Source organism: Culex pipiens, chromosome 3, assembly GCF_016801865.2.
Source record: "Culex pipiens pallens isolate TS chromosome 3, TS_CPP_V2, whole genome shotgun sequence".
Classification (NCBI taxonomy): domain Eukaryota; kingdom Metazoa; phylum Arthropoda; class Insecta; order Diptera; family Culicidae; genus Culex; species Culex pipiens.
Genome location: NC_068939.1, coordinates 105,110,536 through 105,182,624, shown reverse-complemented (window position 1 = coordinate 105,182,624; position 72,089 = coordinate 105,110,536). Strand labels below are relative to the sequence as shown.

Here is a 72,089-nt window from a genome sequence, read left to right as displayed (position 1 = left end):
ATGAGGGCATTTTCCTCCAAGCAAACAAGAGCATCACTGACTGGTGCAGATAAGCAGGAAAAATTTCAATTTATGAATATTCAAAGCAGCATTGCTACCCGTATGAATACTAACCAGACTGGCATGAAACGTGAAAGGTGGGGGGACAAGTAGAATCCAGAGGAAAATTCGTACATCAACGGAGACGTTCTCAAGAAATGACTTTTCGTAAGATTGAGACTGTCCCCAACGATGAGAAAATAACAAAGTAATTCCAAAAAATGGTCTTTCCTGAGCAGTTTTTATTTCATAGCGTAAATATGAAATTAACTAATACCAAGAACACCTTTAGAGCAACTTTTTGTGAACATTTGTGTTTAAGTTGACTTTTACTTAAAGTTATTCTGTTCCTTTTAAGAACACTCAACAAAGAATTTCCAAGTGAATTCTAATCTGACGAGAATGCACTGGGTCTCTTTTCCCCAGCGTTCTTTTGTTTCTGCCTAGTGCTGCGAACACCTACAAAAATTAGCATTTATAGAGAGGTCGTACAAGCTTGGGATTCCTTATGCTTATAGAATCTTTCAAATAAACCTCTAGAATTTTTTTTGATTGCCGATTTCCAAGATCAGTGGAGAATTATTTGGACTATTCTTTGTTATTTACCCCTGCTCGGGAGTTAAAATGGAAGACAAATAAATTTTGATCCTGTTACGAATCTTTTTTCGTCTTTCAGAGCCCATGAGTACGTGCAGTGTCAACTTTGCTTGGACCACAGAATGACAGATTGAAAATTAACAATGAAAGAACCTTCAGTTGTATTTCCATTAAGCTTTATGATCAACCATAGCTCAGTTCAAATTCAATTTTAACATGGATTCAAAGATAAAAAAAATAACATTTTTTTACTAAAAATCGTAATAAATTGTCTTCATTCTGTTCAAGAGTCTGATTCTAACAAACATTCAGCAGATAATATTGATTTTGAACAAAATTTAGCTATAGCTCAACAATTAGTTGCTCAAAATACTACCCAACTAAGCTTCTGATATGCAGTGCAGCCAGCTCGAAGAAAAAATAAACGAAATTCTAGATCCAAAATTACGAAAAAGAACGAAAAATAAACGCACATGAAGACCGCAGCAAAAAGTTCCGTATGGGGAAAAACTCGTTAAAACTAAGAGCTTTCCCAACAATTAGCCAAGCAAAATTATCTTTGTGTGTGCGGTGTTGCACACTTTTCACTTTAGGAGAAAGCGATGATTTTTTTGTGAATGACTCTGAACAAATATTCTTCTTAATTTTTCAATTGGCGTTGGAGCTAAAAAGCCCGATCAAAGATATTGGGGAAATCTTCATCTTCGTTGATTTTCATTGAATCCCATTAATGGTTGATTCCTCCTTTTGCTTGGCTATTCTTTTCTCTACATGTAATGTAGTCTGTAGTAATTAAAGTGGCAAGAGAACTGCAGACAAGGAAGTACTGCTATGAGATTCGAAAGCTTCGTGAGTGCTGTGCAATGTTTCTATTTGTTAGCCAATTTGAAAGTTGAAGGAAACATAACAGTAGCTTCTTTTTATTTGTCTCACTTACATTAACAATACTCAAAAAATTGCCAGCTTGGGAGCGTTACTGATATGATGACGGAGAAGTTACGACGTAAATCAAAAAATATTTGCACACTTCTCCAAAAAACACTTTTAGTTAACTCTTTTTCAGTGTTTTGTTTTACCAAGCTTTCATCCCATTATCAGGATCAATGGATCGTAATCGTATCGTAGATGTGTACCCGTCAAGTTCAACCATCGATTTTTACGTTTACTTCTACTCTGCACAAAAACCGTATCGATGATTGTGTACTCTCTTGTACTAAGCTTGCTGGGAGTTCTATCCGATAGAACAAGAAAGTTCACAAGCATCGTTATACTGGGGGGGAAGGCAAAAAGCCATTTTTCATCACCTCCAACCGGAAATCCCACCGTCAACTGCATTAGCACTAGTTTTGCTTCTATATTTTCATCACGTTCTTTACCGCAAACCCGAACGATGGTCTTTGGTTTCACTCTCAAAACCCGCAGCACGACGACGACGACGACTTTGTGGTTGGCTGCTGCATGCTTTTCCACTTCCATTTTGAGGGTGATATTACCTGTCTGATTGTTTGCCAAACTCTACCCTCCGCATATTCGGAACCGGATCTTCCCCGCGTCAACAGCCAGCATATCTAACGGAAGCTCCCGGTGGTGTCTAGGGAATGCACTCTCAGAAAGAATGAGCGAAAAAAAACGGAAGCAGAAAATGAATCTAAATGTGCTGTAGAATTCTCCCTTCAAAATCCCTGACGATATAAACCCACCATGATGCTGCTGCTGCTGCTCCTGCGGTGTCCCAGAACATCACTTGGCACAGGCCCCAAAACATTTCACCACATTCCTCTGGTTTAATATATCATATCGCTGCTTACCCGGACCGTTACCTACCTCCTCCCTAACCAGCGACGACATCGTGACCTCTGGGGCCTCTGGGCGGAAAACATCTTCGAGCAGGGCAGACCGCTGCATCGTGCTACGAAACTGTAATTTCATTCTGGTCCACGCGTTGATATAAAATATGGAAGGTGAATTTTGCTGACATCTGTGGATTATCAGGGTAAGTACGGTTCCGAATAGGAAACATTTGCTCTTCGTTCGTACATCCCGAGAAAATCGGAAAGAATGAGCAGTAGTCGGAGCGATATCAGAGGAACCTGGTACGGCCACCGGTCGGCCTTCCTGTACTGTGAGCGATTGTGGCTCGGGTTGGCCAAGTGCAATGTGCATTTCTTCCTCGTTGGAAAACTGTTCCGCTTGGTGTAATCACTCTCGCATCGATAAATCCTCGTTGAGCTATTTTTAATAAGTCGGTGGTCAAATGCAAATCGCTTCAAGATGGCATCGTTGGTCATTAGTAGATGCGAGCTAATGGGTTGAAATTATGTTGATGTTTGTGGCATAAAACAGTATAACGTACGATCCGACAAAATTTTTTGGTTCAAATCGAATCCTACTGGAATTTGAAAAAAAAATCTAATCTATAAAAATCCGTTTTAAAGCCGCGTAGTGCATTAAATTATTAATTTTTTCTTCAAACATTTCATAAACGAAAAACTTATGAAAAGATGATGCTTAGAATTTTTTTATCATCTCTTCATAAGATTTTTTTGTGAGAAAATGTCCAGCATGATTTTCTGAACAAAGCGTAGTACCGTAAACCGGGTTGACATTGATAGTTGGGGTTTAATCGTAAAATGAAGAGTTTCAAATTAAATACTTACTAAAACCAAAATGTACTTAATTATCATTGAAAAAAAACCAAGTTTTCAAGTGATGGTCATTTAAAAATCGATAAAAATAAAAATATGATTTTTTTAATTTTTTCATGATCTGCAGAAATTGACAGTCCTGCAATATCTCTCTATAAAGAGCTAAGCTAAAAATCAAACTCAGTGAAATTAAATCGATTAATATTCAGATGCAGAAATTAAATCCAATGTAAATTGTCACGATCCACATTATCCGTATTTTCAGTAACAGATTTTTTTAAATTTGTTTTAGAAAAAAACATGCAATGTAATGTCAAACCAATGTTTGAAAAACGTTTAAAAACTTAACATTATTTTGATGAATTTCAAAATTTTCAAGAAGTGCCGATGCAAATATTTGTCAAAGTTGATGTTTGGCTCGAATGATCAGGGGGCCTTTTTTCAAACAACTTCTATATTTTAATGGCATTCGACTTTGGAAGTTTGAAAATATTTTTAAAATTCATATACCGTGAACCGGGGTGACTTTGATAGGATTTCAATTTGTTTTTAGATTAATTTCCAACAGGTAAGGTTTTTCTCAAGATTATTATTTTTAAAACATGTACTGGGGTAGGCCACACAAAGTCCATGCACTATTTTGGAAAAAAAGTTTTTTCAATAGTGTTTAGAAAAATAGTTACGTTAAAAATTCTTGGTTTTAATTCCGGGGTGACTTTGATAGTCATAGTTTTTCTTGTTAAAATCATATTTAAGATGTTCAAACTTTATTTTTACGCTAAATGTACCATCACTAAAGTAGCTGATATAGTTTGTAAGAAAAAAAAATCAATGTTTATATTAAGTTTACTAAGTTTATAAGCTTTTTAACAAAATACATATAAATTTTATGTAAAATTGTTAAAAAGTCGGAATTTTGCCTGAAATTTGTTAAAAATAGTTTTGTTTATAAAATTATCGATTTATATTGCATTTTATACTGATTCGAAGCACGAATCACAAGTTTTCACATTTTACATGAAATTTATTCAACTGAATTTGCCTATAAATTTGGAGATTTTTTTTTTAATTGTGTTTCAAAAACACATATTATTTATTATTTACAAACTTATTTAACTTTCTCCTAGTGGAAAATTGTCCAAAGATTCCGAAAATGCATTCCGTTTTCCGATTAAAAATCATGTTCATTGAGAAAATCATGACACTTTGAGAAGTTTAAAATAATGACTTTCATCCACAATTTCTTAACTATAGTTAACTAACTTTATAAACTTTTCAAAAATTTATGAAAAGTTCTTCATGAGGTACTTTGAACACTTCTCTACCACGGTCAGTATGTTTCTGAACCATTCCTTACGTATTTTAATTGTACTCTTCATTTTGCGGAAAAATCGCAAACCTATCAAAGTCACCCCGGCTATCAAAGTCACCCCGTTTTACGGTATTCAAGTAAAACAGTACAGTATTTTTTTGCTTTTATAATAAACATGACTTTAAAAAAACGTAAGTCAACTTAAATAATCTTCTTTTGCTTGATTTATAAGGGTTCGGTTGGAATAAGATAATAAACAGGTCAAATTGGCCATGAAACAATTATTATTGTACATATCCAGGGTTTTTTTTTTTTAAAGGACCTATAAGCTATTGTGTTTCATATTTAGCAGATAAACAGCGCGCGCTTGTAGGTAAACAGGCAGGCGAGCAAGCTCGTGAGAGAGTTTGAACCTGAGAGAGAGCACGTTCGTGAACGAATTGGTAATAAACATCGTTGTTAGGTAGCCCCTTACAGCTGGCCGCGCAAAAATGGTCAGCTTTGGGCGCTAATAACTTCGCGAAAAAAAATCCTGAAAATATGGAGTCTTCGGGAAAGTTGTTCTAAATTTAATGAAGGTTCTACATTTGAGAAATGGTAAGAATCGCATAACTATGGCGCCTTCCACAGGTAAAAAAGTAAAACAGTTGCTTTTCTCCATACATTTTGACGATTTTTCCCATACAAACTTTAAGCGATTGGAGCGAGGGGTTCCCGTGGTCAGAATGAGCTGAAATTTGGAATTTAGCCTAGTGATGGGTCAATCTTTGATTTCAGGGGGTAGCCCCAAAAAAGTCCGGATTTGGACCACCCTAATACTTACGGAATGGTATGGAAATCATACTAATCTACAACGGTCCGTTGTGTATCGTGGCTTATGTGATATTTTGAGACAAGTCTGATGTAGAAAGATAAGACACAAGGGACGATATACAACGCACAGTGGGCGAAATGTAACCCAAAATCGGACTTAATTGAACGCGGCTGGTTCCCTGGTATGAAAAATAGTGTTTCTGTAGTAGGCCATGCTAACTACCAGCACTCCCAGCACAGTTCGTTCCCGGCCACCCAACACGCCGGACGGAATAAACAGTTTTCTCAGTAACAAACTGTCTTTCACTGTAGCTTAGCAACAGTTACAACAGTTTCTTATGTAAAATAATCCGGGAAATCGATTGGTGATGGTTTCATCCACCGCACGAAACGGCAAAGGGTCCATTTTGCTCCAATTGCCCATTTTTTACATTTTTTCTTGAAAATCGGTCTGTATTTAGAGCGGAGGCTTTAAGCGGCCATCCAAAATGCACTTTACTTATGTGAAAATGTCCCAGGAATCCAGTAAAAATAACCACTTGCACCGCAAAAATTATCTAGGGTCCATTTAACCCCAATTCCACTATAAAAGCATTTTTGGCCATTTTCAAATGTTAGGTCAGATTTTACAAATCTGAAAATATTTTTTTCGTAAAGATCAGCCAATTTTACATAAGAATGACGATTTGCACTTGATAGTTTAACACATTTATGTTGATATAGGAATTAAACTAAAAAAAAAGATTGAAGAATCAGTTTTGGTCCAATTTTCCCAAACGCAGAATAAACTGCCTTTTACATAATTTTTATTTGGCAGTGCGTGGCCGAATGGTTACGCTGTCCGCTTTGTAAGCGGATGATTCTGGGTTCGATTCCCATCTGCTGCAACCTTCCATCGGATGAGGAAGTAAAATGTCGGTCCCAGCCTTGGTTGTTAGGCCATTAAGTCATTCCAGGTGTAGGAGTTGTTTCCATGCCATAAGTACAAACAACACACCAAACCAAGCCTACTCCGGTGGAATCGCTGGCGGCGGTTGGACTCGCAATCCAAAGGTCGTCAGTTCAAACACTGGGGTGGAAGGTTCCTTGGAGTAAAAAGAGGTTTGGGTGCTCTCTCCATTCAAGCCTTCGGACTCCTAGGTTCGAGCAGAAACTTGCAATAGAGACCACAAAAGACCCGGGGGTCGTTAATGTGGATGGTTTGATTTGATTTTTTGCAACGCTTATGAATGATGACGTGATAAGCTTTGAGTGAAGATTATTTTTTCATATATTTTGTACTGATAATAATCACTGAATTTGAGACTGGAACCCTAATAAACAAATGCTGTGAATTTCTGCCCTTTTTATTGCAATTTCATTTACTCCAGAAAGCTTGGAATTTACCATCTGAAACACATATGAATACATAGATTCAATTTATCCTCTTGATTTGCAAAACATCCAAAATATTGGTGCATTGTTCATGACCCAGATGTTTGCTAATCAATTCAACTTTGCCAAACCAGTGCTGAATGCTTTCGTTTCATTTGTACGTGACGAAATCTCTACTGACCAGAGGCAAACCCATCTTGGCCATAAATCAAACCAAATCAGAAGATATACTGTTGTATGTACCTACGCCTTGGTTCGAACTAAGGCTGCACCAGTCCACATATGGAATGTGGTGAGAATACTTTTTGCACATAATTCAATTGTCAGCCTGACCATTGCGGTTTAATTTGCAGCTCCGCCTATGTTCTGGCGTTTCCTTTTAGTGTGCCAGAACCTGCAAAAACAAACCGTACGTATTTTCAACATCACCAGGATTCGTGAACTCCAGAAGGGGCCTACTCGGAATTGTGGTCGAATTAAGACCAAAAACGAATCCTGTTCTGCACAGGCATGTTTATTGCTTCAGCTTGGTGCTTGGCCTGGAGGTCTGGAACTAGACATATCAAGTTTGTAGTAACACCGCTTGGCTTAATTACGAAGGCAATTTTTGCAAGGATCAAATGCAGCGATCAAATTTGATTAAAATCTAAATTTCTCATGCTTAAATTTTAGCATCATTGGCTCAATTTTGTCCTAAAATGAAGCTTAGATTGCTGATATTATTGTTTACAGCGATAAAGCTTATGTTTCTGAGTACAATGACCCTTTGTACGACCACAAAGAGTTTAAAATGGATTTTCAAATCAATTTTGAAAAATTAATCTCGCGGTCCTTCTTGACAGAAAAGCTCCTACTTGACAGCTCGTTCCAAGGGGACCATAGTTAATCCATCGAAGAAATGTTGTCTTGTAAAAAAAAAATGCATTAAAATGAAAAAAAGTGATCAGAAATGGTATTTAATCGTGTTTTTTAACGTTGTACATAAAAATTGACATAGGGCTTTAGTACCCAATTTAAATGATGAACTATCAATTTCACATAATATCAGTATGGCAATAACCCACGGTAGCTTGGGCATTGATGTCTGAAAAAAAACTTTATATAAATTACATCGAACCCAAAATTGTTTCTACTCAAGGCAGGAAAATTTCCAACTACATGAGCTGGAATTTAGCCTTGATAGCTTTTATTGAATACATTTTTCGGGAAATTTGGAACAAACAATGTCGATCATAAATACATTTGAACAATACAAGAATTTTCATCATGACGTGTTTAATACGGATCTGAATGAAATTAAATCTAATATCAAAAAAATTAAAAATATGAAAGTCCCTGGTGAGCATATGAATATTTTGATAAAAAATACCAAAAGAAACTTCAAGTAGCTTCAACAAATGTTTTGTTGGTCGATTAGTTTGCTTTCATCTATTAGTAAATTATTCGAAAGAATAATTCTTAATAGAATGATGAGGCACATTAATGAAAATTCAATTTTCGCTTATGAGCAGTTTGGATTTCGCCTTGGGCAATCAACTACTCATCAGTGTTTGGCATAATTGAAATTGTTTAATTTTCCGATTTATATCGCGAAAATTATCCAAAATTATTTGACGAATCGTACTCTGCAGGTATGTTATCAGAATAGCAAATCTGATCAACTACCTGTACGTGCTGGCGTCCCTCAAGGAAGCATTTTGGGTCCAATTTCATACAATATTTTTACTTCTGACTTGCCTGATTTGCCCCCAGGATGTCAGAAATCACTTTTTGCTGATGATACAAGCATCTCCGCCAAAGGTAGAAGCCATCGTGTCATCACAAGAAGATTACAAAAAAATGCTTGGATATTTTCAATTCTTATTTGAAAGAATGGAAAATTACTCCAAATGCTGCAAAACTCAACTTATTATTTTCCCTCACAAACCAAGGGCTGATTTTCTTAAACCAAAAAGTCATCGCATTATAAAGATGAATGAGGTAATTTTGAAGTGGGAGAATCAAGTGAAATATCTTGGACTTGCTTTTGACAGAAACCTTATATACAAGGATCACATTAAAAGTATACAGATAAAATGTAACAAATATATTAAGTGTAGGTATCCACATATAAACAATAACTCTAGACTTTGTCTCAAGAATAAACCGTTAATTTACAAACAAATTTTCAGACCTGCCATGCTTTATGCTGTGTCGATCTGGACAAGCTGTTGCTTAACCAGGAAGAATAAACTTCAGAGGATTCAGAACAAAATTCTGAAACTTCCTCTCTGGTTCAGCACCAGTGAACTTCATCAATAAGCCGAAGTTGACACTTTGGATGTTATGTCCAATAAGATAATTGATGCATTTCATCAAAAATCATTGCAGTCTCAAACTGCATTGATCCGCTCTTTATATAGTTTATAAGTTAGTTTTATGGTATCCCCTCCCGCCCGTGTGGATCAATCGGACTGCGCACTGGACTCACAATGCAGAGCTTGCTGGTTCAAATCCTGCGACGGGCGCTCTAAAATTCTATGTGTAAATATGGGTATCCGGCGCCGTCATAGTTTGCGCACCAATGGTAGAAAGTGTATCGAATTCATCCGTGCCCCGAAAATTCTCACGTTTCGAGTGGAAACGAACCCCCGTATGACGAGCGAATACCGGATAGCGGCCAGTTTCGCTGAAACATTACCCCGCTACCAGACAGTGCTGTGCTTGACGGAGCATCCCCTAACGACAAACACTCCCATTTCGATTCCTTGAAAAAGGCCAAAAACGGGACGAAACGTCGGATGAAGAGAACATACAAGTGTTTTGATTCCCCAAACAGACCGAAAGCCAAACCTAACCCAAAACTGTACATGGAAAAGAAAATCTGAATTAATATAAATTTAAAAAAAATACATTTTAACAAATTTGGTGTCATTGACTGAGATATCGTCTCTTGTGTGGTAGCTTGTGACACTTCTGCTGTAAAATAAAAGGACGTGTCGCAAGGTCACACACAGCTTACGATATGTTTATGTAGAGAATACGATTTCAAAAAACAGGATAAAACATTAATGCGCTGACTCATAAACTAAGGTAAAAAAAGTTAAACTATCTTGATTATTCATGTACCGTGCGTCTCCATGATAGTTGTGCCTTCTGCTCGTTTCTCACGTGACTCGTAAATTAAGCTTCACGATTAGTACGGATTGGTTCACTGATGGATCTCGTTTCAATCTTGTGTCAAATCACCGCCTTAATCCATGTTTCATGCTAGGTTGATTACAGCAAATCACTCAATTTGAACGATTCCTCGTGATATGGCACGCTTAGAACAGAGTGCTGCTCCGTTGCGGAGCCAAAATCAATCTGCAAATTGAAGCTCAAATCACCTTCTAATGTGTGTCCGTGCGATCCGGTCTTCTCTGGCAGCTCGTCAGAATTGTATGACAGGCTTCAAATCGGCCAACGTGAGCTGATCCAATTGCCAGAACGAGCGTGATGTGCCCAAGGTATGAGTGTGAGCAAAAACGGAGAAAAAATAAACGCTTCCAATTAGGTGCAGCATCTGTCACGCCGAGGAGGCACTATAAATCAAACGTGAAGCCTGAAATGGCTAGCAGTTGGCAGAGAATGACGTGCGGGCCGCGTTTTTCTGCGAGGCGTCGATTTTTAATTGCACTCCACGTGTATCTCGCTTCTCCAAGGTATCAACTTACCTGGCAGGTCGATGGAACGAGATATCTGATTTATCTGAAGGTCTGTTAAGTTCGGCAGAAATGGCTAGGATAATGCTGGACATATAGTTGCTGCTGATTAAAATAAAACAAAAAGTTTAATAATTTAGCTTGCAAACAGTGAACTTTGTGTGTGTGTGTGTGTGTGGTCCAATCCAATACCCGCTAACTGGTAGCGATATTATGGGAAAGTATAGTTTGTATCAGGCTTTGTATATGCCGAATTCTGATACAACTTATCTCAGTCCCAGGTATTTGGTGGTGTTAGCCCTCGCGCTGCTTCCAACGACCCGTTTCAGAATGACAGAGCTCCTTGCGGTCCAATTCCGAGGTCGCTGGGCATTGTTCGGCCCCGCCTAAACACAGAAGCAAGCATCTGAAGGAAACTCGATCTATATTTAGACTTCCAATCCCGTCATGCAAATCAGGGATCAGCGCGTATTTAATATAAGAAGATAACATGTTTCAACACTACGGATCATTTCACTGCTAGAGTGTAAACCTTCTGATGGCCGAATGCTTAGCGTCCCAGACCAACAATCCAGAGGAATTCTTACCTGACTCATTTTCGTTTTTGTTCATATTCAAAGTTCAAATAACTGATTCCAAATTTCAAAGGTACCGGCCAGAATTTGATACCGAACCTTCTGCTTGTGAGGAAGAAACCGTAACCATTAAGCCACGGATCCGGTTTTAGCTTGCAAACAGTGAACTTTATCACTTTTTACAAAGCTGCTGTTGGATTGAGAATAAGATTTTTATTTCCCAAAGAAACATTTTTTTTAAACGTAGTTTGGTGAAACACAAAACTTCAGTCATACCTCAAACCATCCACATTAACGACCCCCGGGTCTTTTGTGGTCTCTATTGCAAGTTTCTGCTCGAAGCTAGGAGTCCGAAGGCTTGAATGGGGAGAGCACCCAAACCTCTTTCTACTCCAAGGAACCTTCCACCCCAGTGTTTGAACTGACGACCTTTGGATTGCGAGTCCAACCGCCGCCAGCTATTCCACCGGAGTAGGCTTGGTTTGGTGTGTTGTTTGTACTTATGGCATGGAGACGACTCCTACACCTGGAATGACTTAACGGCCTAACAACCAAGGCCGGGACCGACATTTTACTTCCTCATCCGATGGAAGGTTGGAGCAGATGGGAATCGAACCCAGAATCATCCGCTTACAAAGCGGACAGCGTAACCATTCGGCCACGCACCGCCATACCTATCGTAACATAAAAAAAAATGACAGCCCTCAATCTTGTATAGAGGCATAAAGAATCGACGAACATCGCATTATACAAATTAAAAAAAAATCTAGATCTTATTGCGAAAGTCTAGAGAAATGTTGTAATCTAATGTCGTAACTGTCATGAAAAAAAATGGTTGAAAAATAGATTTTTCCCGCTACTCTCGCTTCAGTGATAGACCACCGACTGAGGCCAGCCTTCAAATTTCCCGTGGTTATATGGGAAAGCGGGAAGGCTGGCGCTAGCGAGAAGAGCTGAGCTCCTCTCGCTTCGGTGGTAGACCACCGACTAAATCTTGCCTTTACTTGACGCATGGTTTTATAGAGAATGCGTGTCATCCCGCGCGGCAGTCCAGCCAATCCAACCAGTCCAGCTGTTCAGAAGCAACTAATGCTGTGGAGGGATTGGCGTTTATATTTATACCAAAACCGTCGGCCACGCTGCTTCACTGATTTTCCCCTCTCCTTGGGGAAGTCGTTTCATTCAAAGGGCGTTTCATTTCGCTTCGCGAAATTTTGGATTGCTACCCCGTATAGAGCCCTAAGACGAAGTTCTTCGTCAAAATACTGAAATCGTGTAAGCGTAAAAGCGCGCTGGCGTTTGAGCTTCGACTTGACGACTTGTCAATTGCTTTAAGCGAAATTCAACGAATATTCACAGCAAAACTGTTATTTTGCTGAGTTTAATACACAATTTGCATTATGTTAAGATATTTTACGTAATATTACTAACGGCTCTGTTGCTCGGTTCAAAAATTAGAAATCACTTTCTCATCGCCGAGCGAATTATTGACGACTGAAGCGCGCAATCATCCGTGAGCGAGCACAACTACGATACAAATACTACCGTAAACTGGGGTCAATCGGGACATGGGGCGAATTGGGACAGCAGTTTTAACCATGTTGGAGCACAATATTTTGATTTTTCTGGTTGGTTTCGGTTAGAACAGACTCAGGCCAACAAAATGTGTACATCCATTTCCAAATTTATAAGCTTTAAGTGCTCTAAAAACTGCTGTCCCTATTCAGACTGTAGTCCCGATTCACCCCAGATTACGGTACGTGATTTTCTTTGTCACTCCGTTCGTCAATCAGAGTCACAAACCAGCGAAGACTAAGTTAATGTCCTATCTGTCTGTGTTGGGTTTGCATCCTGCAGGTTTTGAAAAATGTTTTACAAACTATTATTTTTTCACTTTGTGTGAGTTGACCCATATTTTGTTCTGGACAGTTAGGTAAACAAGAAAGCCGAGAGCGGATCTTTAAATCAATTTCATAAACAATTACTTTGTTCTAGATTTGTTATGGTATGTCTAGTTGTGCTCTAGTCAACGATAAATTGTGGTATACTGGTTGCTGTTTGATTTCATGTAGCATCTCGATTCGAATGCCTGGTACCACGAGCGCGCCTAAACCGGCATCTTTACGGGTCGCTACACACACTAGCATTGCAAATCAGTATTTCCGCCCGACTGACACACTGGCCGTGCTAGCGACCTTTCCTGTGGCGGTTGCCATTTCGCTGCGAAATGCTTTGCCTCAGGCCCAGAAATCCCACAAACAGTGAATAAATCTCCTCCAGTTTCCAGCTCCTCGATGGGTTCGGCACAACAACTCACGAAACAAATTCCGGAGTGGCGCTCTCTCTCTCTCCATCTCTCTCAAGCTACTAAGGAATCCGGATGTATTGGTTTTGTAGCCAAACAAGCATACTCATAAAATCAGATTCAAACATTCCTGTTCTTATCGTGGTTTTCCACCTCACGAGACGAACAAGAAGTTTTCCCGCATCAGCTGGTAGCATTCGATATATATATACAGAAGCAGAGAGAAATAGAGAGTGAGTACCTCCTCCGAACTCATCACCGCGCTCTCGTGAGTGACTCTCGAATGAGCTCCGGTAAGGCTTTGGCCAGGCTTGTCTTGTCATCCAGGGTGGTCCATACCGAGCGTGCCGGTAAGATGCGTTTGGCTCAGTTACATCACAGACTCCGTCGAGGTCGCACGCAAACCACTGGGAACGATTCCGGAACCGGTGGCGTGGCTCGGGAACACCTTCCGGGAAGGCATATCTAGTGCGTTAGTGAGAGTGAGTGAGTGTGTGTGTGTGTCTTGCATGCATCCCGCTCGAAGGATATACTTTTGGGACGAAAGTTTGTCGTTCGGAAAGTGACGAGGATTAAGGCGGCATTGTTATTGCTTTCATTTTATGTTTCATCGCTGGCGTGCGCTTTTTGCACGTTATCTGTCAGTTTAAGTGTCACACCGAAGAGGAGAAGTGAAATTTTATCTCCCATTTCCACTTGAAGGGGACGAGGTAGGACGGAACGGTGGTGGATCAGTGAAGGATGTTTGAGGCGACAAAGTTCAAAGTGATTGATGAGCTTTTGATGTGCGAGATATGTGCGCTGCACGGGAATCCTCTGACGACCAAGTATCAAGCAGCCTGAAGTAGTGCAGTTCTGGTGATATCGTGGCAGGACCCACGTGTGCCGACGACAACAAATTGCGGTAATGGATCATTTGCAGTTGGTGAAATGTGGCGCTTCGTCGGTGTAGCATAGGGAAATGTGAGTGTCAGCCACGTGCACGGAAAACGAGCTCACGTGTGTGTGTGTGTGCGTATGGTAATAAAATTTTAATAAAGCCGCTGTTTTTGCTTTCATTTCCCACGCTTGTGGGGGTGTGAATCAACAGAGAGTGATCTATAGTGGGCACGGTAAAACATGAAACGAAAGGATGGAAATTATAAAAGCAAAACGATGAATCATGTGCAACGATAATTATTTTCATTGTTTATGGATAGTGTCTGTTATTTTTAAATTAATTGGCAGCCTGGAATAATGCCATTGTCAAGCGGCTTTGTCAGTGCCAACGTTGAAACGAAACACAGCCAACTTTTGACAGCTCATGGAGTGTGAGGCAGCAGCACGAGCTTTGTCAGACCACCCAAAGGATTAACTGCAGCCAGCGTGGTTATGATGGCCATTATTCTGAAAGGATACAGTGCGTGACGGAGAAACATGGAACAAAGGATTATCAGCAGTGTTCTCGGATTACTGATTTTCGCACAACACATTTCTGGCGATGATTTAGGTAAATGCGAAATCCTCTCCCTCGAAAAAAAAATATAAATTCGCTATCAAATAATCGTCTGCAAAAATATGAGAACGAGCCGCAATAAGCGGTTTATGACAAGCAACGCTGGTTAAAACCAACATTAAGCTTCCTAGAGATCAGCTACGTAAACCAACATAATCCTATGAGATAGCTTCATCGAATTCCAGAGATTGAATAATGTAAAGCAACAGCATTATACTTAGATGTTATCATCATAGAATTACACGGAAAAGGAATACATCACCAATATGCGATAAAGTTTGCCAAAACGTAAAAATTCGCTATTTTCGCTGCCTGCTGAAAAATTACCTGAAATTGCTGATTTTTTTAGCTGGTTTTGAAGCAGATTCGACCAATCTATTCAAAACATCAATTTGCTTAGTAAAATATTTCGCTGTATGTCAGGCGTATATGAATACAATCAGAAAGCGTTTTCAATTGATTGCAGGAAGAAGGCACCAATAACTGAGCTGGTTTAAAGTAACGTTTTTTAGCACACTAAGAACACACTTAGAACGCATAAAAAAAACCGATTATCAAAACAAGTTTGGAAAATTTGGTTCTATCATTAATGATTAAAAAAAAGAAAAAAAAAACTTTCTTGACAGAAAGTATCTTACTTGACAGCTTTTTATATGGGATCACACTGGCCCACTGTGGATTCTTTGAATGACAATTGAAATTTATTTATTGATATTTTTTATTAAAAAAAGTGATCTAAATTCACGGCGCACTTTTCCGAGAACATTAAGATAAAAAACGGTGTGTCTGATATTTGGCAACGTGAGGGCTCTTTCCCGATTTTTTTTGGGATATACCATAATATTTCTTTAGGGGGTAGGACCCCTTTTTAATGATTTTTATCGATTTTATGGGATATTTAAAAAAAATGCTTAAAGCCGATGTATTTATGTTGATATCCATCAAATGTGTTATGCATAAGGCTACCAACTGTACGGATTTTTTCCTTACCATACGGATTTTCGAACCTCTTCGCGGATTTTTAACAGGCCGGAATTTTTGTAGGGAATTTTACGCATAATACGGATTTGTACGGAATTTTAACAACTTTTTAATCATTGAATTGCTTTTTTGATTTGGTTGAAGCTTTTGTTAACTACACAGAAAAAATATGTGAATTTACTTGACACGGAAAAAATGAATTACATGTAAACTCAGTTGATGTTAACGTAAGATTCGACGTAAACGGTTGAATCACACGTAAAATCATGTTTTTACGTATAATTTGTTACAAATTTACATCAAATTACATTTAAATTTAAATGTTTAATGACGTGCAAAAGTGTTACATCATAAATGATGTAACATTCGGAAATATTTTTTTGTGTGTAGAAATTTTTATTTTTCTGTGAGTTTGATTTAAAAAGGGAGAGTTTTCCTGGGTTTCCTCAATTCAAACTTGATTATCAATAATTCTAGAGTTTTTGAACTATTGTCTTTCATATGTTGATAGGACCTTTAAAAAAACTCTAGAATTGTTCTTTTAGAAATTCCTTACTATATATATTTATCCATTTCCAAAGGCTTTCTAAAACTTGTGAAAACATTTGAACATGTGAATCAACAAATCTAGAGTTTTTTTAAGGTCCTATAAACTGTTGTGTTTCACATGTTATAGGACCTTTTCAATAAAAAAAAACTCTGGAAAAGTGTTCGTGAAAACACTAAGAACGGTATTATTCGTAAAAGCAAACTTGACATTTTGTAAACTTTAAAACGTTTAACAAAAAATATTGAAGAACATAACGATTTGATTCAAATCACGGTTTATTTTATGAATACTTTTAAACGTGCAACGTGTGAAATTTGTTAGCTGTAAAAACGACACAGTTTTATGTTTTTAATTCTCAAATTTATTAAATTTAATTTATATAAATAATTCATTGACAGTTTTTGTTATACCATGGTGTCATATCGGCAAAGTGTACGGATTTTTGCTCAGCAAGAGTTGGTAGCCTTAGTTATGCATATATGACACATTCCGCCGTGACGTTGCAACGCTTTGACTTTTCTTTTTTCAGTATTTCGGCTGTAACTCAAAAATTACATTGAAAAGGTACATATGTTATTACAGATTCGGAAAGTACATTAAATTTCCTATAAGAAACAATGTTGAAACATTATTTTAAGCGAATATTCTATTTTTGAGAGGGGGATATGTAGCATGACGTTGCAACGCGTGACTTTTTCTCAATCCTGACCCAATTCATGTTTCGCCATTAACTCTGCTCTGTTAAACGGCAAATTTGGAGTTCTTCTTCCATTTTTAGTGTAAAATTGGCCAACAAATCGAATGCAATCATACCGTCTACGTGTGCTGTATTTATATACGCCCAAACAGCCCTCCAGACGTCTACACCTCACATGGGACCGCCGTTCAGGAGCTTGTTGATCTGTCATCTAATGATGACTCAATTATTGTAACCGGCGATTACAACTTACCGCATCTTGCATGGACCTTTGACGTGGACGTAAACGGTTTCATTCCGTTGAACGCATCTACGGAACAAGAGCTGGCGCTGACCGAAAATGTTGTTGCAACGGGACTCCTCCAAATCTGCTCGCTGGCTAATGTCAACGGAAGAATCCTCGACCTTGCGTTTGTCAACGATACGCTCTCAGTCGAACTGATCGAGCCGCCCAAACCGATCCTCAGAACGGATCGTCATCACAAGCCGTTCATTCTTCGGGTGGACTACCCCGATATCCCAGGCGTGGCAACGAGAATCGAGGACGCTGAGCCGGATTTCAGTCGCTGCGACTTTGACCGTGTCACCGAATCCCTCAGCAGCATTGACTGGGATGACATTCTGCAAGATCAGGACGCCAATACTTCGACTACGATCTTCTACGACGTCCTTTACGAAATCGTGCGACAGTTCGTTCCCTCAAAGCGTGTCTCACGCAACCGGACTGAGAAGCTTCCATGGTGGAATGCTGATCTGCGAAATCGTCGGAACATTCTGAGGAAAGCACGTAAAAGATTGTTCAAAGCCGGCACACCAGAAAATCAAACCGCTGTCGACCGTCTGGAAATCGAGTACGAATTGCTGCAAGACTCACTCTTTCGCGATTACTTGAATCGGGTGCAAGTGGACCTGAAAGACAACCCATCGTCATTCTGGAAATACGTGAGGAGCAGGAAACGTACCAGTGTCCTTCCAACAAGGATTTCGCTCAACGGTTCCACCACTGAGAATCCGGAGGACGCTGCAAACGTCTTTGCCGACTTCTTCAGTAGCGTGTACGAGGCGGATGCACCTTCTGCTTCGAACGATTATTTGAACGACCTTCCAACATATGATGTCGATTTTCCTCAACCAGAATTCTCACAAGCAGAAGTAAAATCCGCCCTGGACGCTGTCGATCCATCGAAAGGTGCCGGTCCTGACCGGCTCCCACCATCCTTCATCAAACGGCTTTCTGAGCATTTAGCTAAACCAGTCAGCGTAATTTTCAACCGCTCTCTATTTGAAGGAACTTTTCCCGACGAATGGAAACTTGCAGCGATCACACCCATTCACAAAACCGGTAGTACTACGGCTGCTGAAAACTACAGGCCAATCTCCATCCTGTCCTGCCTGCCCAAAGTTTTCGAGGTGCTTATCCACGAGGGAATGTACTCTGCCGCCCAGGTAGTAATTTCCGAGTTCCAGCACGGTTTTGTCAAAAAACGGTCCACGGTATCCAACCTGATGGCGTACGTCAGCGCACTCAATGAAAACCTCGAAAAGTTCAAGCAAACTGACGCGATCTACTTCGACTTCGCCAAAGCGTTCGACAAGGTACCCCACACGCTTATTATCGCTAAGTTAGACCGGCTGGGGTTCCCAAGGTGGCTGACAGCATGGATCCGTTCGTACCTTTCGGGGCGGTTTGGTTACGTCCGTCTCGGTGGCGTCCAATCGAGGAATTTCCCGATTCCATCTGGAGTCCCCCAAGGAAGCCATCTGGGACCGCTGATCTTCATTATCTTCGTCAACGACATCTGCCAAAGGTTGCAGTCTCAAAAACTGCTGTATGCTGATGACTTGAAGATCTTCCGTACCGTGGCGTCCACCATTGATTGCGTCGCTCTTCAACAGGACATTGACGCGATTCAGGAGTGGTGTAATCTCAACGGAATGAAGGTGAACCCCAGCAAATGTAAAAGCATCAGCTTCACCAGATCACCCGCTCCAATTCGGTACGATTACACCTTCGACCGCCACGAAATGGACCGAGTCTGCTCAATCAGGGATCTCGGTCTGCTGATCGATCGCAAGCTGAGCTTCTCGGAGCATGTCTCTTCCACAACAGCTAAGGCGTTCGCGTTGCTTGGATTTCTGCGTCGCAACACTGCTGAGTTCGAGAACATCAATGCCCTTAAAACGCTCTACATCACCATGATTCGAAGCATCTTGGAGTACGCTGTGCAGGTGTGGGCGCCGCACCACGCTAATCAACGTGATCGCTTGGAGAAAGTTCAGCGCCGTTTCACTCTTTATGCCCTTCGCCGTCTGCCTTGGAGGAACGGCGTTTGGCGGTCGAGCTACAGCGACAGATGCACCTTGCTGGAAATGGTGTCACTAGAAAAGCGGCGAACCTTCCTTCAACGGATGTTCGTCTTCGATGTTCTGACCGGTCGCATCGACTGCCCGCAACTCCGAGAAGAAATCACGGTGCATAGACCAACGCGGACGCTGAGGAACCAGCCCCTTCTGAGGATTCCCTTCCATCGTACTCTATATGGATACAACCGACCAATTGACCGCTGCTGCCGAATTTTCAACTCCGTATCTGACGAGTACGAGCCTAGCATGACCAGAGAACGTTTCAAACGAAAAATTCTAGCTCTTTGATGCGATGTGATATTTTTATGTTATTTGACTGTTTAATTCTATGTTAGTTTTTAAGATATTCAGTCTGTGCGACTCTGGTCGAAGACGGTGAACAATAAACAAGCAATCATTAGTTTTTCGAAAAAATTAAACCTCGATTTTTGAAGACCGCTTACATTTCGTGACGTTGCAACGCTCTGTTTTTGAAAACAGGGTTTTTCGTTGCGTTGCAACGTCACGACATTATAGTTTCAAAATAAATCATAGTTTTTGTTAGGCTGAATAACTGTAGGTTAAGATTTGATTATGAGACATTAATAGACAGTACAAGGACATGTGAATTGATTGGCCTGCCCATGTTAGACCCCCTCCCCCTATTCTGCTTTCACAGTTGCAGTACGATTTACGAAGTTTCCCAAAGGGTTTTCAAAATATTTTTTTTTGTATTATTCCATTATCACGAAGGAACCCGCCCCCCCCCCCCTCTCCCGTCCTCTATCCATGTTATGGGGCGTCCATGCATTACGTAACGGCGTAATATCAAGGGGAGGGGGGAGGGTTCGAGGATTTATACAAAAAAAGTGTATCGGAAATGTATTTCCAGGGGATGGAGGGGGTCTAAAAATATAAATGTTTTGTTACGTAATGCAAGAACGCTCCCTTAATATTTTAATGGTTTTGGGCAACTTACATAACACGTAGAAGTTTTAGAAGGGAGGTGAGCTTCAAGTTTTCAGGAGGGCTTATTTTGAATTTATAAATAAAGTGCCCATTAGGGTGTAATATGGTTGTATGGAAAAAAATAAAGTTGTCCAAATTTAGCGAGCACAACCATTTTTCAGATCCTTTTGGGGTCCTAAACAACTCCCCAAAGTTTGGGAACGATTGGTTTAGTCCTCACTTTGCGCAAAGCGATTCAATTCTCCATATAAATTTGTATGGGAAAAACCATTTTTTTGGATTTTGATATTTATAAAATCCACGTCTCACGCTGTACTAAAACCGGATTCATATTCGGATACTCTGGAAGGTGCTCTACAACTTTCCCGAAGAGAGTATGGTGCTAACTTGCTCCTATAAAAAGATTCAGCGTGTTCAAAACTCGTCTAAAACGTGTTTTTTGCTCGAAAATCACGTTTTAGACGAGTTTTGAGGACGCTGTATCTTCTTTCAGGGACAAGATAGCACCATACTCTCTTCGGGAAAGTTGTAGAGCACATTCCAGTGCATCCGAATATGAATCCGGTTTTAGTACAGCGTGAATCGTGGATTTTATAAATATCAAAATCCAAAAAAATGGGTTTTCCCATACAAATGTATATGGAAAATTGAATCGCTTTTCGCAAAGTGAGGACTAAACCAATCGTTCCCAAACTTTGGGGAGTTGTTTAGGACCCCAAAAGGAACTGAAAAATTGCTGTGCTGGAAAATCGATTTTGATATTACACCCTAGTGCCCATATCGTTTGTTCATGGCCCCTAAGGGGTGATCTGCAAACAACGTAACTTATTTTGTTGACTTTTGTGCTTTTTAAATTAAATTTGAGGAAATAATATAACTGTTTAACTGCGCAACATAACATTTTTAATTGTGAACAACAAAACGTTGCATACAACTTATTTAAGTAAGGGTTCGTCCAACAACAGAGTGACAAAAGTTTGTGAAAAAAAAAAACAATCGAATCACGTGATTTTCATTGTTTAATGAATTTCACTGTAATTTGACTTACATAAGGGTGTGGGATAAAAAAAATCATTGCGTTGTATTAGAATGAACCCTCACGTAAATCAGTTTATCATAAAGGGGCCATCCAGTAACCACGTGATTACTTTTTTGAAAGTTTTAGAATTTTCCCCCCTTGTGAACATCGGTCTATTTTGATTTGTTCAACAAGTTTCATAAAATACTTTTTTTTCGAGTTGCATCAAACTTAAATGATGGAATTTGTGAATGACCCATGTACAATTCTTCTGTTAATATGCTCGGAAACATTATATAACAAATATATAATATTTAGTACCCTTTTATCTTCAACAACCAACTACGCATACACCTTTTTGCCATGTGACCAATATGATTTAAAATTTCGTGACGTTGCAACGCAAACTATAACCTGTTGTAACTTTGGATCTAGACAACCAATTAAGTCGCTCTAGATTGTATTTGAAAGCTCTTTCCAAGTACAAAGATCATCCGAAAAATCAAAATGATTGAATGTTTAGTTTTTTGTTGACATAAACAAATGTCCCTTTTTCGTGACGTTGCAACGCAATAAAATGGTAAACTTACACTAGTTTGAAAAAATACTTAACTTAAGATAAACTGCAAACCCATGACATTTCCGTTTAGTACAACTAAAAACCTACAAAATGCAATCAAAAGAATAATTTTTGGATTTTATTTCGCTGAAAACCAGGAGTTTTTAGAAAAATGTTTTAAAACGATGATTTTATCACGAATTGATGCATAACCTAACCAACTTGTACAAAATGATATTCAAATGATCAATTAATGAAAACCATGATTTTTGAAACTTCAAGTAGTCTAGAATCGAGGAAAAATATCCAAATAGCTCATACACGCTTTTCAAAATTTCATCCTAAGGTGTACATTGCCGGAGAATGTGTCATATATATATATATTGAAGGACTCTGAATAAAATGTTTGACCAATGTTTGACCTCCATTAAAAAGTTCCGAACCAAATTTTATTACCCCAAACAAATAGTTGGAAGGAACAATACGACCGAATATAATTCTTTTCTATGTACAATTTGTCGTGAAAATACAGCAATGCATTGCCTTGATAAAAAATGAGCATTCAACAATGCAAAACATAGATTATTTCATTGAAAAGCTGTTTATTACCCAATAGGATCCCAAAATATTTTTTTCAATCCTCTGCATCTACATTTTAAAACAGTATAGAATCAATTATATTGTAGAGAACAGTTTTCTGGACAAGTACCATAAAAAAGAATTAGTTAATTTCCTAAAATAAATAGTGTCTTTCTGCAACATTTCTGGATTCAATAACTTCTCACATGCGACATAAGCAGCAGGCTTGGCGTTAAGTCATTCCAGGTATGGGAGTCGTCTCCTTGCTATAAAGACAATCAATAAATCAAACCAAGCCTGCTCTGGTGGCATCGTTGGCGGCGGTTGGACTCACAATCCAAAGGTTCCTTGGAGTAGAGAGAGGCTTGGGTGCTCTCCCCATTCAAGTCTTTGGATTCCTAGGTTCGAACAGAAACTTGCGACAGAGACCACAAAAGACCTGGGGGTCGTTAATGTGGATGGTTTAAACTTCTCACATGATGGAAGCTTTTTACAACTTGTGAATTTGGGACCAAATACCAAATTGTAAAAAGCTCTCCAACAAAGTGCACACATCAAACTACAGCAGAAAAAAAAACTATCTAAGAAACACACCAGACGGAAACGGGAGGCTCCTGGCAGGCGTTTTGTCTTGGCATAATTTTAGTCACCCCCTCTAAGGGGTAAGATTGGGTCTATATTGAAACGAATTTCATTTAAGGTAGAGTTCATCAAATTCCACCGCATTTTGGGAAAATGTGAGTTTACTAAATTAAGAATAATTCGACGATCCTATAGGATAAAGCAAAAGAAGTACGATAAGAAATGATATATCATTGAAATGATTCATATTGTAAATAGATAAATACATACGACAGATACTCTGGGCTGCTAAACCAGAGGAATAATTTCAAATATTGATTTCATGTCAAATTGTATGTTGTGATTAGATTCACACAATATAAGGCTTCTATAACCAACTTGTACAGTTATAGTGGCGATCAGACCCGGCCATTTGAGGTTATGTTGAAAATCACCCTTTTTTTAGGCGCCTTAATAGCTTTTTTTTATCATAACTTTACGACTAAATGAAACTTCAATAACAAACTGAAGGACATGAAAGTGAACCGAGAGGACCACATTATACAACCTAATATATCTTTATTTTAGGTTGTATGTACAAAATGGTTTACCAGGACAGCAATTTTCAAAATAAATAAATAAATTATTCGCTTTAGAGCATTGCATTGGCGTTCTCGATTGCGAAATTCCCACTCGAAACGAGGTGACCGAAGGCTTCATTGTTGAGGCATTTGCAAACCTCTTTTTTACACCTAAGCTACCATCCACCCCGGGAGTCCGGGAGTCACCCATGAACCTTTGGATTGTGAGCCCAACTGGCTACCAGCGATTCCACCGAGACAGGACCCAGTCTTGAAAAAAGCCACCGGGACCTTCTGGGTTCTGGGCACCGGGGGCCCAGGCAGACTGGGTGAGAGGCAACCATGCTTAGGAATCATTCATAAACCACGTGGACCCCTTACCCATACATAAGGCTACCAACTCTTGCTGAGCAAAAATCCGTACACTTTGCCGATATGACAGTTGTTCGGTAACTGGGCTGAGAATGTAGCCCAGTCACCAAATGTTGCTCGTTAACTGGGCTGAACAAAAAATAACGAGGGGTCCACCGATGCTTAATATTTTCCAGATGAAATATAAAAATTAAAGTTACTCAATATTATTTACAATGCTTACTTTTCATATTTCTTTAATTGTAACTTGAAATTAAACAAAAGTTTGATTTTTTTTATTTATTGAATATGATTTTTGCATCCATTAACCCCTCGGTCATTTTGGTTTGTTTTGGTTTTTTGACGTTTGTCTGCTTTTTAACTGGGCTACGGCCCAGTTATAGAGCGCCCAGCTTAAAAGCAGCCCAGTTAAACAACGCCCAGTTACCGAACAACTATTGTATAACAAAAACTTTCAAGGAATTATTTAGATAAATTAAATTAAATAAATTTGAGAATCACAAATATAAAACTGTGTCGTTTTTACAGCTAACAAATTTCACAAAATGCTATTAGAGTGCATATGACTTGTACGTTTAAAAGTATTCATAAAATAAACCGTGATTTGAATCAAATCATTATGGTCTCAATTTTTTTTTTGTAAAACGTTTAAAAGTTTACGAAATGTCAAGTTTCACGAACACTTTTCCAGAGTTTTGATATAGAACTTTGTCCTAAGGTTTCTATACGTGGTGTCAATCAAAAATTTTCGCGAAGCGAAAACGTTACGTGACGAATTCCCCTCTCGGCACATTTCCCCTCTTAGGTACACGCTGGTTGGTTGAACAAACCTTTCCCAATCAGTCAATCGAGAGACGTGAGATTGATGTATATAAAATTACCCCCACTCCACCTCATAATTCTCGGATCGTCGACGAGGCAAAAAGCGAATAAGGGACCATCCATAAACCACGTGTACACTTTAGGGGGGGGGGGGGTATGGCGATTGGGGGGGTATGGCGATTGGGGGGGGGGGGGTGGGTAACAGATTCCCAAAAAAGTGTCCATGTGGTTTATGGATGGTCCCAAAGTAGGTATACGGGAATGGGTGCAAAGAGGAGGGGCATACGTCCCCGATCTAAATCAACAAAACTCGACTCGCTTGATCCCGAAAATTCATTCTGTTGCTGGACGTCGACGAGTCAACATCAGGGTCAGATGGCCTGGTGGCTCAGGAGCAGATGGCCCGGGAGCAAATCGACGTCGTCGTGCTATCTTGTCGCATCCGCCATTTCGACGTTCCGAGAAAAACGCGTTTTAATGTTTGACCTTGAATATACAAAAACGAGAGCAATGTAAACAATAACAAACACGTTTTGTTTGGCTGACCATTCTGTGCATTGTCCCAAAGTTTGGTTGAAGTTGGTTGCTGGAGTCCGGAATTATAATTACAAATGTTTACGGTAGTCTAGCTTGTACGTGCGACAAACGCATCCTGACTTTCCTGGCCTGAAATCCCTTTGGCCTTTTGTCGCACTTACATCAATTTTCATGGAGTGACAAGATAGCACGACAAGATTGAAACTATTTTCATATGTAAAGTGACAAAAATGCACGGAGTTTTTTCGGTTTTTGTTGAATATCTCAGAAATGAAATCGAATTTTGGGGATCTGTGAAGGTCAAAAAGTGAAACATTGAGAGCTGCACAAAATGGCGTTCTTAACTCAATTTGACCCAAAATGTACGGCGACGAAATTGTCCTGTAATACAGATCTTGGAGTCTACCACCGTAACAACAAGATTCTACCAAATTTCCGATTATGGTTCATATTCAGTGATGTCCCTGGAACCCTTTTACAACACTCTGAGCTATTTGGATCATTTTTGGGATGTTCTGGGTCCTCCAAAGTGTCCTGGTATACAGATCTTGGAGTCTACCACCGTAACAACAAGATTCTACCAAGTTATGGTTCATATTCAGTGATGTCCGTGGGACTCTTTGGCAACACTATGAGCTATGTGGATCACTTTAGGGATGTTCTGGGTCCTCCAAAGTGTCCAAGAATACAGATCTTGGAGTTTACCGCCATAACAACAAGATTCTACCAAGTTTACGATTATGGTTCATATTCAGTGAGGGTCCCATGGACACTTTGGAGGACCCAGAACATCCCAAAAGTGATCCAAATAGCTCATAGTGTTGCCAAAGAGTCCCACGGACATCACTGAATATGAACCTTAATCGGAAACTTTGTTTTTCTTCGATTAACGCCATCGGGTTTGACTTATGGCTCATTGCTCATTTCGTTGGACAATTTAATTCCTATTTCCTCTCCTCCTCTACACTAATCTAATAATCTAATCAGACCCTAGCGCAGCCAATCTTTCGAAGGGATCCTGGAGAGTGCCTTAGGTTAGATGACGCCTAGCACTCTTCTTGTCATTTATTAACATTTGTAGTGCGCCATTGCATCGGAATGCATTGAAACAACACAAGCGTTAAAGCGGCCAGGCCTACTGCGTAAAGCCGTATCGCAGAGATGACTCGTAATTGGGTTGAGTTTGAGCACTGAGTGTTCGAACAACAACACAATTCTGAATCGACAAGGGAGGAAGAAGCGTGGGGACACACCACCATACGCTCCGAGATTCGTTGGGAGCACCATGCTAAGAAGGTTTGGTACTCCGGGACCCTCTGGGATGGGACATTGTATTTCCACGAATGCCCTGGACACTATTTGCCGTGGTTATAGCGCCACAACCCGCTCTCTGTAATAGTATTCCTAATTCCAGTCCAAGCTCACCAAGTCGTCATGGCCTAGTGGTTAGCATTTTTGCTTACCAATCCATAGGACGGGGGTTCGAACCCCGCCTAGAGCGACTATGATTTTTCGTTCAATTTCAAATTTTATGTGTTCTTAACTTTCTCGTTGGGAGCAGATGGGCATCGAACCCAGATCCATTCGCTTACAAAGCGAACACCGTAACCAGTCAGCCACAGCCACTCCCAAATATTTCCTCTCCTCCTCTACACAGCAAAAAAAAAAGATGATTTTTGGAATGTTGAAAATTTGATTCGTTGAGTGCATAATTGGCAAAGAGAGCTTGTGGTCGTAAAAATATTCGGAGTGAAAAGTGATTTCTTTTGTGATTTTCAAAGCCCTTCCTATATCATCGTTGATCGGAAGGCACGGCGTCGGGTGGATTGTGTTTAAATTTTTCGAATAATGTTTTATTTTTTTGCGGTGAAAAAGCCATTTCTATATAATGAACGAAAGACGCACTGACAGTTTGGATTGTTGAGTTAAAAGTGGAGCAAAATAACTGTGTGTGAGTGAGTTTGTGTGTTAACCAGAAAGACCTTCCCATAGCATCGTTGCTCGGAAGGCTCGCCGACGGGTCTGGCATCGAAAAAAAAAATAATCACGTGATGCTTGAAGGAGATGCTGTGGATTCAACGGTCTCAAGCGGTATCAACAAGTATAAAGCGAAAAACTATGTGCTTGATGAGTCTGCAATTTCAACTATCGGACTAACATTCCTCCCTTTCGTTGAACTGCAGGCTTCTTGGGAGGGCGTCGGTATTGACTAATAAATTAGAGATCTTCATAGGTTAAACAGTGAACGGATGGTTGGCTCCCACTGATCATTTTTGATTCATTGTTTAACTTCAGCTGATATGTCAATAACGGAGTAGCAGCTCATTGGCAGTCAACCATGCTCATGCTCATGCTGCTCATGCTCATGTTGAAAATTTGATTCGTTGAATATTACCTATTTTTTGCGCAATATTACTCAAAAAATGTGTAAAAATGAGAACCTGATGAATGTTCATCAGAAACTGATGAAAATTCACCAATTCCTGATGTAATATTACACTTTTTTTGCCACAAAATCTGTCACGATTTCCTGATGAATATTACTATCATTTTTTTCTGTGTACCTATAGCAAAGATTACGAGAAAAAAAACTCATTGCAATGGCCTAACTTGACTGAAATTTGAAGGAAGAATCCAACGGCTATCATATTTTCACAAAAGCAACGAAGCCTTCAACTGTTCTTTTAATAAAGCTGAGTTTTTGTACTGTTTTAATTTACAGGACTTCTATCCAGCACACTGCGCGCCTTTCGACAGATGAGTTGTGAAAACGAGCTTATGACTTTATCCTGCCCGATAGGGACCAGCATAAGCGTGGAAGTGGTGCAATATGGAAGGAAAGGTAGGTTCCAGAAGAAGTTTGCCCCGGCGTTGAGTGACTGAAGAATTTAGCTTATTAAATTTTTCGCATGATAAAACTTTGAACGAGCTGTCAGCGTTAAATTGGATTTTTGTTTCCCCCAAAGAGATTAATCATCTAGTCCGCCTGACGTTGTAACGCGTTTTGCACTCTTTTTTTTATGCTTGCACTTTCAGAGGACGGCGCCAACTCCTCGCTGCAATGTTCCTTCACGGCCTCTGGCGAGGGTCGGTATCCTTTTGAGGCGACCACGCTGACCGCCGACATGCCTTTTATCCTGGGCAACATGACATTTTCACTAATGGAGGTTGGTTTCAACGATTCAGTCCTTCCGGACAGGACGAAAAGCAAGTGTACACAGAACTATGTGCTACAGGTAAGCTACTCACATAAAACGTGATAGGAATGTCGGAATGAGCATCGAAAGATTACATTTGATGAAAATCAATGTCAAACATCCCTAAAGAACGAAATTTTGACGTGCGTTTTAGAGCACGGTATGGTGAAGCAAAATATTATCTATCAGGATGACCCAGGAGAAATTTAATCGTAGAAAGTTCGTAGAAAGTTGTTTCACCTTTTTGATTAAGAATATGTGCGAATAAAAATAAACAACAAATTATTCGCTCTACAGCATTGCCTTGGCATTCTCGATTGTGAGATTCTTGGGACCGGCTCCGTGGCTTAATGGTTGCGGCTTCTGCCTCGAATGCAGAAGGTTCAGGGATCAAATCCCGGTCGGTTCCCTTGAAATTTGGAATCAGGAATTGAACTTTAAATATGAACAAAAAACCTCTAGGTGGGTGGGATTCGAACTCACACCCTTTGGATTGATGGTCTGGGACGCTAACCAGTCGGCCATCATGGAGTTAATGCATACATACATACCAATCAGCTTAGAACACCATACGCGGTGCCCGTGCTGTATCAAGAAGGTTGTTCCATGTTGCTCGGTTCTGGGCTGCAGCTCGCCAGTCTCCTAGGTTGCAGATCTTTCTTAGGTCCGCCTCGATCTGATTTCTCCACCGTGCACGCTGTGCTCCTGCTCTTCGGCCCGTGCCGCCATCGGGTCGCGCGCGGTCAAAGAGCATCCTGACAGGATGGTCTTCGTCCATCCTCGCGACATGGCCGGCCCACCTGAGCCTCCCGATTCTCGCCAGGGTAACGATTGTCGGTTCTCCCAGCAGCGCGTGCAGTTCGTGGTTCATGCGCCTTCGCCACTCGTTCTGAGCTGGAGTTAATGCTCTAGAACTGAATTGATCCGTAGTGGTGAAATAATGTCACTAGGTATAACATATCAATCCATTATATAACTACTAACACCGTCTCAAAACAGCCCAGGGCCATCTCATATACTCATGAACTGGACGAGGGAGTCGTGGATTGCCTGGCCCGAGTCATCTGCATTACCGATCTTTGTCCGTACAATTTCAGAAGCAATCGTTAGCCAGAGAAAGGTATTCGCTTCAAAGGTTCTTGAGATATATGGTGGTTACTAACCGAACCGTCTCAGTTGAAATATACTGTGGTCATGGCCAAGTCCTGCCAAGGCGGGGGTTCAAATACATACATACATACATACATACATACATAAAAATAAACAACAAATTATTCGCTCTACAGCATTGCCTTGGCATTCTCGATTGTGAGATTCCTACTCGAAAAAAGGTGTCCAAAGGTTTGGTTGTTGAGGCAACTGCAAACTTCTTTTTACACCTTAGCTTCCATCCACCCCGGGATTCGAACTGACGACCTTTGGATTATTAGTCCAACTGCTTTCCAGCGACTTCACCGAGGCAGGACCCAGGGATACGATTCCTACACCTGGACTGAGCTATCGACCTAACCCTTTAGGTTAGACCGGGGCCAACATTTACTTCCCCATCCGACGGAAGGCGTGGTCAGACAAATCTCGTCTCGAAAAATGCCACCGGGACCGTCTGGGATCGAACCAAAGCCGACTGGGTGAGAGGCAACCACGCTGCTGACACAAAAAGAGATATCTACAGTGCATTCATGCAAATAACTTTTTTAAATTTCCATTGGAAATGGACTTTCGCATGTAATAATGCAATGACAATGTTAGACCTTGCCGGGAACCGTGGTGTAGGGGTAACACCACGATCCCGGCAAAGTCTAACATTGTTATTGCATTATTACATGCGAAAGTCCATTTCCAATGGAAATTTAAAAAAGTTATTTGCATGAATGTACTATAGATATCTCTTTTTGTGTCAGCAGGTGCAAGCTTGAAAGAAACAATGAAAAATGTACAACGCAATAAAACATGCAACTCCATTGTCAGTGTTGCGTGGAACGGAGAATTGGCGACAGAAAAAGGTCGCTAGTAGAGATGTAACATTTTGGCTCTGTTCGGCGACATTACTCGGGAAAAAAACCCTATTTTTCTTCTGCCAAGATTTATTGTGCCCAGGGCTCCACCGAGGAACCGTACCATGGCAGATATATATATTTGCCCGGTTGATTTATGTTAAACTCCGCTACGGATTCACCCGGTTCCATTTTCCCAATGACCTTTTTCACCTTGTTTTGCAAGCTGCCGTGTCATTCCGTTATACAAGGTCCCCGGGGACCACCGGCATTGATGCTGAACCGTCGATATATTTCGATAGAGCATCGGCGATTCTGATGTCCAGCTCTGGGCTGGGCTGGTCTTCTCTGGAAAAAAATGTGATAGCCATCAGGTAGAAAAAAAAGCTCAACCCTTAGGTGATTCATTTTCCGAAGCTCTTTCTGTATAGTTCATTAGCTGTGATAAATAAGGGTCGTCCTTGCATAATTTGAGAACCATTATTATAACTTTTGCTCCTGACCTGTGGTAGTACAGTAATAGAAAAATATTTCCCAATGAAATCAAAATAAGCTCATTTATTTTTGTAAGTTCAGGCACAAAAACCCTGTAGTTCAGGGTTCCGGCTTCCTGTGCTAACTGCACCTAAAACTTTCAATTTCAATTTGAATAATTTTGGAAATATTAGACTCAAGTGTCTAGGCTATGGGTAAAACAAGGTACAATCGTTTTCTCTTAGTCGCTGAAAGAAAATCATCTAAATTTTTAACTCTTTGTAGAATAAGTGCGCTGAAAACTCGTTTTAATAAAGAGACAATGCGCATAATTCAATTAATGTTTTGACCTCACCGTCTTGTTCCTGATAAAATTTTACATAGGTTTACCAATTTTGTTTCGATTTTTAGTTCACGAGACATTTATTTTGAATGTTAGAATTTAATAATTTACATCAAAATATCCTTGCGAGAGCGAGTGTTGGCTCGTAGTGGATCTAAATCTTATTTGTTAGTAAAATTGAAAAAATGGTAAGATTTAAATATTTTTGTTTGAAAACTGAGGTTTTTAACATTCTAACCCCAGAGGATAGGTCGTTAGCTCGGTCCATGTGTAGGAGTCGCCCTCCTGGGTCCTGTTTCGGTAAAGTCGCTGGTAGGCAGTTGGAAAAGGAGGTATACAATTGCCTCTACAATCAAGACTTCGTACACCTAGTTTCGAGTAGGAATCTCGCATTCGATAACACCAAGGCATTGCTGTAAAGCGAACAATTTATTTTTTTTTTCTTCATTTATTTCAGTAAATGTTGATTTCGAGAGCATTGTACCTTTGAACTCACATAAGTGCACATTAACAAAAGAAGTTGCTTTTTTTTTAGCAAATATTGTCATATTTACGGATCTAATCCTGCATTAATCTAATTTTTGATTTAGTTAAAATTTGTTATATCTGTGTATCAGAAAGTTCTGGTTGATGGGTACCATAATGTCATCGTCATTTTATGTCATTTTATAGACTTTATTTTTGCAAAATGAAATGGTTGGTATCTAGATTCTTAGTTTCATTATTTTAATACTTTGATACGCAAAACAGAGATCATTTGAGGATGAGAATCAACAACAACAGAAATATAAAGAAGTTACAATATACCCAATTGAACAATTCTAAAAATCAGTTTCACAGTTGAAGCCTAAAGCTATCCAATTTTGAGTTTAGATTGGTATGTCGTTCTTGTACTCCATTTTCTTCGGATAAAATCATCAAAACAGAAAGGCATACCTTCCAATACACCGCTGCAGCAGTGGACTCTCATGCCGATCCATACCAAGACTATTGGAAGCATTCTAACCTAAATTGCGCTTTGCTTGCTGCAGACTTCCCCACAGACATCAACTGGAATCCAATTACACAGCCAGGACGACATGTTTCTGTGCTTGACAAGTACGTACTCGAGTCGACACATTTCGCCAGTAACTTTTCCTCAACCTGGATGGAAAAAAATGCTGTTTGCTCGTTAGAGAGAAAACATGCGATTGGAATCTTTTTCGCAAGAATGCGATAATTGCTAAGGGAGCGTTCTTTTATTACGTAACGCGAAAAATCGGACTTTTAGACCCCCTCCCCCCCTCGTAACAAAATTTCCATACAAATTTTTAAAATTTTGTATGGAGCGTAACACGGCCTCCGACCCCCCCCCCCCCTCCCCCCTACTGCGTTACGTAATAAAAGAAAGCTCCCTAAATGTACATTTCAAGAGCAAGTAGCCGTGTTTTGTAGTCATTCTTTGGATTAATAGCCCCACGCTTCCAAACAATTAAATAATTAAACAAACAAAAACTAGTAATTAAATTTGCCTCAAGCCATTCGTGAAAACGACAAAATCAGTTGCTTTGGCTAGAAATTACACAACTGTTCTTTTTAAAATGAGCAAGGTTCATAATTAGGTAATCACTGACTTCAGATCAAACGATTCAGAAAAAAAAACTCTCTTTGATGTCAAACCGGCAGTTTACGAGTAATGTATCTTCGATAATTAACTTCGGTGCTCTTTTTGACCAGGGACAATTTTGTAGGGAGAAGGGGTGCACACGAACAAGAACACTTGCTAATTGAATTAATTTCAGTATTCCATCCTGCAAATCGTCGTCGAAGCCTGCCAGAAGAAACGCAAATGTACCGTCCGGGCCACGCCGAAGGCCTTCGACACTGCTCCATGTCCCGGCATCCACAAGCTGGTGGAAGTGAGCCACAAATGCAGACCATGTAAGCAATTTCCTCCAATTTCGTGCGCCCGAATCGCCCAAATTGATTTATTCATTAAAAGAAATGTTTTGTTCGTTTTACTCCTTTTTCTTGCCATTCTTTTGGGAATAGTCGAGTTCCGGAGTCTGATTGCATGCGAGAAGGACGTGATACGGTTGGCATGTGGCCGGTACACCAGGATTGCCATCTACAGTGCCAGCTATGGCCGGACGGCCTACGAGAGTTCCCACTGTACGCAACCGGGCGGGTCCAAGGAGGAAAGTAAGTAAACAAGACATAATTGGGCGCTCGATGGCTTGAAATTGCTCTGACGACCCCGTTCGTTCGTTCTTCTCTCCTTCCGACTCTGACTTCACAGCTTGCCTGTCGGCCCACACGAGTCTCACGCTGACCGAGATCTGCCAGGGAAGACGCAAGTGCACGGTGGCCGTCGAGGGTTCCACCTTTGGTCAGCCCTGCCCGGACAATGTTCGCGTTTCACTCAAAGTTGTTTACGCATGTGGTAATTTTCCCACAGCCTCATGGTGCTCTAAGCTCCATTATGCCATTAATGGGGTACTTTTCCGTTGTTTTCTTTGGTCCTTTTTCATTATTCTTCTCACATGCTATCCGGAACTCCCCATTCCTCTGGGTTGCTGGCCAGTTGCGAGGAATGTGTTTAGAGATCGTTACATCACCCCCCTGGAGGATGATGAATTGGACCAGCAATTTGAGCTCAACGAGCTGTACGATGATGAATTCACTCCCGCCCCCAATCAGGTGGACGATTCCTCGCCCGGTGGCCAGATGAGTCATAAATTCTCCGACGAGATGGAGGCCACGGTCAAAGCCGAGAACATTCTCACACAAAGCAAGGAAGGTAAGCCTTAATTGGTGATTATTGCCTGCAATCAATCATAAAATATTCATTCCCCAAACCATATTCCTAATATTGCCGGAAATGGTTATCTCTTCCCCAGCAACGACCTCGGCCACCGCTGGATCCACGATCGATAGCCGGCTGCTCGTAATCATCGTCGTTATAATATTCTTCAGCTGCTGTCTGTCGATTGGGGCCCTGGTGGCTTACAAAATGAGATTACTGCCGTCGACGGCAGACAGCGCCTGTATCAAGCATTCGGAATCGAGCGACCCCCAGTCCAACACCAACAGCATCGTTCCGTCGAACGAGGACTTTGATTTGGTAGAGTGCGTCGCGGAGACCATTCCCGTGGCGGTTAAAATGAAGGTAGGTCCATAGCCACATCCTGACTCGTTGCTAGGCAAAATTCAGGCACATTCAGTTTTCGTTCCATTACGTCGTGATTGTGATATGTCGTTGCAAATACATTTTCGGCTGAATTCAGTTCATGCAGCATTCATTAAAATACTAATCTCGATTGAAACTAAAGACATACAACCAGTACCTTCAAACTGGATGCATTGATGCAATACGCCATGCAACATTTGTCAGTATGTGAAAAGATAGGACGAACATGACGATGCTGCAATACAGACTGTGACCACGGGCCAAGCATTCCACGGAACAAAGCTCATGTACATAGGTGCTATTCTGAAATTATACTATGAATAGAAAATAGAGGAAAGGAAAGGCTCGAAAAACGAAATTCTTTATTCCAGAGTTTTTTTTTTTTTTTTTTTGAAAAGGTCATATAAACCAAATTTTCAATATTTGCTTTTTGGGTGTTTTTGAATATCCCTGATTCACGGCGGTTCAAAAAACACCCAAAAAGCAAAAATTGAAAATTGGGTTTATTGGACCTTTAAAAAAAATTCTAGAATTTGACCTCCTAGAACTACACACATGTTTACATATCGACTCAGAATCAAATTCTGACCAAATGTATGTGTGTTTGGTGGGATTAGAGGGTGACGAGCGGGAGTACAGGCCTTCAAAGTTTGACATTCTTTTCAAAAAATTGGCCTAAGCAAAAAAGATATGCGTCGCACCTCGCGACGCCCGAGGCGCCATTTGAATTTGCTTGGGCCAATTTTTCGAAAAAAAATGCCAAACTTTGAAGGCCTGTACCGAGCGCTAGGATGCTCAAAACTTCATTGTTATGTGTACCAAAATATGCGCATGGATCTGGCCTACACGCCAGTGATATTTTTGTTAAACGCATTAGTGGCTAAAGTGTTTTAAAAATAGTCATTTTTGAAAAAAAAATCCTTTTTTACGGGTTAAATCCCATCCAAAATTGAAGGGTGGAGCGTTTTTCTCCAAACACCGAGTTGATTTACGGGTGCTACGATATCTCTAGATGGGATGGACCAATTAGGCTGTAATTTGGAGTGAAGACTCCCAAGAAGTATCCCGCGTGCATGACGAAGCCCAATTTTGAATTTTTTGTTTTTTTTTTAAAATACAAAAATCAAAAACTGATGATTTTTTGTATGAAAAACACAAAAATATTTTTTTCTTTTTTGCCTTCCTCACCTCAATGAGGAAAGGCTATAAAATCACTCGAAAAATGAATTTCTTTATTCGACCTCCTAGACCCACCTTCCCTTATATCTATCGACTCAGAATCAAATTCTGAACAAATGTCTGTGCGTGTGTCTGGATGTGAGTCCGTGCACCCCAAAATATGCACTTGATTATCTCCGGACTGGCTGAACCGATTTAGACTGTTTTGGTCTCATTCGATCCGTCTTGGGGACCCACAAGACCCTAGTTAATTTTATGAAGTTTTGTAAAGTACTTCAAAAGTTATGCTAAAAAACGATTTTAACAAAAGTCCGGAAGATTGTAAAAAGGGTGGTTTTTGTAAGAAAACCCGTCATGCTATATATTGTTAGAAAGGTATTTGAAAGACCTTTCCAACGCATCCAAAAGATTGAAAATCTGACAACCCCTTCAAAAGTTATAAGTACTTTAGTGTTTTCAATACACATTTTTTAGAGGCCTGATATCAGATATTTTGATGAAAATAAGTGTTATTTATACGCTGTGTAGTGTATTCACTTTATGAATGTGAGGAAGGCACCAACCACCTAAAGGTGGATTAAGTAACGTTTTTAAAATAAGTTTTTTAAAAGTCGGCCTTCGTCATGCACACAGGACCGGTTTAACGAGTCTTCACTAAAATTTTTAGCCGATTTGGTCAAGGCAGTGTTAAGATATCGTGGCACCCGTTTTTTGCTGCTAACTTCAAATAGCTATATCTTGGCAATGATACAACCAAATGTCTTCTAATTTCTTTATTTATTTTCTTTTCTTTATTGTTTTTATAATAGATAAAAATGAATATTATAATGCCCTGAAAACTGATTTTAAATAAAATTAAGTGTGTGCTCACACCAACCTATGACTTTTTTGTCGATTTACATGTACGTAACCCCTTAAACTAACGTTTTGTAGAATTAATATGAATGAATTGTAACTAAATGCATTGAAAAGAAACAAATTTTCAACTTTTCATTTTAAATTTTTGGAACTTTTGGCATAGTACAAAAAACTCATGGGTCCCGAGAATTCCCGGGAATTGGCCAGATCCAACTCTCGTAATCGTAGAATCGTAACCCTCTAGGTGGAATATTGATCAAATAATTTTGCACTGGGTTATCTCGGCACTGGCTGAACCGATTTAGACCGTTTTGGTCTCATTAGATTCGTCTTGGGATTCATAAGTCGCTATTGAAAATTATAAAGTTTAGTTAAGTACTTCAAAAGTATTGTAAAAAAACCAACTTATTCCACCTATGTGGTTGGTGCCTTCCTTACTCTTTTCCAAAAATGCACAGTGGACGAAATGGAACCCAAAATCGGACTTAATTGTACGTGGCTGGTTCCCTGGTATGAATTATGTAAAAAATCCGGGGAATCGATTAGTGATGGTTTCATCCACCGCACGAACCGGCAAAGGGTCTATTTTGCCCCAATTACTCATTTTTTTACAATTTTTCTTGAAAACTGGTCTGTATTTAGAGCGAAGGCTTTATGCGGCCATCCTAAATGCACTTAACTTATGTGAAAAAGTCCCAGGAATCCAGTAAAAATAACCACTTGTACCGCAAAAATCATCTAGGGTCCATTTAACCCCAATTCCGCTATAAAAGCATTTTTGGCCATTTTCAAATGTTAGGTCAGATTTCAAAAATCTGAAAATATTTGTATCGTAAACATCAGACAATTTTACACTTGGTTGATCGACAAAGAATTGATGATATAGAAATTAAACTAAATAAAAAGTTTTCCCAAGCGCAGAATAAACTGCCTTTTACATAATTTTTATTTTTATCAACATAAATGTGTTAAACTATCAAGTGCAAATCGTCATTCTTTTGTAAAATTGTCTGATCTTTACGATAAAAATATTTTCAGTTTTGTAAAATCCTTACATTTGAAAATGACCAAAAATGCTTTCTTAGCTGAATTGGGGTTAAATGGACCTTAGATGATTTTTGCGGTGCAAATGGTTATTTTTACTGGATTTCTGGGACATTTTCACATAAGTTAAGTGCATTTTGGATGGGTGCATGAAGCCTCCGCTCTAAAATTCGTGCGGTGGATGAAACCATCATCAATCGATTCCCCGGATTTTTGCCTTCCTCACCTTACTGAGGAAAACGAAATTCTTAATTTCGAACCATTCATAAACCACGTGGACACTTTTTTGGTAATCTCGAACCCAGGTTGCCAGATCTTCAATGTTTTAGACTCGTTGGAAACTGGGTGATGAATAGAGAGAATGCGTAACGTGATTTTCGAATGATCCCACTTTGTTTCCATCTACAAAGTAGGAGGCTGATCAAGCACAAGAATGACTTTTTTCTTACTGATAAATTAGCTATTTTATAATCAATTGTGTGTGTTTTATTTTGTCTAGTTTTTTACATTTTTTGCTGGAAAATTGTGTGTGTTTTCAAGTTTCGATCGGTTAGAAGAGGTTTTTTTTCATTTTTAAGAGTGACGAAGAACTGCGGCAAGAGTGTCATTCTGCGATGTCGCAGATAAATTCCATCGCTAATTCTAGCGAATCTGATCCAACAAACAAACGGAACCAAACGATTCAAAAACAACTACCATTCAAAATTAAAAAAAAATAAAGATCTCGCCTTTAACATTCTTAAAATTTCTCGACTTCAACTTCACGTCCTCAAAAGCCACACATTTTTCAATCTTGCTAAAAAAACAATTTTTAATGATCGACAACAATACTCCCTACTTTTGGCGAACAGTAAATTGGTTCCACTTTGACAGTTCAAAATTGTGGCCGTTTTGCGAACCACTATTCAGCACCCAGGTTGGAAAGAAGGTCTTTTAATTACCTAACTAACGATGTGTAACATGATGATGTTTGGTTCAGTTTACTGCCATTTATTCAACTTCCAAAAAAGGATGGTTTTTGTAAGAAACCTCGTCATGTTATATAGTTTTAGAAAGATATTTGAAATCCAACGAGTTCAAAAGATTGAAGATCTGACAACCCTATCAAAAGTTATAAACACATAAGTGCCCTGAATTATGAAGATCTGACTACCCAATCTGATGGTATGAATAACGAATCAAGTTGATAGAACAGTGAATGGTCTGCCCTTTTGTATCTATTTTGGATAGCATTACCCTCTTAATGTGAGGAAGGCACCAACCCCCTAAGGGTGGATTAAGTAACTTTTTTGCCTTCCTCACTGAGGTAAGGCTATAATCCTGCTCTAAAATTGAACTTTTTATTTAAAGCTCGAAAACCCACCTTGATGTATACATATCGACTCAGAATCGAAATCTGAACAAATGTCTGTGTGTATGTGTGTGTGTGTATGTGTGTGTGTGTATGTGTGTGTGTATGTGTGTGTGTATGTGTGTGTGTGTGTATGTGTGTGTGTATGTGTGTGTGTATGTGACCAATAATGTCACGCAGTTTTCTCAGCACTGGCTGAACCGATTTTGACCAAACCAGTCGTATTCGACTTGGTTTAGGGTCCCATACGGTGCTATTGAATTGTTTGAAGTTTCGATAAGTAGTTCAAAAGTTATGTATAAAAATGTGTTTTCGCATATTTTCGGAAGTTGAATAAATGGCAGTAAACTGAACCAAACATCATCATGTTGTACATCGCTAGTTAGGTAATTAAAAGACCTTTCCAACGAGTCCAAAACATTGATAATCTGGCAACCCTGTCTCGAGTTATAACCACATAAGTGATAATTATGTACTTTTTGGATGCCGGATCTCACTTAAATGTATGTAAACAATGTCCGGATCCATCATCCGACCCATCGTTGGTTAGGTAATTGAAAGACCTTTCCAACAAGTCTAAAACATTGGCGATCTGGCAACACTGTCTCGAGCTATGACCACTTAAGTGACATTTATTGACTTTTTTGTAGCCGGATCTCACTTAAATGTATGTAAACAATGTCCGGATCCACCATCTGATACATCGTTGGTTAGGTAATTGAAAGACCTTTCCAACGAGTCTAAAACATTGACGATCTGGCAACCCTGTCTCGAATTCTGACCACTTAAGTGACATTTATTCACTTTTTTGTAGCCGGATCTCACTTAAATGTATGTAAACAATGTCCGGATCCATCATCCGATCCATCGTTGGTTAGGTAATTGAAAGACCTTTCCAACGAGTCTAAAACATTGACGATCTGGCAACTCTGTCTCGAATTCTGACCACTTAAGTGATATTTATGTACTTTTTTGTAGCCGGATCTCACTTAAATGTATGTAAACAATGTCCGGATCCATCATCCGATCCATCGTTGATTAGGTAATTGAAAGACCTTTCCAATGAGTCTAAAACATTGGCGATCTGGCAACACTGTCTCGAGCTATGACCACTTAAGATGCCATAATGGCCTATCTACAATCACTTAACTTAAAAAATTTCACTTAGCTTAGGAGTTTGAATCAATGGAAATGAATCTGATCTTCTACAATGAAAAGGAATAAAATTAGAAACTTGACGTATGGTTTGGAAAATTTCAAAATCTACGGTAAGTTGACGTTTCCATATCAAAGGTAAACAAACAACTGCATAGCAACGTATATCAGCCCAGCAAATTTTCTAAGTTGATTGTGGATGACGGCCGTAAGTTGTGTACATTTTCTAAGTTTTACTTTACTTAACTATTCTAAGCTAAGTGATTGTAGATAGGCCATTATGAGTCCTTGAGTGATATGTGTGTTTTTTTGTATTCCGGAACCTAACGAAATCAGACTAAATTTGTGTCCAAACTCATCATATCAAATATCACCAATTGTTGGAAAAAAGTGAGGAAGGCACCAACCACATAGGTGGATTAAGTTAGTTTTTTTATTTGAAATCCTGAGAATCTATGGACATAATTTATTAACAAACCCTTGCACTGCACAACCTACCTAAACTATAATTCATGATTGAGTTAGCGCAGAAAGCGCACTCAACGAATTTTTGTTGACCGTCGAGCAATTTGGACCACTGTGCAGTTTGATAAAGATATTCGAATATTTACGCACCATTTTTGTATTGACAGCTGCCAAAATGGTATGGAATGGCTTTTTCGGTTATTGGGAAGCCCCCCACAAAGTATGAGCCAAATAAAATAATACAAATTAAATCCATTTCTAGTTTTGGTAGAGAATTGCTCACATTCAAAATTTAAAAAAAAAATCACTGCTTTTCCTCAACCCAAATACAAATGGTGGTATGCTGGCCACAGGGAAATACCGCTGTCCCGTGTGGTGGGTGAAAACCCACAGTTTCACAACTAAGCCCGCCATTTGAAACAAACTTGCACGTGGAATCTAAATAGTTGATCAGCTCGGAAATGACATTGTTGGGCCCGTGTTTTTTTTTTATTTTGATTGAGCTAAAACCAACCAAGGGTTGCTCAATTTGCATCGTGGCTAGCATCAACCGCAAACGGACATGCATTAGCAAACATTACAATGTCTGATTAGTTGGTCTGAATCAATCAAACGTGGAATTTATTTTTCTGCACGAACAATTAGTTTACCTGTTGGTGGTTTTAAATGATCATTCCCTGCGGCGGTGCTACAAGAAGATTGTTCAGACAACAACTTCAGTAAAGAATTTATTTTTTTTTCACATAAGTCAAGTCCAATTACGCTAAGCAATGACAGCATCTCAAGCTGGTTTCTCCCCAAGGTGCTGTAGAAAAGAACGAAAAAAGCAAATATTTAATTCATTAGGAGAAATCCCACGCAGGGTACCGCAGGGCTCTGCCCAAAACATGGCCCAAATTAATTGCGATGTATATGACGAACACGCCTTGTAAGAAGTTGTTTTGCTCTCGTGTGACAAGGCAGACTCGAAACAAAAAATATATAATCCGGACATTTCTGGAGCTGTCATCTGACAAGCAACAGAAAACAAAAACTTTACTTACGCCTGGTAATTTGACAGACGTTAATACACGCCGTGATGAGTTGCTGTTTCCGTTGATGCTTTCGGGGGTGATGAATTCGGACAGAGCTAGGAAAAAGTTTTTTTTTCCACTCTCATCATTTTACTTTTCTACCTCAGCAATTCTCAACTGTCGAGAAAATGTTCCCGCGAGACACGATGTTTCCAAGAAATTTTAAGATGGAAAGCAAAGTCCAGAAGTAAATTGGCTTTTCGGAATGATTTGGGTACTTGGGATGAGCACAAAGCTTCAAAGAGTGGGTTAAAGAAAAATGTTCAACTCTTCTTTTATTCCACAAAGAATTTGGTGTTCGTAGAAAGCCAAAGACAACACGAAAATGACTACACGTGTAACGAATGTTTTTTTACAGAGGGTTTCTGAGTAATAAAGGTTTGGTCAAATAAAACTTCTTGGAAGTGCGTCCAATTCATTAATCGGTTTAATGAATTTACAGAAGTTAATTATTTTTCGAAAGTAGTGGATTGATAAAATAAACGGCTATTTCAAAACTGTTGTTTATTTGCTAAACAGAATTTAGCTATATAAGATATTAGATGCAAAATGTATTTTTTTGCAATTCCGTCGTGAAACTACTTACTTTTCCTGTCATTCTTGAACGACGAAACAGCCTACTTTTCTGTACCAAAAATAACAGAATCGAATAGTAACCCTTTTCAAAACAAATGCTGAAAAGTTCTACTTTTCAGCACTGAAATGGATGCTGAAAAGTTGAACTTTTCAGCACTTGTTAGGAAAAGTTATACTTTTCAAATTTTTTTTTGATTTGAACGATTCATTAACTCAATGCATGGGCATTTGTCCTATAATTCTGTCCAAAGGGTGTTTTTCGGAATTGCAAAAAACGTTGTATGGAACTTGTTGCAAAACTTGATTTTTCATCACTCGTCGTATTTATCTAACTCGATAAACCTTGTTAGATAAATGTACGACTCGTGCTGAAAAAATCCTCTTTTTGCAACTTGTTGCATAAACTACTATTATATTTTGTTTTTAACATGAGCATTTTATAATGTTTCTTTGTAATCATTGACTTCTTGGCCAAAGAAACAAAAAAAAATAAAGCAAATTCATGTTCGCACTTTACCGGAGCCGATGGTAATTTTTTGCTTGGTTGTTTAAAATGCATGCATCCATCGTAACCGTCTTGCAGTTTTGCTCTATTAAGAAAAGTTCCCAAGCTAACATTTTCTACCGAGCGAGATATTTTTCTCAAAGCCATTGTTCTAATTGAAAGTTTTTCCCACGGTACTTTTTCTTCCCCGGCAACTTTTTTGTTGTGCTTCCCAAAGAAACAAACTTTTCCGCTCAAGTTTCATACTCTTTTATTTTCTTCTTGCTTCTTTTCTCAACCCGTTTGTTCCAGCCGCCCAACTTTGAGCATCCATCAACGTCTGCCACCACGTTCCTGCCAACGTTTAAAGTTTTTAATCATCCGGATGCCGTGCCCCAGATATCGACCACCATGTTCATCCTGCCAAACTACATCGTGGGCGATTTGCCCGGAAATAGAAGCCAACAGCAGCAGTCGACGACGGCCAGCGAAAATCTGAGCATGACCATAACGGATGTGACGACATCCGGTGCCGGTTCCGGTGCTGACCCGATGGCGTCTTCCTGCATTCAGTGCAACTTTTTGGGCTGGCAGGGACCGACCACAACCACAGTGACATCTGGTGGCGTCGACCACAACCAAAAATCAACTCTCCGTCGCAATCAATCATACAAAATGCCGGAAACTGAACGAAAAATTTGTCAGCACGATTCTTTTTTATGGCTGGGCTTGAAACTCGGGGTGATGTAAATCTGTAGGGTAAAGTTGTCAAGATCGATTTGAACATCATTTAATCATCAAAGGTTTTAACCAAGTTTTTGTTTCGGTTGCTTCCGCGTTCGGGACGAAACACACCAACGTCCTGTGTCAGGAGCTATTTCACCCTTCTCGATTTCACTCTTTGAAATCCTTCTTGGCAGCTTTACCCATTCACGGAAAGCTCGCGACAAACCGGCATTTTTTGCCCCTGCATGTCGCCAGCGAAGACGACGCCGAAAGTCTCAAAATCGAGGACCACACGTGGCACATGGAACACGTGGATGAAGGCAAAACCGTGCGTCACCATCACCACCGAAGAGAAAATACACATACAAACACACAACCACGCTCAAGTGAAACGATAAGAGAAAGGAAATATCCATTGATGTATCAAATTCGCAAGAACAAAAAGACAAAAAAAAACAAGAAAAGCTCTATCATATAGAGTATCAAAAGCTCCACATCCCAACAAGGTGTTTCACCATGAAGGCTCTCAAACTGATGGTATGCAGACGACCCGTGAAGGAAATTGGATCATTTCATTTCCCCCCTGGCCCTTCTCGTATTATTGATCTAATAAGAGAGTAACGAACACATACACACAGACACGTTCTCGAGATGAATCGAGGGCACTCTGTTCACACCTGTCGATGTAAGCGATGAATGTATATAAATAAGTAAGGTTCAAAAAAAAAAAAAGGAACAGAACACAACCCATCTCATTGTGAAAGAAAGTGGCATCAAAGTATGTAACAACGTTAAAGTGGTTAAATAAATTTTCTAATTAAAATTAATTGGACATGGTTTTATATAAAGTGAAGTGATGACACGTCTTCATCTTGATGATGTGATGACATGCTTGGCTGAACAATGACTTGACTTGACGTAACGTGTAAACCCAACCACAACAACAATCAGGTAAATATAGAAAAAGGCTTTTTTTAATGTAAATCCTGATGGGAAATTCCGTGATTCTTCTTTTTGGATCAATTTTTTTTAATGCTCTGAAAAAAATAAGAAATTAAACTCAACATGACTTTACTCAATTAAATTTATGGTTTAGTTTATATAAAATAAATCAGATGATCAAAAATTTTTATACAAAGACTTATTTCTTATAAACTTTAATTCTGAAGCAACTCGCTTAATAAAAATAAAGTATTATAATTTAGGTTAGCTTTTTAAGGAAAAAATGGTGTTGTTTCAATACATTGACCGCTAATCGAAAAAGTTAATTGAGATTGTTTTACGTTATTATTTTTTATGATCAGATGAAAATCAAAATGGTATCGTTAAATATTTCAATTAGGTTTGTGCAAGAAGATTGACTTCAATTCATTTAATAGGTACCTAGTATTCATGAAATAACAATTTGTAGCGAAATATGGAGAACTGAGTTTTAGAAAGTTAAATCAAAAAATAATGCTGGAATGGTTGTAAAGTGATATTAGTTTATCGTTGTTTTTAAATCAAGATTTTACTATGATTTTTTTTTAACTGAAGTCATTTATAAACCTGAAAATCATGTGGTATAAGAGAAATTCTCTACGAAATGGGTTTTTTTTTAGAATTTTATTTTTTTAATTTTTTAATTCAACTGAAACTTTTTTGGTACCTTCGGTATGCCCATAGAAGCCATTTTGCATCATTAGTTTGTCCATATAATTTTCCATACAAATTTGGCAGCTGTCCATACTAAACTGTTGTATGAAAATTCAAAAATCTGTATCTTTTGAAGGAATTCGATTTGGTGTCTTCGGCAAAGTTGTAATCACGCCTTCCGTCGGATCCCTGGGTCCTGCCTCGGTGGAGTTGCTGGTAGGCAGTTGGACCAACAATCCAAAGGTCGACAGTTCGAATCCCGGGGTGGATGGAAGCTAAGGTGTAAAAAGAGGTTTGCAATTGCCTCAACAATCAAGCCTTCGGACACTTAGTGTCGAGTAGGAATCTCACAATCGAGAACGCCAAGGCAATGCTGTGGAGCCAATATTTTTTTTTATAGTTTAGATTCATTGTACGATTTTAGCTTATAAAATTAGAAAAAAATAAACATTTTTTTGTAGTTTTATGATTTTTTTTTACAATCAGTCAAGCTGTGAATTGATCTTCATACTTAATTCAAACATTTATGTCTGCCTGTGTGGATCAATCGGACCGTGCACTGGATTCACAATCCAGAGGTCGCCGGTTTGAATCCCGAGGCGGACGCAAATAAATTCTAAGTGTAAATATAGGTTTTCGGTGCCCTCTCCCCGTGCCATACCTTCACACGCAAAAAGAACGATACACGCCTGTGGATCCGTTGACGAAACCGCAAGGTTTAAGAGGGCCACATAATAAGGTGTTACGTCGATTCCGTTTTTTATGTCGCACTTAATTTATGTCACACTTAATTCAAACATTTATGTCGCTGTCCTATACCATATTGTTGCAAAACATTAATCAGAAACAAGATCAGAACAATTTTCAATAAATTTGAATTTTCCCGGGAATTCCCGGGAAATTGGTTGAAAATTTCCGTTTCCCGGGAAATTGGACGCTCTAGGTCCATCCGAAACCACTCAAAAATATCAAAATATTAGGCCGCGGCATTGCTAAACCTGCTGTCCTAATCCGCCCCATGTGTCTCCCTATTCGCCCCAGATGATGATACACGTAAAAAAAACAATTTCTTTATTGTTAAAAAGCATTTAGACCATGAGCAACTCTCTAAGAAATCGGCCGATTTCGACCATTTTTATTTTTTGTATTTTTTTTATTTGACTCAAACTTTGTGGGGGCCTTCCCTATGACCAAATATGCTATTTTGTGTCATTGGTTCACCCATACAAGTCTCCATACAATTTTGGCAGCTGTCCATACAAAAATGGTATGTAAATATTCAAACAGCTGTAACTTTTGAGTGAATTTTCTGAACAATTTGGTGTCTTCGGCAAAGTTGTAGGTATTGTTGAGGACAATTGAGAAAAAATAGGTACACGGAAAAAAAATATGAGGATTTTTTTATCAACTTTTTTTTTACTAAAGCTCAATTTCCCAAAATATGTATTTTTTGATTTTCGAGATTTTTTGATATGTTTTAGGGGAGAAAAATCCGCAACTTTTGAGCCATAGAGAAACATGGTCAAAAAATCTGCCGCCGAGTTATGAATTTTTGAAAAAATAGTGATTTTTGGAAAAAATCGAAGTTTCATGCAAAAACAAGTTTGACATTATTTTTTAATGCAAAATTGAATTTACAATCGAAAAGTACTTTACATATTTTTTGATAAAGGGCTCCGTTTTCTAGATATAGCCACCGAAAGTTTGATTTTAGCGAAATATTTGCAGTTTCTCAATTTTTAAAAATAGCGACCATGAGTGACCATTTCTAAAAATATATTTTTTGAAAGGTTCAAAAAATTTGCTATAAAATTGTCTAAGAGACATTGAAGATTGGACCTTTGGTTGCTGAGATACAGCGGCTTAAAGAAAAAGAAACACGAAAATTGAAGTTTTCGAAGTCTCACCCAAACAGCCCACCATTTTCTAATGACGATATCTCAACAACTAATGGTCCGATTTTCAATGTTAATACATAGAACATTCGTGAAATTTTCCGATCTTTTCGAAAAAAATATTATGAAATTTTTTAAATCAAGACTATCATTTTAAATGGACGTAATATTCAATGTTTGGCCCTTTTAAAATGTGAAAAATTCGGCATTTTTTGCAGATTTCGTATGAGTTGGCGGATAATAACCCAGAAATATAGTTAAGTTTCGACAAAACATTTTTGAAAGTTTCTACATAGCAATGATTGTTATTATATTTGTAAAATCTCCAAAGCAGATTTTTTTTATAAAACAGAAAAAAATGAAATATTTTTGCAATGTTAGTCACTCAATAAATTTCGCTTCCACTAGATTTTTCGTGAAGTGTAAAGTTTTGTTGCACGGCTGTATTCATACTTAATAATGAATTTTATATAGACTTTCCAATATGCAATTATTTATTTTCTCAGAAAGACTTGGTGGGAAATCCTGCCACTTTACCATTGTGGTTATTTTGTGGAGCTTTCAATTTTATGATAATTGAGTCATTATTTTTCGCTCAACATGCAGCCCAAAAAAAGCCGTTTCCATCAATCAATTGTTTATGGAGGACCCTTGTGCAAATATCAGTCTGCGTGATGCGACGAGGCTCGAAATTAAAAGTGGCTCGTTCCCGAATCGTCCTTGTGACCAGTGTGCCACATGATCGTTGGCAATAAATTTTAAAACACTGCGAATCATGCGGCATTCCAAATTCCGTTTCCCTGCCTTCTCATCGAACAAAAATACCAAAAGCTGAGTGCTGTGAAATTGTGCACGTGCGACCCATCTTTCGCATCCGTTTCACGTGGGGCCACACGTTAGTCACCGTGCACCAGCAGCACACGGCAAGAGAGAGGGGGAGAGATCGTCGTCGACTACAATTAACTTTACTGCGCGACGACCTGACGTGATTTATGATCATCCCCGTTTCATTCCGGAAGGGCCACCTTCGAGCGGACTGGTCGCGAAACTTACTTTATGGCCCACGCCGTAACATGGACAGAGGCGGGGTATTTCGGGAATGGATGAATATTTAGCTTCCCTATCGTCCTTTGGCCCATTAGTTATCGGCAATCATTTTGAAACGTCAAATGGCAATTGATTACTGTTGTTTTGGATATGCAAATTGGAAGTGGGCTGTATCTTTGGAATGCTTTGGTTTTTTTATGCTTTGTTGATCCTTATAAACAACAGAATGCTTTTGTTGAGTTTTTTTAAACCATGAAGTGGGAAACCCAAGAATCTAAATATAATTACAAAGTGCCCTGGCTGACAAAGTATTAGTAGACAGTACAGTTCAGTACCAATTTTAACTGAAATTTCTTATAGAATCATATTTTAACTCAGGTTGTTTGTAAGATTCAGTTTGATCTTACATTAAGCAACATTTTAAGCTGTTTCACGAAATGTTCTTATTTTTCAGCACATTTCTTCGAAATTACCCCAAAATCCAAGCTGGAATCCAAAAAACGTCCGAAAATAAATCTTTTCTTTGTACAATTTGTCATGAAAATACTGCAACACATCACAGCTAAAATAGTAGTAATCCAGCTGCGTGTAAACGGCCTGGGTGTAAAATAAATATTGCATTATTTTATGCAATTTTATGTAATTTTACACCCTGAAATATGTAGCCCATCAGTATGGGAAACCTACTTGACCGAAATGTCAAGCCCATATATGCGTTTATCCTTTCAGCTTTACATCGGTCTGATGGCCGAGTGGGCTAAGGCGCCAGTCCTTACTGTTGGTGCTGGGTTTGAATCCCGTCGGTTGCAACTTTTTTTTTTGTGTTTGCAAAAAATGTACACGCAGTGTGTATTATTAAGCGTTTATTTTGAGGAAGGTGATGTGCATGTTTTTGCATGCGATATTACCATCGGTTTTTTTGCTGTGATTGCTTGGATACAAATTTGAGCATTAAATGCAAAAAGCTTATATCATCAAAAACCGAATTGTTTTGAAAAGTGGTCAAGGCGGCATTTTTCGAGACGAGATTTGTTTGTTCACGCCATCCGTCGGACGAGAAGTAAATGTTGGCCCCGGACTAACCTAAAAAGGTTAGGTCGTTAGTTCAGTGCAGGTGCAGGAGTCGTCTCCCTGGGTCCTGTCTCGGTGGAGTCGCTGGTAGGCAGTTGGACTAACAATTCAAAGGTCGAAAGTTCGAATCCCGGGGTGGATGGAAGCTAAGGTGTAAAAAGAGGTTTGCAATTGCCTCAACAATCAAGCCTTCGGAAACTTAGTTTCGAGTAGGAATCTCGCAATCGAGAACGCCAAGGCAATGCTGTAGAGCGAATAATTTGATTTGATTTTTGGTAACTTCACAAGGATTGGTCCTAGGACAGTGGTCAATATGGAGACTTTTATGAAAAATTGTTTGGATAATCAATTTCCGTATTTGGTTTTTCAAAATTTTGACGTTTAGAGCCCTTTTCAATAAAAAATAACACAGTGTAAATGATTTTTTGTTTTTTTTTTTTAGGAGAGTTAGTTCTATCCTGCATTTTTCGTGAATCTTTTGAGCAGTTATATATTTGCCCACCTTTGAAATTTTTTTTATGAAAAGCTGAGAAAATTCTCTATATTTTGTAATTTTTAGGTAACTTTTTTGAAAATATTAGCAGTTTTCATTTTTCTAAAATTAATGCACATGTTTGCCCACTTTAGAAAAAAAAATTTGAAATCCTGAGGAAATTCTCAATATTTTGCTTTTTTGTACTTTGTTGATACGACCCTTAGTTGCTGAGATATTGCCATGCAAAGATTTAAAAACAGGAAAATTGATGTTTTCTAAGTCTCACCCAAACAACCCACCATTTTCTAATGTCGATATCTCAGCAACTAATGGTCCGATTTACAATATCAAAATTTGAAACATTCGTGAAATTTTCCGATCTTTTCGAAAACAATACTTTCAATATTCCTGAATCAAGACTAACATTTCGCAAGGACCAAACATTTAATATTACGACCTTTTTTTGAGACTAAGAAAACATCAATTTTTCTGTTTTTAAACATTTGCATGGCAATATCTCAGCAACTAAGGGTCGTATCAATAAAGTTCAAAGAAGCAAAATATTGAGAATTTTCTCAGCTTTTCAATTTTTTTCAAAAAGTGGGAAAACATTTGCATTAATTTAAAAAATCAGTTAATCAGTTAAAACGGTGAACTTCATCAAAATCTTACGAAAGCACTTTTTGATTGCAATTTTGATTTTACATCGTAAAATGACGTCAAAATTTTTGGCAAATTTTTTCGATTTTTTTTTTTAAATCAGTATTGATTTAAAAATTCATAACTTGGCCAAAGTTTTTTTGCACAACCTGGAAATTTCTGAAAAGTTGGCATTTTATGTCCCCTAATACATATCAAAAATAAAAAAAAATTAAAAAGTGTTTTTTTGAAAAGTTAAATAAAAAATCACCGCAAATCATTTTTTTCAATGTAGTCTATATCCATACCTAAAACTTTGCCGAAGACACCAAATCGATAAAAAAAAAATCCTTCAAAAGATACAGATTTTTGAATTTTCACAAATCTATTGTGTATGGACAGCTGTCAAATTTGTATGGAAAATTATATGAACGAACTAATGATGCAAAATGGCTTCTACGGGCATACCGAAGGCACCAAAAAAGTGTCAGCCGGATTAAAATATACAAACATTAAAATTCATAAAAAAAGATCGATTTCGTAGATAATTGCTCTTTTTGTAACATCTTAGCCTATTCTCACAAAAATTCTGAAAGAAAAAAAATCATGAGCTCACCTTCAATTTTGACTTTTGAACTTAAAAATAAAAAATCTCAAAAAATTGGCGTGTTCTTTTCTTCCAGTATTTTTTTTTTTCAGAAAGCCCGTCAAATTTCTTAAAAAATTTTGTTTTATCTCTTTTTGATACGATGCAACGGCTTCGAGATATATATATAAATTCCGGATTACAAGAATATTGAAAACACTTTAGCCCTTCTCAAAAGTCATTATCGAGTGAAACTGGCTCCATATACATAAAAATGGCTAACCACATGTCTACAAATGCATGCATGTTCTATCGCCCTACAAAGTAAACAAATTGTGGTAATAATACATTTGTGATTAGTGACAGATTTTTGTCAAAAAAAATATAATTAAACATGTTAATTGTTTTATAAGTTCCTTGAGAATTCCACATTTTAACACATTTTTATAGGAAAATTACTCAAAAACGAATTAATATTCAACCAACCAAATTTTCAATTTTACAAAATTAAACTTTTTATCTGATAACAGAAAGTGCTTAAGAATGGGGATAGAAAGAGAAAAGCTGAAAAGTAGATAACTGAGAGATTTTGTGGTTAAGAAATAAATTATTCGGCCCTTAAAAAAAACAATATGGTAAACGAAAACAGTAGATAATTTTCGAAAAGAATCAAACAAGTTTTAATAAATTCCTAAAATTGCTAACAAGAAGTGATTCTTTCCGGTCAATGCGTTAAAAGCTGTGCTTTAATCACTTTGAAAACTCTAATTAGCACATTAATGGTTGGGACAAGCTTAAAATCAACATTTCAACTCGCCTAGTATCATTAACTTAATTAGCATTGGGGTGGGCTTTACTCCCACTGCCGCCAGTTTGGCTGGTTTGGCTGTTCACCATTGTGTCCGTTGTTATAATACTACCTTAGAGTGCGATGAGAAATATAATTAATTTTCTATCGGACCTTGGTTTGGATTTCGCTGCTGCTGTTTCCGCTTGACAGCATAAAAATAATTAATTCACAGCAGGTAAACAAGGGTTCTTTCGGGGCCGATGGATCCTCCACTGATGAGCTAATTTCGGATGCTGTGGTGTTCGAAGAATAGTCTTCAGGAAAGTGGAACATTACTTGCATATTTTGGATTCGCTCCGTAGATATGAAATAGGTTATCAGTGACTTTTTATAAGCGTTATAATATGAATTGTGTTGTTTAAGAATTATTTTTTCCAATGTTAAAAAATTGATTGGACATCGACATGAAAATATAAAGCGATTTTCAACTGTTTCCAAGTAAAGTGAAATGGTCAAACACGCATTTATGAACAGTTATCTAATATTTTTTTATATAGTTAAAATAAGCAAATGTGTTGCAAGAAGACCACACTCATGTCGTCACCGTCGTGCTAACTTGTCGTACGTGCATTTTGGGCCAAATTGAGTTAAGAACGCCATTTTGTGCATCTCACAATGTCACATCTTTTGACCTTCACAAATCCCCAAAATTCGATTTCAATCCAAAGATATTCAATGAAAACCAAAAAAGCTCCGAAAATTTTTGTCATTTTTCATATAAAAGTAGTTTCAATCTTGTCGTGCTATCTTGTCACTCCCTGAAAAAAGATTTAAGTGCGACAAAAGGCCAAAGGGATTTCAGGTCAGGATGCGTTTGACGCACGTACAAGCTAGACTACCGTAAACATTTGTATTTATAACTCGGGACACCAGCAACCAACTTCAACCAAACTTCGGGACAATGCACAGAATGGTCAGCCAAACAAAACGTGTTTGTTATTGTTTACATTGCATGCTTTCGTTTTTGATTATTCAAGGTCAAACATTAAGAAGCAGTATTTGTAAATTCTGCTCGGTTTGTTCTAGAGGTCGTATCGAGGTGCTCCGATTTGGATGAAGCTTTCAAGGTTTGTTTGTCTATACATGAGATGAACTCATGCCAAATATGAGCCCTCTACGACAAAGGGAAGTGGGGTAAAACGTGCATTGAAGTTTGAGGTCCAAAAAACATGAAAAATCTTAAAATTGCTCGCATTTCCGTAAAATTTCACCAATTCCAACTCTCTTAGATGCATTCGAATGGTCTTTTGAAGCCCTTCAAAATGTGCTATAGACATCCAGGATTGGTTTGACTTTTTCTCATAGCTTTTGCAAATTACTGTTAAAAATTGATTTTTTTAAAACCTTAATAACTTTTTGCAACAGCCTCCAACACCCATACTCCCATAGGTCAAAAGATAGGTAATTTCATGGACTATAAGCTTACGGTATTAACTTTTTGGCCAATCGCAGTTTTTCTCATAGTTTTACGATTTTTCTATAACAAACATTTTACAACGTTGGTTTTTGCCCTGTAGGCTTCCATAGCGGCACTTTTTGGTCTCAATGTTGACATATTCGGAATCCTCAGGAAATTTTACATTAGATTGAGATGTTGGAGTTATGAATTTGATTAAGAAAATAATTAAATAAAACATTTATGAAAAAAGTGGATTTTTCATACCCTGTGTTCAATACGTCAAATGCTGTATCAAGTAGGCGAATACCTGGTTTACCCATAATCCGACAAAATGCTAAATAATATTTTAATTAATTCTAAATGGCATTTTTTCCAATGAAATTCAAAATTCCAACACCTCAATTTAATGTAAAATTTTCTTAGGATTCCGAATCTGTCAACATTGAGACCAAAATGTGCCGCTATGGAAGCCTACAGGGCAAAAACCAACGTTGTAAAATGTTTGTTATAGAAAAATCGTAAAACTATGAGAAAAACTGCGATTGGCCAAAAAGTTAATACCGTAGGTTTATAGTCCATAAAATTTCCTAACTTTTGACCTATGGGAGTATGGGTGTTGGAGGCTGTTGCAAAAAGTTATTAAGGTTTTAAAAAAATCAATTTTTAACAGTAATTTGCAAAAGCTATGAGAAAAAGTCAAACCAATCCTGGATGTCTATAGCACATTTTGAAGGGCTTCAAAAGACCATTCGAATGCATCTAAGAGATGCATCTAAGATGAAGTTTTACGGAAATGCGAGCAATTTAAAGATTTTTCATGTTTTTTGGACCTCAAACTTCAATGCCCGTTTTACCCCACTTCCCTTTGTCGTAGAGGGCTCATATTTGGCATGAGTTCATCTCATGTATAGACAAACAAACCTTGAAAGTTTCATCCAAATCGGAGCACCTCGATACGACCTGTTTCACATCGGTGAAAAACTCGCTCTTAAAACGCATTTTTCTCGGAACGCCGAAATGGCGGGTGCGACAAGATAGCACGACGACGTCGATGTGCTGCCAAACTTTTACCAAACTGATTATTTTAGCTTACTTTCATCAAATGCTAATTTGAATCTCTAATTCTAAGTCTTGTTTTGAAAAACCAAATCACTCTGAACTATATCAAGAACTTCTGAAAATTCACACATCTTCCATGTAGATCTGTGTGTATGCATTTTGTGGATGGAAAATACGTAAGGCTAATTTTCCATATCTTGATTGACAGCCGGCGGATGAAACACGTTTTTTTTTATTCGACACACGCGTCCGTGATAATCCGCTCATCAAACATCGAAATTTAAAACTTAAACAGTGTTGATGCAGGGATCAACGGGGTTCACTTATTTTTTGGATCCAGTATCATTAAAACAACCTTGAGCATATGACTTTCGCTGACTTTATTTGTAGAGATATAAAAGTGAAAGTCCAAGAGATCTGTTTACATTTTCCAAATTATGTTGAATTAATTTTAACGCAGATCAACTCATTTAAGCTCATTATCACTCATTATCTTCTCAGATTACGTGATGAAACCACTGAATAATAAACATAACTGTTTATTTGCTCATAATCACCCTCACAAGAGGTGCGCAAGGCACCTTTTCGAGGACATTCTCATCATAAGTAATCACAAGAAATAGCTAATAAGGTACAATTTCAAATGGTTTTATTTCCTCGAAAATAGCATGAAGCTGACGTCTTCTTCGCGGTACAGTTCAGCACGGTCACGGCACTCCAAATAAGCCAGTAACGGTGTCGTGGAATGGCCTAATTTCGGGACATGCTCTTCACCAATATGGTGTCAAGCCCTCGGGGTTGCCATTAGCGGTGGCGTACTACAGCAAAAAGCTCTCTTAATTTTCCTCGGCTAATTACATCTGCCTACAAGCTATACTTACCTGATGGCATTCCGAAACAGGCCACGTGCCACCGGAGGTCACCAGTGTTGTTCCCAGTGGGAAACAAAATCGCCAACCGCCAGGACGATGGCGCGTCCCAGATTGAATTTAATAAACATTGCGATTTTTAATTGCTTCGCGTTGATTAGTCGCATCATCAAGCCACCCTCGCCAACACCCACCAATTTTTGAAAACTGAGCTTTATCACTAAACTAATTTTCAACACCAATTATGCGCTGAATTGATGGGAATTCAATCAAATAATGTGGAGCAAACGATCGCAACAGTAGCTCATTAGCATCGATTGATCACAGCAATTAATGACGTACATAATGTAAACAACATTCGATTGAAATTTAATTACATCAGGTTATGTAAATGTTTGATTGGAAGCTATAATCAGAAAACATTTAGGTTGCAGAGATTACAAAAATCATACTATCATATTTGGATGAACATTACTCCAAAATTTAAGCGACTTTACTTATTCAGTATATATTTTTTTAATAAAAGGCGCAACATTTAGGAACCAAAAAGCATAGGTCATCTATCAAATTTTGAAATTATCAATATTTTCATGAAGAAGCTGATTTTTCCGTTTCCGCCATTTTCCAGCTGTGGCGTGCGGCGCGTCACAAAAACAGATTCTATTTAAAAAAAATCCGCCGAGGAAAGATGAGCAATTCTCTGAGATTTCGGTCATTCGATTTTTTCTGTATTTTTTAATCCGGCTGAAACTTTTTTGGTGCCTTCGGTATGCCCAAAGAAGCTATTTTGCATCATTAGTTTGTCCATATAATTTTCCATACAAATTTGGCAGCTGTCCATACAAAAATGATATGTGAAAATTCAAAAATCTGTATCTTTTGAAGGAATTTTTTGATCGATTTGGTGTCTTCGGCAAAGTTGTAGGTATGGATATGGACAACACTGAAAAAAATGATACACGGTAAAAAAAATTTGGTGATTTTTTATTTAACTTTTTGTCACTAAAACTTGATTTGCAAAAAAACACTATTTTTAATTTTTTTTATTTTTTGATATGTTTTAGAGGAATTCAAATGCCAACTTTTCAGAAATTTCCAGAATGGGCAAAAAATCTTTGAACGAGTTTGTCGTGTACCACGCGGTCCATGTTGGCTCTTAAAATCCAACACGACCAATCGCTTCAAAAATATAACGCAGAATGAATCCAAGATCAAGAACCGTCCCCGACAAGATTTTCTTTCGCTTGTCGTCGATCATTTCCTCTCTTTCACTCGTACAGTTTCAAGTTGCCCTGAACTCACACATACATTCTCTCATCTTCCATCAGTTTGCGTTGCTTTCTAATACTATCTCCCTCTCGGTTTCGGGTCTATTTCCGGTTGGAATATCGTTCTGTCAAACTTTGCGTAGCTACACGTCTATCTGAATTTGATCTGAACAAGTTAATTTTGAGTAATTGTTCATTGATCTGTTTTTGAGTACTTTTTTCAAATTACTAAATTTATTATATTTTCACCAGTCTTATATCCCACAATATTCCCCTCCTGTACTCTTATGATTGTGTTCTTATCCGATTTGTTATGTCAACCTTAATTTAAAACAAAAACATCTTCATACAGTTTTGCAATCAAGAATGTAAAGAAGCATACATCGTACAAATATTCAAATTAACTTCACACATTATCACATATTCATACATTTCATCCATTTTCTTTCTATTCCTCTATCTCTTTTTTCTCAATTGCATCTCTCTTTCTGTCCATCTTAGGCTCTCTCTGCATATCCTACTTAGTGTCTCATTTCATTACGTTCTTTACGCGTATATCTTTCTGTATTTTTCATTCTCTCTCTTCCACTCAGTGTAATCACTTGTGCTTCTTTCGGAGAAAGACAATTAAAATTTCCCATACTCTTTTGATGCATCTGTCACTGTCTGCTATCATATCATAAATTTCTCTCTCTGTGTTAATCTCTCTTTTCTCTCCCTATCTATGCACCTCTCTCTTTCTCTCACAAATCCTAATTTGGTTTTCTCAATGCATCTATCTTTGTTGCGTTTCTTTTCTCTGCGTATCTTTCTTTATCATGTTTATTTTCTTCTTTCATACTTTATCTGCATATCTCTTGCTTCTTCATCTGCATAATTATCTTCGTTCATTTTCCTTTTCTTTTGTTTGTTTGTTTTCTTTTAGTTTGCATCTTCTTGCATTTTTCCTTTTTCTTATATTCTTCATTCATCTCTAAAACACTTTTTTCCATCTTCCACCATCTTCCTTTCGCTTCGTGAGTACCGCTCTTCTGCTTCATTTGCATACATATCCCGGTGTTGAAACTCGCATTCTCTTTTCTTCGGGCAACTATCAACATTGTCGTTCTCTGTACTCCATTTCCTTGAAAACTGTCAGTCCTCAAGATATTTCAAATCATTTATCTCGCCTTGTTATTATCTTTCCTTATCTCACGATATGAGGCTTTCTTTCTTCTATATTTTTCTTCAAAATCTTTTTCCCTTGCTCTCCCACACTCTTTTTTCAAAGCATGCATACCTTATGCCTTTTTTTAAAAAAAGATAAGTAACATTCTTCCAATTTTTATTGATGTATTTCTCTCACTGTCTCTCACTTACATTACATTCTCTTCGTAAATCTCACATTTTCTCTCTTAGCATTCCTCTTTCTCTACCTCTATGTATGTCGTTTATTTTCTGTACGAATTATATGTTTCGTTTCTCTCATTGCATCTGTCTTTTCCGCGATTTTGTTCTCTTCGTATCGCCCTAGTTTTCTATCGCTGATTATCTCTCTTTCACACACTCTCTATGCATCTCTTTTGCTCCTTTTGCCGTAGCACGTTTATTTTAGTCTGCATTTTCCTTACAATATTTTAGCTAAATTGTATGGAGACGTTAAAAGAGCAACATGGAGTTAAAATTTCTGTCAAGCCTCTGTGAAATTTACCATGCCAGCTGCGAATGTTTCACTCCATATTACCGGCTCACATCTCACTTTTTAATTTCTAGATGCTCTTCATTCATCTCCATTTCAATTTTGTTGTATCTTTAACTTGCCTTGTGCATTCTTCATCCACTTCGAGTGCGTTTCCCTTGCTCCATTTGCATCCCTTTCCCAGTGTATGAAACTTACATTCTCTTTTCAGCGTGTTTCCTTTTCTACGCATCTCTTTTCTATATCACTCTTTTAACTCTTTATTCTCTGGGCTCACATTTTGATTTTTACCTCTTGTTCTAAAATTTGATCATTTCTTTCGAATTCAGTGCAAATTTACCTCAACAATTTCTCTCGTCCACTTTCTCCTCTCTTTCAGTGATTCATTTTGTCGCCTCTCAACCAAATCAACAATTATCTTTCTGTACTTCCATCGCTTGTTCAATTTTTCGTTCGATCGTTGGTTATCTCCTTTTTTTAACCGTTTTTATTGTTCAGGCTTTTCAATCTTTTTTGCCTTCAAAGTATCAAAGCTGGCTTTTCATTCTTTTTTGCACAGCTGTTTGGCTAGTCTTTTTTGCCATATTATTTAAGGCTTATATGTCTTTTTTCATTGCCTTTTCAATTTCGATTCTCAAAATCAGACATGCGTCCATTATCTTGAGCAGCTCAAATCTCACGGACTGTAAAGCACCGATTCTCTCCGCGCCCCAAGCAACATCAACCTCCTAAAACCCGTTAACCACCACTTCCCCCAGCACCCAGCTATGCCTGAAATTCAGCAGGCTACTGCTTCCAAGAGCGATTTGCGAGCTAACTGCTCCATCCACGACCCTAGATTACAAACAAAAAAAACTATTTCAAACCATACACTATTCACCTTTAAAAGAAATCAGGAACCTTAAATTTTACTATTACTTTTATCACTTTTAATTCACTTTCAATGGGAGCTTACCACGCCATTGTCGTGTACCACGCGGTCCATGTTGGCTCTTAAAATCCAACACGACCAATCGCTTCAAAAATATAACGCAGAATGAATCCAAGATCAAGAACCGTCCCCGACAAGATTTTCTTTCGCTTGTCGTCGATCATTTCCTCTCTTTCACTCGTACAGTTTCAAGTTGCCCTGAACTCACACATACATTCTCTCATCTTCCATCAGTTTGCGTTGCTTTCTAATACTATCTCCCTCTCGGTTTCGGGTCTATTTCCGGTTGGAATATCGTTCTGTCAAACTTTGCGTAGCTACACGTCTATCTGAATTTGATCTGAACAAGTTAATTTTGAGTAATTGTTCATTGATCTGTTTTTGAGTACTTTTTTCAAATTACTAAATTTATTATATTTTCACCAGTCTTATATCCCACAGAGTTATGATTTTTTTAATCAATACAACTTTTTCAAAAAAGCTAAATATTGGTCGCAAAAATTTTTCAATTTCATTTTTTGATGTAAAATTGAATTTGCAATCAAAAAGTACTTTTGTGAAATTTTGATAAAAGGCACCGTTTTCAAGTTATAGCCATTTTTATGTAACTTTTTTCAAAATAGTCGCAGTTATTGATTTTTTAAAAATAGTGCCCATGTTTGCTCACTTTTGAAAAAAATATTTTTGAAAAGCTGAGGAAATTCTCTATATTTTGCTTTTTCGGACTTTGTTGATACGACCCTTAGCTGCTGAGATATTGCCATGCAAAGGTTTAAAAACAAGAAAATTGATGTTTTCTAAGTCTCACCCAAACAACCCACCAGTTTCTAAAGTCGATATCTCAGCAACCAATGGTCCGATTTACAATGTTAAAATATGAAACATTCGTGAAATTTTCCGATCTTTTCGAAAAAAAAAATTTCAAAAATTTCAATCAAGACTAACATATCAAAAGGGCGTAATATTGAATATATTTTAGATGTTTCTAATCTATCCGAAACTAGTGAAAAATATCAAAAAATTGCCAGTACATGGCTAAAACAGTTGTCCCGATTCGCCCCATGTGTCCCGTTTCACCCCTGATGACGGAATGAAATCATTGTTCCTGATGCAGAATCAATTTCTAGTACCTACCAATTTCATCCGTTTCATCCGTCTTACCCAAAATGACCATGATCAAACTCTCACTCACTCGTGCTAGCTCTCGACGCTTTTCCGGATCGGCTTATAAATCTTGGAAAGCTCTCGAGAGAAAAACCGCGGCACGTTTTACCAGTGCCTACTGGTGTTGTTGGCGGTGCACCACGTTGACGTCCTTTGACACGGTGGTTATGACAGGCAAACAACACAAGCGGGGGAAAAAAAGGGAAAATAAAAAAGCAACAACAATTTTGCAACCGTTTGACAGGCACGAGAGTCATGTGAGAGGGCTTCTTCCGGCAGTGACATCCGACGGCAGCAGCGGAAGGGATTTATGACACTCGCAGTACAAACATCGCGGAACAGCACCCACAAGAGCAAGTAACGGGGAGTGACAAACCACGTGCTGTGCGCCGGATTAGGTTGATGGCGTGACATAACTAAGACCGGAAAGACTGGCGGGTGCCGCGCTCCGCTGAATTGTAATAAACCGTGCAACCCTTCACTTTGTTGCGGTAAGATTATGCCCGTCCAACAAAGTTGAAGAGATTACATTGGCAAAACCTTGTTGGAATTTTCAACACTACTGGAGATTTTGAACGGAGCTAAGATATGAATCTTTTCTAGACTCCTCAAATGGCTTCTTTCAATTAAGTCGCTGATTTATCCCGTTGTGGTTTTAGGCTTCCACCATCAAGCAAAACTTTGCAAGAATTGCTGAGAGTTTTAAAAGAAAATTAGCACTGTGGTTTTGAGAAACCACCAATTTAATCAACTATCTTCCGTAATTAAAACGGCAATACTAAGAAATTGAAACGAAGAATATTTAAGATGCCAAGTAAATTAACTATTTCGTCAGATTGATTCATTGCTTTGAGGGGTGAGATTAGGTCATACAAATTTCTGCATCTAGCAGTTTCTAAAACACCCAAAAAGCAAAAATTCAATATATGTCGTATACGAATTTATTCAAATTGAATGTGTTGAGCAAGGAATCAATCTGGCGAAATAGTTAATTTACTCGGCATCTTAAATTTTCTTCGTTTTAATTCAAAGTATTGCCGTTTTTATTACGGGAGCCAGTTGATTAAATTGGTGGTTTAATTTTATTTAAATTGAATGAATTCGTGGGTGTTTTTAAAACTGCTAGATGCAGAAACTTGTATGACCTAATATCACCCCTCAAACCCAATGTCACCCTTAATGAAGGAATGTGAAAAATATCAGGAATGTATACAAAAGTTGCCCAACATTGTTTAGTTGGATTTGAGAACTTGAAAATTTACTTTTTTCGATGCAATCCATTTAAATACGATATTGAAGTTGCAAAACAATTTTTACCAATTTGTTGTTCTTCAGCAAATTGCTGGGTATTGTTGCCAGGTATTTATTTTTGTTGCAATAAAAGTGGTGAAAATCGTACTTACCTTATATTTTTCTAAAAAAGTGAATCCTCGCACTACAAATCAATAACGCTTCTCAAACTCCAATTATTATGCAAACGTAGCGATTGATTGAAGGGATGAAAGTGCCCGCGAAACTCAATTTGCTGCCATCAGTCGTGCGTAACATGAGTTGAAAGTGTTTCCCACTTTTACGCGACTCACCGCGGGGGGATTGCAAAGTTTTAAGGAAATTTTATTTAAAGACGAAGAGCATCACGTGGCTGCTGCCGGTGAAGGAAAAACAACTGGTTAAGATTAGGATTACATGACGACGGCAACTGAAATGTTCTTTTCTAAGAGTAAAGTTTCAGACTGTCAGATGTGGTGCAGTCTTGCTTATCCAGCCATCCATCTGCTGCTAATCTCAAGTGTGCTCAAGAACGATACAAACTTCCATTTGATGTATCAGAAACGCAAGAAGATGTCTCGAAAAGCTTTAAAGTGCAGGGCACTTTGGCTTCAAGTTGGAGTAGAAGTTAAGTACGGAATAAAAACTTTATCTTAGTGGATGCAGAGACCGAGAAGAAGGAGCATGGCTCGAGCAAATTTGCCTTTCATTTTGGCTACGGTTGTTGACCAGAGTCACCCTCTCCGTCAGAGAACTTTACGCAAAAAGTGCGGTCTAGGTAAATTTGATAAAATCTGTTTCTAGTTAACGCGCCACCGAAGGACTCATAAAATCCGTATCCTATGGTCAGTTGGTGTCTTCGCTCCTCTGGTTTAAAAAAGATTACTTTTATTCTACTCAATGGAATGGTTTGAGGTTAAAATATAAAAGAGAGCAAAAAATCTTTTTCTTAAAATTTTGTTACACCCACAGAAGTGCTCCTATTTTTGAAGAAGCTGGATGATAACATAAGCGTGTTACTAATGTGACAGCAGCTTATGGAAGCTTTTGTAATTAAACAATGCTCGTCAATCGTCAAATACTCTATTCAACACTGTTCTAATAACCCACATGCGGTCATCCCCAAGTGTTCCGGAACTTTCCCATTAGTGCAAACTACACATGTAAAACAGGAAGGGGCAGTTGAGAATGATTAATTGACCACCGCAGTCCAGTAGTGTGCGTTAAGCAGCTACACAATGTCAATCCTTTGTGCTAAGCTTCCGAAGGATCACCTAATTCCCAGCCCGTGGCATCTTTGCATGAGCCGGATGATTAATAGAGCCTTCGTCGGCTTCGACACCGGATGGCCATTACAAGTGGGTCCATAACTAAACGATAATCATAATTAATGAAATTGATCCAATGTGTCAACGTCACGCAGCTAATGGTATGCCTCGAAGTTGTGAATTTTGCCATTGACAAAAGGATGCTCGGTTTTGGGGACTATATCAGGTTTCGGGTGGACCGTGTGTCCGGTATCCAACCGCGCTCAAAATGGCTGATGGTGGACAATAATGGCGCAAATGAGCTCTTTGAGGGTTCTTTTAGTTGGTTTGCGTGTTTTTGGTTTCGGGTTTTTTGGATCTGATCCGTTAGGCTGTACAAGGTGGGCAGTAAAAACCGGAGAAAATGGGCAACCCACAAAAGAGCAAACCAACCGCCATCAATAAATTGGATTGCGATTGGCCTGTTGAATTCAATTAAGTTGATTCGATTCACCATGAGAAACAGTAATCCATTAATGCCCAAAAGCTCACCGTATTTTGCCGATGGGCGGTTTAAAAGGGCACCGATTCCCAATCAATTAGTGCATTAAGGATGAAAAGCATGTATAATGAAGGCTAATGTAATAATCTTGAGAGGATTTTAGCAAAAAAGCTGTCTTCGGCGTGACAGTTTTCACTGGACCAAAGGTCCAGTGCTATTTGGAACTCATTGCTATTTGGAACTCATTACTAAAATTGTTCTTTTTAAAATAATCATTTATCCTTTATCATCATTTTTGATTAAAGTTTTTTAAAGCTATTTTGCAAATCAAACTAACACGAGTTGTTCAATTCATTAGCATACAGTTTTATTGTGTCTAATTACATCAACTAATCACTGAGTTGGATATTTCTTTTGCTTTAACTTTCAAAAGAAAATATTTGTTTGTTTTGTTTTTACAATCATTTATTTCATCAATATCTAATAAAGTCGACCATGACATCATGAATTAAAATTTAAAAGAAGAAATGTCTTTCTTTGAACAATGAGGGTAAATCCAACTTGCAAGCAGTTAAGAACAAATTTAGAACGAACTCTTCCTCAATCAGGTTCTTAAGTCAAAGAACAATTATACTATGCTGAGTTTTCTCGAGTTCTACCGGAACAGCCAGAATTATACATCCGTCCTCAAATGGCCATGGGCATGTCGTAGAAGTACACATCTTCATACGTTTCCTGCAGCAGGTTCCTCATTTCCTTCGTGTGGTGCCAGTCACGTGTTTCGCAGATAACTTTGACCTACAAGTAGAACCGAAATGGGAAGGGTTGTTGGATGGAACAAGACTCAAATTATCAAACTTGAGGACCGTTTCGATCGGGTGGGACCTGATTTGAATATGGGATGAAAAATGAACAAACACAGACAGTGGGACAATGCGGTGTTGTTTTGCAATGTCACGTTTCCAAGCCCGAGGGTGAAATTCATCTATTTTCCCATTAGCTGCACTTGTACCGACATGAAACTTTGCCTTTCTCCCTAGGCCAAAATGAACCACCCACCTCAACGCTGTGTACGTCCCGAATGAAAGCTCGATCGTGCATTATATCTTTAATGGAAACACCAAGCCCGGCCAGCAGGTTGCACAACTTTGACACCCCGCCGGGACCATCGCTGACACGGACTGTGAATCTGGAAAAACGACCAAAAACCGTTGTTGAACATCACCAGCAATTGGAGAACCAACGGACCATTTGCATATTACCTCTGGAGGCGCCCTTCAGCTGCCAGGCCACGTTCCAGGCAACGACCGAAAATCGTCGTGTCAATGTTTCCACCGCAAACCAACAGCACAACTCTACGAAGGAATGGAAATCGTTTAATTACCTTCGCAAAGTTTGATAACGACTAGAATAATTGCTACCTCTTGCCTTTGAACTCGTCCATGTGGCCGGCCAGGATAGCGGCCAATCCGGAAGCTCCGGCACCCTCGACGACACACTTCTCCAGCTCGACCAGGCGCAGAATGGCCAGGGCAATCCACTCCTCTTTGACCACTATCATCTTGTCCAGCAGGGGCACGGTCGTGGCAAATGCATTGTACCCAACTTGTGGCACCGCCAACCCATCGGCCAGCGTTTCTTTGTTCGGGGTGTAGATTGGGGCTCCGTTTTCCAGTGCTTTTGTGAAACTCGGACACTTTTCCGACTCCACACCCTGTGGAAATATGAGCAAGCCGGTGATTTAGTGATTGTGTTGCACTTTTGCACGCGATTCGAAACGACACACAAAAAGTACGACTTACAATGATTTTGGTCTGGGGACTTAAATTCTTGATGGCAGTGGCAATGCCGGCAATGAGGCCACCTCCACCGACCGGAATCACCACGGCGTCGATGCTGTTGACTTGCTCCACAATCTCCAGCCCGATGGTGCCCTGGCCGGACATGATGTGTGGATGGTCGTACCCGTTGATGTATGTCAGACCGGTTTCATGCGCCATCCGGAGGGCAATCTTTTTTGCCTGTCCCATGTCGGAGCCCTGCAATTTCACAAAAATAGGAGGAATAGGGGTGCGTTTTAGAATTCAGAAAGTTGTACCGGACCATGGTCGTTTAATTCCGCTGAAATCAATTATCAATCTTGTACCGGTTGAATGCATTGAAACTGCAGCATAATGGAAGGGACAAACCTGTTTGGGTTGAAATAGAGTCAGCCAACACTGAATTTCATTTTTGCCTTAAATTTGTTTCAAGATGATTGTTTTTTGATGACTTTGGTTATTTGTAAATTGTTTTAAAACCATAGAACCGACCGATTTTGTTTACCAATTGCGTTAGAGAAAACAAAAAGAGAAACAGACAACTGAAGACATTTGTAGTTGCCATAAATGCAATACACTCAAGCCCCGAAGGTTTGACACCAACTATTGTCAATCGTACGGGGTCACTTTTTAGTTTGACACCCCTTTTACACGGAATTCACACAAACTACTAAACGTTTATTTTGATAGTGTTCGTGAGCGCCGTGTAAAAAATGACAGTTCGTCACTTTTTAATTTGACTTTGACCAACCAACAGGGTACAAACTGAAAAAGTGTCAAACGAATAAGTGACCAACCACCGGGTATTAAGTGTAGCTCTTTAAGGTATACACATGTAAAATAATTCTAAGCCTATGAAATTCTTTTGAGTACTACGGCTTATTTTGCATTGCATTCAAAAAAACAAAATCATAAAGCTTAGTGCATTCCACCCATCCTTCCCATATTTTTTCTAGATATTCACCCCAACCCCTTTCCCACACATTTCCTAGAGCAGTGAATTGCATTCTGTTTCGTATTGTTCGTGGGTGATAGATTTTTTTTTTGTTTTTCGAGAGCCCTCCAATTTGTTCCACACACCTGAACGATCACATTCGCATGGTAGTCCCGACATTTTTGAATTTTCATCAGCGATGCTTTCAATGGCATTACGACCGTTACGGGGATTCCAAGCTTCCATCCGTGATAGCTGAGGCCCTGTGAAATAGGATGTAGAAAGAGTAAAAATAAAATACAAGTGAATCATCGTGCACCTGTCAGAGCGATGATTGGGAATCAACAAGCTCGTCCTACATTTGGCACTTGAAACGAATTGGAATCATTGAAGTGGAGAGCGATTTTTCTAGTTTGTTTTATTTTTTCACTTTTTATGGATTTCATATAAAATTTTAGTTATTCTCTGACTATACTCAATTTAAAAAAAGAATTCTGGAAAACGATCCGGCACCCAAAAAACCTACCTGAGCGTGGTTTCCCAGCGAAGCGGAAATCACTCCAATTTGCTTTTGCTCGTCGGAAAGCATCAGCAGTGCGTATCGAGCGCCTCGTTCCTTAAAGCTGCCTGTGAACTGCAGGAACTCCTTCTTGAGGTAAATATCCATATCGAGCGTTTCTGAGAGGTGTGATCGCTGTCAGTACAAGGTGTGAGAAATGTGATACGATTTGCGTTACAAATAAATCAATCAATTTTCAAGCGAGCAAAGATTTGAATTATTATTCTTATTGATAATGCTGTATACACTCAAACCCCGATGGTATGACACCAACTGTTGTCATACGGACGGGGTCACTTTTTAGTTTTACACCCCTTTTATACGGAGTTCACACACACTACTGAACGTTTGTTTTGATAGTGTGCGTGAGCGCCCTGTAAAAAGTGACAATTCGTCACATTTTAGTTTGACTTTGACCAACCAACGGGTACAAATTAAAAATGTGTCAAACGAAAAAGTGATCAACCAGCGGGGGTTGAGTGTAGTGGAAGTAAAAATTATTTTTTATTGGAGGTTAAAAATATAATAGATTTGGAAGATGTTAAAAAATTATGTTATGTAAAAGATTTGAATGGATAAGAGAAATAAGTTTGAATAGGGACCAGCAATTTTTGGAGCCCTTTAAAGCATAAAATTTTTAAAACTATTCACTATTTTTGTTGATCTGTGTCAGTTCTCTACGAAACCTGAAAAAAATATTCAAATATTGTGCAGTAACAGGGCTACAACAGCTGTCCCAATTCGAATTGCATGATTGTAAGACTTGATAAAATCAATTATTAGGACAAAAGGTTTTGAGTAAACATAACTCCACATTTTGCTCCACCCTAGTCTCTTACCGGACAGGGCGTGTACTCGATGCCCTTCTTGATGCGGAACGCGGCCGATGTTACGTCTTGGAACGTGATTATCTGCGGATTATCAGCATTGCAGAACGGGTCGGTGAATTCCGGCTGCTCAGCTGCTCCGTTGTCAATCACTTTCGCACCATCGGCTTTCGTCTCGGTCGGCGGCACCGGCCTGTCTTCCCCGTCACTTTCCGTTATCTTCACCGTGGCCAGCTGGCTCGTGATGGAAGTAGAAGCTGCCGTTTGACTCATGCTGGCTGCTGCAAATCAATTTTCAATCTGAAGAAGGAGACAAAAACGGATGGGTTGACAAATCACTTTCTTGTTCCACCTGAGCAGCGACAAGTTGTTCCTAGACAGAGTGTTTTATTCGATTTTTTTTTCAGCCACGTTTAAATGATAATATTATAGCCAGTAATGTGGCCTATTAAAGTGTTCTACTTTATGAAAATAAAAAGTCAATCAATCAAAAAAAATCAAATCAAATTATTCGCTCTACAGCATTGCCTTGGCGTTCTCGATTGCGAGATTCCTACTCGAAACTAGGTGTTCGAAGGCTTGATTGTTTGAGGCAATTGCAAACCTCTTTTTACACCTAAGCTTCCATCCACCTCGGGATTCGAACTGATGACCTTTGGATTGTTAGTCCAACTGCATACCAGCGACTCCACCGAGGCAGGACCCAGGGAGACGACTCCTACACCTGGACTGAGCTATTGACCTAACCCTCTAGGTTAGACCGGGACCAACATTTACTTCCCTGTCCGACGGAAGGCAATTAAACAAAATGTAATTTTTGATCACCTTTTGCTAGAATCTTGCGTAATCTTTAGAATAAGATTCTGTCCTACAATACATATCAGTAGAGTAGGACGAATTAATAGTTCAAATATCATTCAATGGTCATTTAAAAACAAAGCACTTGTACACACTCACAAACACACAATAAATTGGCTATAAAATGGGTGAAACTGCATTGTTTTTGCATTACATTACTTTAATGCTTAATTTTTCACTATTTTTCACCAAACTAAACTCACTTAAATGTTCCTGAAATTCGCCAGTTCTTGCAACGCTCCCACCGTATGCTCACTGTTTGAAAGGCTTGTCAACTGAACGGATTTGATCTCGCAGAATCCAATTTTATTCCCAATCAGCATCACTTCAAAGTGTGACGTCATACACGTGTCCCTTCGTGATTATCACGTACGCGTTAAGAAAAATATTATTGTCAGCTCAGTGCCCCGTCCGAATAGTTGTCGCCAAGTTGAACTAATCCATTATCCATCCGTTTATTTCGGCGAACCACTTTCCCACGCTTGGTGTGCGATTTTGGAGGCGTTAATTGGCCAAATCAACGCCAGTTCGCAGAGGCAACAACGACTTTAGCTCGAAGACGACTCGATCCGTCGGCGTGGTACGGCCCGAACTACTTGCATCAATCGGCTAGACCGAGAGCAAACTGCACATCGTCGTCGTTGTCGTCGTCACAGCGGCATCAGGAACTCATTACATTTACCGATGATGATTGTTGAACAAACAACTTCGGCTTTTGTTATATTCTGATCTGTTTATCTTCTTCACTCATGCATTGAGGTCGAATGTTATTACTGCTGATAAGGAAATCGATGGCTCACAAAAGTCAAATCTTCACAGCAGAAACAAGTTGAATTTTGAATTGTAGAAAATTTTGTAGGTTGAATATAAGGCCGATGCAAATATTTAAAAAAGTGTTTGTCCCTCGGCCCAGGCCGAGGTCAAGGGGGGGGGGGGGGGCAAAAAAAAATAAAAAAATATAAAAATTTAAATAACAAGCCATAGTCTTCACATTTAAATGTAAAAAGTGTTTTAAAATGCATTTTACACTAGTTCAGTTGTTTTGCAATCATTAGTTTTCAAAAAATCTAAGATCTGACAAAAACAAAAATTGAATCGAAAAAAAAGATCTTGCATCGAAAATTTTCAAAAAATCTCAAGATTTTTCATAAACCCAAACATGCTAAAAATTATTTTAAACGCAGGAGAATGTATTTTAATTTGATTTCAGCTGGTTGCACTTGAATTTTCATTAAAATTTTGAAGTTTAATGTAAAAATATTTTTTTGCCCCCTGATTTTCGGGCCAATTTTGAAGGGGGGGGGGGGGGGTTGACAAAAACTTTTAAAAATATTTGTACCAGCCTAATCTCTTTTTGAGTTATATTTCCCAAAAATTGTGTAAAATGTGAACCTGATTCACCAAAAGTTGATGAAAATTCATCATTTAATGATGTAATATTACACATTTTTTTTATACAGAAAAAAATGATGGTAATATTCATCAGGAAATGGTGACAGATTTTGTGGCACAAAAAATGTGTAATATTACATCAGGAACTCGTCGCCATCGTGCTAACTTGTCGTACGTGCATTTTGGGCCAAATTGAGTTAAGAACGACATTTTGTGCAGCTCACAATGCCTCACCTTTTGACCTTCACAGATCCCCAAAATTCGATTTCAATCCTGAGATATTCAACAAAAACCGAAAAAACTCCGTGCATTTTTGTCACTTTACATATGAAAGTAGTTTCAATCTTGTCGTGCTATCTTGTCACTCCATGAAAATTGATGTAAGTGCGACAAAAGGCCAAAGGGATTTCAGGCCAGGAAAGTCAGGATGCGTTTGTCGCACGTACAAGCTAGACTATCGTAAACATTTGTAATTATAACTCGGGACTCCAGCAACCAACTTCAACCAAACTTTGGGACAATGCACAGAATAGTGAGCCAAACAAAACGTGTTTGTTATTGTTTACATTGCGTGCTCTCGTTTTTGAATATTCAAGGTCAAACATTAAAACGCGTTTTTCTCGGAACGTCAAAATGGCGGGTGCGACAAGATAGCACGACGACGTCGAACTGTTGAATTTTGATCAGTTTCTGATGAATATTCATCAGTTTCACATTTTTACACTTTTTTGAGTAATATTATACAAAAAATAAGTAATATTCAACCAACCAAATTTTCAACATTACAAAATTCATTTTTTTTGTAAATATTACCATCATTTTTGCCTTTCTTACTAGAAAAAGAAATAGGTTTTACTTTATGGCTGGACATCATTTTCATCTTCCTAAATATGACGATTCAGCATGAATTTTAATCGGAAAATCGCTAGAAAATCACACTGCATCGTTTTTTTACGCTATATCGATTAATCTTGACAGAACTCGTCTATCTCCAACCCTCGAATTTTGAGAAAATAAATTCCGTGGAGATCGAGTGATGTTCGTGTGTGGTAAAATTTTGCAAAATTTTGTGTCGTGTCGTTCTCAGCTCCTCGAAATCCGATTTTGATTCTTCTGAATGCAGATGAAAGCTGGTGTGCTGAATCTGGGCGAGTTGCCGCTCAAATTTCAAAATATCATTCTGTTTTCGGATGTGATAAGACTTTCCATCGAGTTACACAGTTTCCAAATGAAAATATGGTCACATTTTTTCATTTTCGTATGTTTTATTTGTCTCAAAAATTGCATTTTTCGATCTCTATAACCTCCCAAATTTTCATTGAGATTCATAATTTAGTTCTGGAGTTAGAGCCGTTTGATTAACCTACCAAAAGAAAAAAAAAAATCCCTAAAAGGGGAAAAAGCCCACCTGGTGACCTTCGCCAACATTTTTCGCTTCTTATTTTATCCGAAATTTCTTTCTACATTCATAGTACAGACTTTTTAGAACGTACGACTCTTTAGAACGATTTACTTTTTGCCTTTCTTACTAAAGAAAGGTATAGGTTTTACTCTATGGCTAGACATCATTTCCATAGGACATTCATCCAGCTTAAATAAAATTGTTTCTGACTTAATAATGCTCCCCTTGAGGTGAGCCTACTTAGCAAGAAAAATTTAAAATTTTGTTAAAACCAACCTCAAGAATCTACTCTGGCTCGATTCTTTAGGCAATATTAAGTAACTGTGCCATTTTTTAGACAAATCGGTTTAGGTTTAGTGGTCGTTTTTATCGTTGAAGTTTAAAATAACAATGTTTGCAGAAAAACATCGTTTCAGTATTTTTCTGCCAGGTGGTGCGGTGGTCTCGCCCAAAATTTCCCATGTGTGTGATTCTTGTAGGAAATTTAATTTCCTACAACTTTGCCGAAGGTTGCAAGAGGATCAGAGTTCAATGTTATTATGAAAATTAGTGACTTGCCGTAACCTACGTACATTTTCTAAACTACCGTCAGTGGGGGTGCGTACTCAGAATTCCGAAAAAACGTACTTTTTAAAAATTCTCCCATTGTCCGTTACTCGTCTGTAAAATATTTTGGAACATGTCATTTAAAGGGAAATTCAATGTCCTTTTCAAATCTACATTGATCCAGAGGGGTCATTTTTTCATTAAGAACATTTTTTTTTAAATTAAAATTTCGTGTTTTTTTTAACTTTGCAGGGTTATTTTTTGAGTGTAATAATGTTCTACAAAGTTGATAGATATACATAAGGAGTTTGCTTATAAACATCACGAGTTATCGCGATTTTACGAAAAAAAGTTTTGAAAAAGTTCACTGAAATAAAAAAAATAGTACCAAATTCCTTTATTCTAGGAATTTTGCCTCTTTTCCTTATTTAGTAATCGGGTTTTTTGGATTACTTAATAAGGAAAGGAGCCAAAATTCCTAGAATTTAGGAATCTGGTCCTTTTATTTTTTTCAGTGTTGGTCGTCGTCAAACATGGCCGTTCATCGTCACCCGCGACAGACATGGAAGACGAAACAAAGAGAAACACAAAAAGTAATTTTTCCAAAACTTTTTTTTTTGTAAAATCGCGATAACTCGTGATGTTTATAAGCAAACCCCTTATGCATATATT

The 72,089-nt window shown here is 38.5% G+C and overlaps 2 protein-coding genes across 3 annotated transcripts; one reads left to right on the top strand and one right to left on the bottom strand.

Annotated features, from left to right (window-relative positions):
• The first annotated feature begins 13,718 nt into the window (after positions 1–13,718).
• LOC120425681 (uncharacterized) lies at positions 13,719–44,322 on the top strand. The gene is made up of 10 exons (XM_039590263.2): positions 13,719–14,306; positions 14,434–14,832; positions 28,130–28,249; positions 28,444–28,643; positions 33,197–33,335; positions 33,447–33,596; positions 33,694–33,837; positions 33,979–34,194; positions 34,295–34,563; positions 43,082–44,322. Exons 2-10 carry the CDS (start codon positions 14,760–14,762, stop codon positions 43,517–43,519), a joined length of 1,749 nt encoding a protein of 582 aa, XP_039446197.1. The 5' UTR covers positions 13,719–14,306; positions 14,434–14,759; the 3' UTR covers positions 43,520–44,322.
• A 19,196-nt stretch (positions 44,323–63,518) lies between these two features.
• LOC120425682 (L-threonine ammonia-lyase-like) lies at positions 63,519–68,690 on the bottom strand. Of its 2 annotated transcripts, none has more exons than XM_039590266.2 (9): positions 68,451–68,690; positions 67,232–67,519; positions 66,360–66,527; positions 65,980–66,096; positions 64,882–65,118; positions 64,501–64,793; positions 64,342–64,434; positions 64,139–64,268; positions 63,519–63,877 (listed from the first exon to the last, which is right to left on the bottom strand). In XM_039590266.2, exons 2-9 carry the CDS (start codon positions 67,490–67,492, stop codon positions 63,767–63,769), a joined length of 1,410 nt encoding a protein of 469 aa, XP_039446200.2. In that variant the 5' UTR covers positions 67,493–67,519; positions 68,451–68,690; the 3' UTR covers positions 63,519–63,766. The 2 variants fall into 2 exon arrangements, with proteins under 2 accessions (XP_039446200.2, XP_039446199.2); XM_039590265.2 differs by having other exon boundaries at positions 68,281–68,689.
• Positions 68,691–72,089: the final 3,399 nt, after the last annotated feature.

Coding starts and splice junctions, on each gene's coding strand:
- LOC120425681 (XM_039590263.2), top strand. CDS start 14,760: ATGGAACAAAGGATTATCAGCAGTGTTCTCGGATTACTGATTTTCGCA. Junction 34,195..34,294: donor TCTCACACAAAGCAAGGAAG/GTAAGCCTTAAT, acceptor TCTCTTCCCCAG/CAACGACCTCGGCCACCGCT. Junction 34,564..43,081: donor CCGTGGCGGTTAAAATGAAG/GTAGGTCCATAG, acceptor CGTTTGTTCCAG/CCGCCCAACTTTGAGCATCC.
- LOC120425682 (XM_039590266.2), bottom strand. CDS start 67,492: ATGAGTCAAACGGCAGCTTCTACTTCCATCACGAGCCAGCTGGCCACG. Junction 66,528..67,231: donor TCGAGTACACGCCCTGTCCG/GTAAGAGACTAG, acceptor TTGTACTGACAG/CGATCACACCTCTCAGAAAC. Junction 64,794..64,881: donor GTCCCCAGACCAAAATCATT/GTAAGTCGTACT, acceptor ATATTTCCACAG/GGTGTGGAGTCGGAAAAGTG.